We start from the raw sequence: 72089 nt of genomic DNA, 5'->3' as shown, positions 1-72089 counted from the left end.
GATGCGTCACGCATCTGTGCCTCAAAAGCGGCGCATTGCAGGAATCACGTCGCAAGCGCGACATGACTCCTGCAATGCACAGGGGCAAGCCACACATTGCATGGTGCGTCACTCCTTATGCCTGTTTCAAACAGGCGTAAGGATTTGATTCAGCAATGCCATAAAGCTGACTCAGTGAAATCTTGTAAATTTCACTGTGTTAGTTTTACGGGGCTTTCATGCAAGTGAACACCCACCCTGCAACAAAACCCCCACATGAAACCTGACGCAGGTTTCATGTGGCGCAGGACTTTACAGCGTGACACATCTGCCTAGATGCATCAAGTTGTAAATATGTCGCAACATAGCGCATCTTTTGCGCTGCCGCTGCGTCACAAAAGTGACGCAACGGCGGCGCAAAAGAGGCGCACGGCCATCATAAATCTGGCCCTAACATTTTAAATGATTGGTTCAGGATGCCGATAAGGTGTGGCCTATCCAGAGGTTTTCTTTGAGGTGAGGCCTACTCAGGGTTGCAGATGAAATTTAGGCTTATTGAAGAGTACAGACAAGATAATACATGTGCAGGCCTAACAATAAAGTGAGTCATGTCCACTGCACTCTTGAACAAAGGCCAGACCTCTTCTGTGTCCCTGGACAGGCCTAAACCTCATCTGCACAATGTGATTCGTAATGTTAGGAAACACAGGTGATGTAATTGAAAAACGTGCACATTTTTTTGCTCATTTCACAATCACATCACCTGTGTTTCCTTTGCTTAGGTATCTCATTGTGCAGATGTAGTCTAGCATATCAAAGAGTACGCAGAAGGTGAGCACATTATGCAACAACTTTGACACTTACAGAAGCCTCAGCTTCTCCATGCCCCCTACACAGTCCTAAATGTATACATTTTAAACTGATGGTATCTTGTTGCAGATGAAGTGAGGCCTATCTTGCAACATGGTGCATCTTTTGCACCGCTGCTGCGTCACAAAAGTGACGCAACAGCGGCGCAAAAAAGGCGCATGGCCATCATAAATCTGCCCCTAACATTTTAAATGATTGATTCAGGATGCTGATAAGGTGTGGCCTATCCAGAGGTTTGTTTGAGGTGAGGCCTACTCAGGGTTGCAGATGAAATTTAGGCTTGTTGAAGAGTACAGAGGAGATAATACATGTGCAGGCCTACCAACGAAGTGAGTCATGTCCACTGCACTCTTGAACAAAGGCCAGACCTCCTCTGTCTCCCTGGATAGGCCTAAACCTCATCTGCACAATGTGATTCGTAATGTTAGGAAACACAGGTGATATAATTGAAAAACGTGCAAATATTTTTGCTCATTTCACAATCACATCACCTGTATTTCCTCAGCTTAGGTATCTCATTGTGCAGATGTAGTCTAGCATATCCAAGAGTACGCAGAAGATGAGGACTGTATGCAACAGAGCAATGTACATTACTAACCTCCCTTGACACTTACAGAAGCCTCAGTTTCTCCATGCCTCCAACACAGTTCTAAATGTATATCATTATCATCATAGTGACTATGAAACTCGAGCAGTACATATTGTGAAACCTAAATGTCTTAAAGTACCGATTTTTTAACCGACAAACAAGGAAATTATTCTCCCAGATTGATGGTGAGAAGTGATATATTTATTTAAAGAAGCAGACACCTTTTTGTCATTGTCATAAATGTAAAAAGCATTCCTTTTCTTTATGAACCATTTTCATGTCATAATTTGAAAACACAGCACAACTCCTATGTACAAGTACACTCTTTCAGTACTTAAATTTGCCAAGCACACATGCGGGCGTATTTACAAGAGCCTTACACCACGGAGAAATGACTTAAATTTACCAAGCACTCATGAGGGCTTATTTACAAGGACCTTGCACCACCTTTAAAGTCACTTTTAACATGGGGAAAATGACGTGAATGTAGCTCATAAGCTTTGTAAATTTGCCCCCATGTTGACTATGAAACTCTTGCAGAACATATTGTGAAACCTAAATAACTTCAAGAAACGAGTTTTTAAACCGACAAACAAGCAAATTATTTTCCCATATTCATGGTGGGAAGTGAAATATTCATTTAAAGAAGCAGACACCTTTTTGTCCTTATAAATGTAAAAAGGATTTCTAAAAAAAACGATTTTCTGATCATAATTTGAAAACACACCACAGCTCCTATGTACAAACACACCCTGTCAGTACTTAAATTTGCCAAGCACACATGGGGGCGTATTTACAAGGACCTTGCACCACGGGGAAATGACTTAAATTTGCAAAGCACTCATGAGGGCGTATTTACAAGGACCTTGCACCACCTTTAAAGTCACTTTTAACATGGGGAAAATGACGTGAATGTGGCTCATAAGATTTGTAAATTTACCCCCATGTTGACTATGAAACTCTTGCGGAACATATTGTGAAACCTTAATGACTTCAAGAAACGTGTTTTTAAACCGGCAAACAAGGAAATTATTCTCCCATATTCATGGTGGAAAGTGAAATATTTATTTAAAGAAGCAGACACCATTTTGACCTTCTCATAAATGTAAAAAGCATTTTTTTTTAAAAAAAAACGATTTTCTGGTCATAATTTGAAAACACAACACAGCTCCTATGTACAAGCACACCCTGTCAGTACTTAAATTTGCCAAGCACACATCAGGGCGTATTTACAAGGACCTTGCACCACGGGGAAATGACTTAAATTTGCAAAGCACTCATGAGGGCGTATTTACAAGGACCTTGCACCACCTTTAAAGTCACTTTTAACATGGGGAAAATAACGTGAACGTGGCTCAAAGGCCTTGTAAATATGGCCCATGCTGACTATGAAACTCTATCAGTACATATCAAGTAACCTAAATGATTTCAAGAAACGTTCTTAAACACATCAAGTAACCAAATTATTCACCCAGATTCATGGTGAAGTGACTTAAAATGCCCTAACACACATCAAAATGTATTTTTAAGGCCCTTGCACCACTTTTGCGTCACTTTTAACATGGCTATGAAACTCAAAGAATCAAAATCTATTTGTAAAACACTTGACACAAAGCAACATTTTAAATACACAACTTTCTTCATAATTTTCTCCCTAAAGCATACTATTCTCTATCTAAATTAAATGAATCTTTTCTCACCTTAGCAAATACTTTTTGAGTTTCAAAACAGTCTCAGACACACACCAATTTTTCTTTAGCAGAGCAAAGGGTATGCACTCCAGAGGCTGCAACCAACAAAGGCACAGAAATGCTGTAATTCATCACACATATCTCTCATGTCACCCAATCAAAACTCTTCCCTCACTTTTTTCAAATCAACACCCTTCCCCCCTCTGCCCTTTCTGCCTTTTTTCCATAGCAACCACCTCCTAAAAGATCTCTCATGTTTACAAGTTCACACAAAAATGTTTCAATTGAACTCTGAACTCTCAGTACACCTGCGTATCCAGTGCAATCTTTCATAAAATGATTTTTTCTTGACCACTCAAATTACATCTTTCAAAGAACTCATCCATGCACCCTAACTTTCTGTTTTCAGCAATCAAAATCCACCAATCACTGCTACTGAATCATTAGCACAGAAACTCCACAGTTTTTTTCATTACAAACTCCTACTGTTTCAACTGCCATTTCATTCCCACACTTCATCTGACTGCAGCAGAACCTCCTCTCACCATGTTTTCTGTCTGGATTGTTGGACATAGTTACATCCACTGGGCTCAAAGGTATGCTGATAACAGAAATTTACACAACCTCAATTTACAAAATGTGGAAATCAAGTGGATTGGCCACAGAGGATTAAGATGTCACCAATTGATACCATTGGTGAAAACCTTTTTGCATTTGCCAAAACCTGACCTGTTAATTGTGCACTGTGGAGGAAATGACTTGGCCGCTTTGACTGGGGTAGCTCTGGAAATGCTTTTAAAGGACACCTTTGATCAATTGATGGCACTTTTTCCTCAAACTGCCTTGGTATATTCAAATATATGCCAAAGACAGAAATGGAGGTGGTCCAACCAATTGTGTCCACAAATTGAGAAATCGAGGAAGCATGTAAATAAGTCTGTTTCAGCTTACATGAGAGACCATGGAATGGGCTCCATCTACAACAATAACTTGCGTTACTACATGCAAGATATCTACAGAGGAGTTCACTTCTCAGATGAGGGGAACAGAGTTTTCATCCTGAATTTAAGACTATGTATTGGTACCTACTTATAAGTACCTAAATCTACCACAGACCCAAAAGCTCTTCTCAGAGCTACCCTAACTATCATCACTCCTAAACGAATTTTAAATGTAACTTTTTTTTTACTAATTTTCACGATTTATGCTTTCCGGAGCGCTACCTGGTACGCGTACCGGACGCTAACTGCGCGAAAATTTGAAAAAAATGTGTTTTTTTTCGCACATATGGGCCTCCTTAGCCACCCTCAGAAAACCTAGGGGGTCAGGATACGTCTCCCGTGCCCCCTTATATCCATTTCCCACATTGTTTTTCCTCTATCTTGTGATTAAATTCGACCGAAACACAAGATGGCGGACTCCCGTTACGCTACCGGTTGGCTATCCGGTTCGCGTACCGGGTAGCGCCTCTACCACGAAAAAACTGATTTTTTTTTTTGATTTTTTGCCCCGCGGGACCCTTTAATAGCCCCCTCATCAATCCTAGGGGGTCAGGAGGGGTCTACCTTGTCCCCTTTCATTAATTTCCCCCTTCGTTTTTCTTCACCTCTTGTCGCTCGATCCTACCGAGAGACAAGATGGCGGCCGCTCCGGACTGTTTAGAATGTTGACAGACACCAGAGAGCCAGAGCGCTGTTACAGATATATATATTTTTTTGAACGTTAATTTATCAAAATCCACTAGAGCACATATATTGAGACCTAGCAAAGGCACATCGGGCAAACAATATCTACAATTTTGCCAAGTTTCGTGGAAATCCATTCAGCCGTTCGAGCTAAAAGTGAGTCCAACCGCCCTATGGAAAATTGCATGGGAAAAACGCGTTTTGGGACCCCCTTTTTTCTCGGCCCCCCCTTGACGAAACCCCCCCAAATTTTCAGGGGCTGCTCAGAAACAAAATGTTCCATTTTCCTGATAATTTCAGCCAATTCCGTCCTCAAACGCCAAAGTTATTCGACATAGAATTTTCAAAAATCCCATAGGAAAAAAATCCTAACTATATATACCTACTGGCGACAGTCCACTCCAGTCTGGCTGAACAGAAGACCAGCACACCATACCATAAGTATTACAAAGTTGATTTAATTCAAGCCCCTACCCTCACAACAGACGCGTTTCGCCAGAAGGCTTCGTCAGTGTTCACCAGTGTAAAGATCCAAAACGCCATTTAAAGCCGACTCGTCATGAAAATCAATGACGGTTCACCATTTTTAAGATACACATCGTGGCGGCCATCTTATAATGTGCAAATTTCGCAACAATATATATATTCCATGGCGTTGAAAATACATAAAGTGCTCAGTGCAATTTACAAACATTAGGTAAGCAATGAATTGATATTTCTACAGTGCATGCATCTTTGAGTTTCGTCAAACACTTATATACTCTTCTTATCACAGTATGGGTGTAGTATTGATCTCATAGTATTCAAATAGCAGTGTTTATACATCCAGGAAAATCTCCTGAGTTGAGATTCCGCCCTGAATGGGCAAATACATCCCTGCTGCATCAGTACAGTTGATTTAGCCCTGGATGGGCATAAACCTAAAGAAGAGTATATACATGGGAGAATGTGTATGTGAGTGCGACACAACAAGGCCTGTTTCAGAAATGTGGAGATAGTATGATGTTACACAGTATCTAGTTGTTATTCCAGATGTACCCACATTTCCTCATTGTTATTCAGACCCCAGGGAATTGTGGTTTTTAGCCCGATGATGTACTTGGATTCCAAAGTCCGGAGTCTTTTTTCTCTGTCACCACCCCTTTCACTGCGTTCCACCTGATCGATACAATAAAAGCTTAACAGCTCCCTGTCGCTTTTGTGGAACTCAGCGAAGTGTCTCGCTACAGGGTACGCCTTGTCCCTGTTCACTATTGCGCGTTGATGTTCGAGGATCCGCATTTTTGTAGGCTTGATAGTGCTGCCTATATAGCGTTTCCCACAGGGACAAGTGAGGCAGTAGATCGTATACTCGGAATTGCAGTTGAGTAATTTTTTTGATACATCTCTCGGGTTCATTTTCATCAGTTTTACCTGGGTAAGTTTTCATTATCTTACTATTCTTACAGGCCTTGCAGGCTCGACATGGAAAGAAACCTTTAGATTTTGATATTTGGACCGGCTTGCTTTTGTTAGACACAAAATGGCTATGGACAAGATGGTCCCCCAGGGATTGACTCCGTTTGTATGTTAAAGTGGGTCTTTCTGGAAGGATTTTGGTCATTATTTGATCTATTTTGAGGATATGCCAGTTCTTTTGGAAAATGTGCATTATCCTCCCTGATTTTGAGTTAAATGTTGTAATCATTCTGGGATTATCCTAATTTTTTGACCCCTGTTTGGTCATGAGTAATTGGTCCCTTTGGATCTTTTTGGATTTCTCTTCTGCACTTGTTAATATGTTCCGAGAATACCCTCTGATCTGGAACCTTGTTTTGGCTTCTTCCTTTGCCCGAACGTACTCCTCCTCATCCGAGCAGTTTCTTTTCAGGCGAAGGAATTCACCGTAAGGTATGCTACCTATGAGACATTTGGGATGCTGGCTCGCTGCATGTAAAACAGCATTTCCTGCCGTCGGTTTTCTATATAACTTGGTCTGTATCTTCCCATTGTCTACATAAACCTCTAGGTCCAGGTAACATACACTGGTGTTACTGATTTCATAAGTGAATTTTAGGTTCCAAATGTTATTGTTAAGTGCGGCAATATATTCCTCAGCCGAGGATCTACTGCCGCGCCATACCACAAACAGATCATCTATGTATCTTGTCCATAGAAGAATATTGTCAGTCCAATGGTCGTTGGCCTCACCCCAAGCCTCGTGCCTCTCCCACCAGCCAACAAAAAGATTTGCGTAGCTGGGAGAGAAACACGAGCCCATAGATGTTCCTCTGACCTGTCTATACAGCTGGCCTGCAAATAAAAATATGTTGTTATTAAGACAGAAAGTCGTTAGTTGTATTAGCATTTCATTATGGTCCCGATATTGACCGTGTTTCCGATCACGGAACCATTTTACTGCAGCAATGCCATTCTCATGGGCAATACAGGTGTATAAGTTGACAATGTCCAGAGTTATTAATAGAAAACCAGGTTCCCAAGCAATATTGTCTATTAGTCGGAGGAAATCCTGTGTATCCCTCACAGAGGAAGGAAGCTCTTTGACAATTGGTGCAATATACCCATTGATAAATCTTGAGGCATTCTCCAGCAAACTGTCAATTGCCGATACGATCGGCCTTCCTGGAGGTCTCTTTGGGTCCTTATGGACTTTTGGCAAGTGGTAGAATGTTGGAAGAACAGGTGAAAAAAAAAAATATATATATATATATATATATATATATATATATATATATATATATATATATATATATATATATATATATATATACATATATATATACATACATATATATATATATATATATATATATATATATATTTTTTTTTTAGTACCATCATATGAAAGGCCAAACCCAGCTCTATTGAAAGAATGGGCAGAATACACGGCTGAAACTGCAAAAGGGATGGTAAAGATGCTTATAAAATACGCATGGATAGACAGAGATGAATGTCTTAAGGAAATAGCAGACTTGGAAAAAACGATTGCAAATGAAAAAGACACTAAAACTAGTGACGACCTAAGATCAACAATGTTAAAAAGAGTAAAAGAATACGAACTTGGAATCAGGAAGAGAAAACAAAACAAATTCCAAAGAGACGAGCAAGATTACATGTCGGGGAGAATTCTGACGTTTGCTCGGAAATTGATGCCACGAGAAAACGCCTTGCGCGAGGTATTTCCGGACCAAGCAATGCAGAAACCTCTGAATCTGAAGGAGAAATCTCAGATGAGGAACGAGCGGAGGCCCGGGCGAACAAAGATAAAGCCAGAGATGCACAAAAGGAGAATGTTTTTTTCGACGAATTTCAGGTCATAAAAGAAACGAGACAGAGGCCGCAACAACGAAATCACCCCCCAGCACAAAATCAAAGAGGAAAACAAGGAGGGGCAAGAGGGGGAAACGCTGCTACCGCCTCGCCAAGAGTAACGAGGAGCGTCATAGACGCACGAAATGGTGAAAGAAACAGAAGATCAAACCATTATTAACCTCTCCACAAGAGAATTGACCAAGGAAGAGGAGAATGTACTCAAAAAAGGCCTAAGCTTCTGTCCGTCCAACGACTTCAATCTTGTCGACACTAAAATTGATCTTTTCAGATATATTAGAAAGCTGAAATTCCAGAAGATTTTTGCAATGCATCCTAGTAAACCTCCGAATGCAGAAGCGCAAATCAATGATAATGACATTTCAACCGGAACCTTGACACAACTACTTGATACAATGAACAACATAGTATCTCCAACATCAAACAACGAGAGTGGTAGCACACAACCCTCACAGAGTGGGAGCAAACAGATCAGAGATCCGAGTAACATGAAAAACAAATCAAAGAAACTCCCTAAAACCCAAAATGACGCGATTGATGTCTTCAGCGACGCAGTTCTCATGGACCTTGAAAAGCTGGCCAAAGAGAAAATGAATGTTAAGGATTCAAATATAACACGCAAAGAATGGGAAGCAATTAAGTCTCTGCGGAATGATGAGTCCATCGAGATCAAACCCTCTGATAAGGGTGGAAACATCGTGATCTTTACAAAAGAACATTATCAGCAGGAGGCCCTCAGACAATTAAGAGATGCGGACTGTTACACTGTAATCAACAGGGCAGAATACGTCAAAAGCACCATGGACTTCCAGAAACTGCTGGTAGATTGGAAACAACAAGGAATGCTTAACATGGACGAATTCTTATACCTACAGTGTGAAGCACCCATTTTACCAACGTTCTATCACCTGCCAAAGGTCCATAAAAATTCAAAAAGACCACCAGGACGACCGATCGTCTCATCAATAGGCAGCCTATTGGAGAATGCATCTAGATTTATTGACAGATATATTGCACCAATTGTGAAAGAACTTCCCTCATATGTAAGGGATACACAAGACTTTTTGCGGTTAATTGACAGTATTGCTTGGGAACCTGGTTTCCTACTAATAACTCTTGACGTTGTGAACCTCTATACCTGCATAGCGCATGAAAACGGTCTGGCAGCGGCAAAGTGGTTCCTGGATAAAAAACATGACCAATTCCGGGAACACAATGAAATGTTAATACAAATGATGAGATTCTGTTTGTTTAATAACATATTTCTGTTTGCAGGACAGCTGTACAGGCAGATTAGAGGTACATCTATGGGCTCGTGCTTCTCTCCCAGCTACGCGAACTTGTTCGTCGGCTGGTGGGCGAAGCACGAGGCCTGGGGGGAGGCTAATGACCAGTGGACAGATAACATCTTACTATGGACAAGGTATATAGATGACCTTTTTGTGGTTTGGCGCGGTAATAGAACCTCGGCTGAGGATCATATTGCTGCGTTGAATGACAATGTGTGGAATCTCAAATTCACCAGCACAATAAGTGACACCAGTGTTTACTACCTAGATCTAGAAGTTTATGTCAACAGGGGAAAGATTCAAACCCGATAATATAGAAAACCTACAGCGGGGAATGCTGTTTTGCATGCAGCAAGCCATCACCCCAAATGCCTTATCGGAAACGTCCCCTTCGGCGAACTAATAACGCCTGAAAAGAAACTGCTCGGATGAGGAGGAGTACATTCAGGCAAAGGAAGAAGCCAAAAAAAGAGTCCAGATTAGAGGATACTCCCACAATATATTAAATATTGCTGAGGAGAAATCCAAGAAAATTCGGAGAGAGGAACTTCTGGTAGCTAAACCTGTACAAAAACAAGATGAGATTCCCAGAATGATCACAACTTTCAATGTGAAGTCAGGAAGGATTATGCATATTTTTCAAAAAATTTGGCATATCCTTGGCACTGACCATATAATGAAAAAAGTCCTTCCAGAGCGACCAGTAATAACATATAAGCGTAGTCAATCACTGGCGGACCATCTTGTCCATAGTCATTTTACGTCCAAGAAAAAATCCATACAACTCTCGAAATAAAAAGGATTTTTCCCATGTCTAGGCTGCAAGGCCTGCAAAAATAGTAAAACAACTAAAACATACCCAGGCAGAACCGATGAAAATGAGCCAGAGAGAACAATCAAAAAATTACTCAATTGTAACTCTGAGTACACTATCTACTGCCTCCTCTGCCCATGCGGGAAACGCTATATAGGTAGTACTACCAAACCTACAAAGATGCGAATCCTTGAACACATGCGGGCGATTGCGAATAAAGATAAGTCGTACCCTGTGGCACGACATTTCGCAGAGCTCCACCGAAGCGACAGGGATCTGCTCAGCTTTTACTGTATAGACCAGGTGGAGCGCACGGAAAGGGGAGGAGACAGGGAAAGATCACTCCGGACTCTAGAGTCAAAATATATCATCGGTTTAAAAACAATGGCCCCCTGGGGATTAAATAACAATGAAGAGATGTGGGTACACCTATAGATACAAATCGGTATTGATTCAGTAACAGCATTGAAAATAACATCTTAGAATGCAATAATATAATCTTGTGGGTACATGCCTGTGAAATGCAAATTTGAGCATTGTTCAATTGTTTTCTTGGACTAGGATTGCCCATCCAGGGCTCAATTAAGTATTGTCCCAACTAGGAATCCAGACAGGCCCATTCAGGGCAGTATCTCTGTAAGATGGGTGGGATTATGGCGAAAAATGGATATACTGCTGCCAATATCCTAGCCTTTTGTGGAAATGCTCAATCAACTTGTCTCAAAATGTACGCATATATAATGAAATAGTAACTTGTTGCTACATCTGTTTTTATTTTGCACTAGAGCACTTTATTGTACTTAGCGCCGTTTTGGAAAAATGAATTCATTTCCTTATTTGCATACTAAAAGATGGCCGCTGCATTGGTTTTCCAATTACAAACTAACCGTCATCTATGTTGTTGATGGGAATGTGAAAAGTGGCTTTAAATGGCGCCATGTAATATTGCACAGGTTGACACTGACGAAGCCTTCTGGCGAAACGCGTCTGTTGTGGGGGTTAGGGGCTTGAATTAAAAATCATCATCTACGATATCGGTGTGCTGGTCATTCTTCTAGCCTGATTGGAGTGGATTGTGTGGAAATATATATATATATATATATATATATATATATATATATATATATATATATATATATATATATATATATATACATATATATACACACACACACACACACACATGACAGTGGGGTACCATTGTTTTGCATGGTTTTAGCAGATTCTCCTTGAGAAGAATATCTAACAGATACTGAGAGACAGATATACAGACCAACAAACACACTTACCAGGTATTTGCAGTGAGATGTAGTTTAATTGAAAAAGTTTGACTACAGGAATTTTTTAATACAACGTCAATGAAAGTCAGTAGCATGTTTATTACAAGTAAAAAGCAATATACATTTTACCTATGTGATAACAGTAAGGAAAAGTAGAATAATTATCAAAGGAAGGTACAATTCCCCTTTAGCGAAGAAAACTGAACCGTTCGGCTATAGTTAGGGGTTAGAACAGTAGGGTTTGGTATTAAGAGCTAAAATATGTTCTTCTCAGTTTAACTGAGTTACATATGGACCTGCAGACACCTATGCTCACATATATTGTGAATTCTGACATACATACTGCAACATATATACGTATTAATAGAAGCACAGAACCAGTGACACAGCCACTAAGAAAATGGGAGGGGTACTTATATATTCATGCACACACTTAGATATCTCTTATTTTACAATAGTATTGCAACCACTTGGATAGGAAGTTATATATCCTACTACTTACAATGTTTTCATAAATAACTGGTGGGATACTTATGGAGGTACTCAAGCACTAAGTGAATTATGTAGGTAATGGTAACAGAATATACTGAGTTATCCATATAAGTACTATTTTAAATATACTGGAATGCTTGTACTGTAGGTTGTGAGTGTGCACTCTTAGTGCCAGATTGATTTGTTATTAAAATCATTACTTAGGAATGCTTAAAGTGTCCTTTTGCTACAGAAAATTGAATACTGAACTATTCTGTAAGTGGGCCGTAGAGTAGGTTGCTTTGTGGTTAAAAGATTAAACATGTTCTTTAAAGTTTTAGTTAGTTACAACTGCATTTGCAGACTGTTATGTCCATGTATGTACCTATAATGCAAGTGATATTCGTATTAACAAAAGGATAGCACTAATGAGACTTGCAGTAGACAGTGAAACAGTAGCTCATATATTCAAGCACATGCCCAGACAACAGTTATGTCCCCAGCACTATTGCATCTAGTTGTACACATAGTTACATATCCCTGTGCTCACCATATTTATTTAAGTGTCTTGTGGAATACTCATAGAGGACCTGACATACTAAGGCAGATTGCAGTGAAGGAATAAATCAATCTACTCATCCATTTACAGAAGTATTACTTTAAAGATAGTTGAAATCTACTATTACAGAGTGTTAGTGTTTAGTTTTACTGTTAGCTCCAGTTGCCATTAGAAAGGCTGCTTAATATTTCCTAAACTAACATTTTAAAACAGAAAACAGAGCACTGAGGTTGGCTGTAGATAGGAGATAGAGGAGGATGCGTTCTAGTTAAACTTTGAGCCTGTGAGATATTGATACATACGCGGACACACCCATGGACACACTGATGTATTCACTCACATACTCACCCACTCCCTCATGCACACACTGAAACACTCTGGGACTCATTGATACAAACACTGACACACCCATTCACATAGTACAATGCACAAGTACATATTAATATATGCACGGACACACCCAGGTACACATTGATACATTGACAGACACACTGAATCAGTCACTCTAGCATATATTGAAACATCCTGTCACACATTGATACATACACTGACCCACCCAAAGACACACTGATGCATTTAATCACATACTTACCCAGTCCTTCATACACACATGGAAACACTCTAGGACTCACTGATACATACACTAGCACACCAATGCGCATACTGGTGTATTCACTTATAGGCTCACCCATTGACTTATAAACACACTGAGACACTCTGGGACTCACTGATACATACTATGACACACCCATGGATACACTGATGCATTCACTATTAAATTCAGACATTCACTCTTGCACACCTTAAGACACCCCAGGACTGCCTGATACATACACTGACACAGCATGGATATACTGATGCGTTCACTGAAATATTTACTCACTTACTCATAAACACAGTGAGACACTCTTGGACTCACTGATACATACAGTGAGACATCCATGCACACACTGATGCAATCACTAACACATCCACTCACTCACTAATGCGCATAACGCAACAGTCTGGAATTTTTAATACATACATTGACACACCCATGGGCACATATAGATACACTCATGTATTCACTAAAGTAGTCACTCACTGACTCAAACACAGACTAAGACACTCTGGGGCTCACTTACACATATACTAACACAAACATGGACACACCAATCAATTTACTAACACACACTTACATATAAATATCTTAACACACCATAGGAGTCTGTGATAGATACAGTTACACACCTATGGGCACGGCTGCATTCAGTGATACACACATATACTCACTCATAAATACAATCATGCACCCTGGGAATCACTAATACATATTCTAACACGTCCAAAGAAACCTATCAATAAACACAGAAAGTAGACAAAAGATGAAAAGTGCCCTTCTAAGTTGTAGTGAGTTACACATGGACTTTTAGACTTGTATGCTCACTTATTTATGCAGTGTCCTGCTCAAACAGAAACTGATATAGCTATTAAGAAAAGGAAATAGTGACTGACATAGACACTGAGACACTAAGAGTGCTGCTTCTATATTCTGTACATTGCCAGACATCAGTTATGCTTTCAGTGGTATTGGAAGTAGTTCCACACATAGTACCATACTTTTCTACATTCCATATTGACATAAGTATGTAGTGGAACACGGATACAGGCAGTTATACAATATATCGAGTCAAATACTGGTACAACCTACTCACCTATGCATAAAAGAACTAGATTAACTATGGATCAGGGATACTACTATAGAGCCTTAGTATGTAGTTTTACTGCTAGCTCAACTTCATAATCAAACTGTGTTTGCCAAATGTTAAACTCTACTTTAGGCAGAAATAAGTCAGGTGCTACCTAGGCAATTAGTGAACACACTCACTCACCTACTTATTTGTACAATGTAATTTAATAGTATTTTAAATTGATTTCTGGATATCTACTTATATTGAGAAAAGAAATCAGAGAGCCTGACTAGACAGAAAGAAGAAAAAACAGAGAAACAATACTGCTTAATTCAAACTGACAGTAAAAAGACAGATAAGTTGGGGAATGCGGACAAGAAATAAATGTCTAAAATTACAAACTGAAACAAATTTGTCCAGTTCAACTTAATTTCTCGGCCCGAGTTAACCATCTGACCTGTTCCTGCTTTTTCCTGTTGAAAAATGTAAGAATTTTTTTTCCGTTCATTCCACATGAACTTCAAAAGAACGTTGTAGTGGCATTCTTTCTTTCTAAATTAGATTACTGCAATGCGCTCTTTGTTGGAATTGAGAAGGCGCAGAGGAGGAAGCTGCAATCCATGCAAAATTCTGCAGCCAGACTACTTATGAACATCCCTAAGGGTTTCTCCACCTCGGCTGTCATCAGGACTTTGCATTGGCTTTCAATTCAGCAACAAACTGAATTCAAGACCCTCTGTCTGGTGCATGAGGCCCTTTATGGAGGAATCTCTGGGGAGATACAAAAGTTGTTCTCTAGGTACTCTCCTGCCAGAACACTCAGATCCTCAACGCTGGGCCTCATTTGCACTCCGAAAATCTGCAAGGTAAGGTGGGAGGGGCAGTACCTTGTCATTTTGTGTAGCTAAGATATGGAATCAGATGCCGTCAACCTTACGAATCTAACCTAACATACTGATGTTTAGAAAAGCGCTAAAAACCTGGTTGTTTTCCACAATCTAATTTATTTATTTATTTTATTTTAGGTTTTTATAAAGCGCGTAGTCACCCGTGAGTATCCCAGCGCTGAACCTAGGCCTCCTGAGGAGAGAGGATGTTAAGTTTCAGGGGAAAAGTAGGGTTTTAAGGGATTTCATTCATAACTCTCCTTTCCCATGTACCTCAATCAGCGCCAAGATGCCACGGCATTCAAGCGCTTTACAAGTAACAAATCAAATAAAAATGAGGAGTTTAAAATCAAATGATAAACAGAATGGATTACATGCTTCTACAAGTGGAAAGTATAATGAGGAAAGACAGGATTTAACATGGAGACAGAAACTGTTTAAGGAGATAAAAGTAAAAATGTTTCCAGGTCGAGTAATACAAAATTTAGAAAAGAGGATGAAGATGTATAAGAGGAGAAGTGCTATAGTTAAACAAAAGCAACATATTGAGAGTTTAGTGGACAAAGCATTTGCTCTGACGAGAAACTTTTTATCTTAATATTGAACAGAATGTAGACGGTAGACAAAACAGTACTATGCATGAGGAAAAGAACAATAAGGAAAAGGCTTATAAACAAAAGTTATTTTTGTTCACTTTTCAGAGGTGAATGGATGTACACATCTTGCACAGGTGTGTTCTCATTTACCGCCAGCCTCTGAATTGCTTTACAGTCCATCACTTTTTAGTGTATTTTAAATCTATGTATAGTGTTGTCATGCACAATTTTTATCATATGTATGTATGTATGTATTTGTTTTTTTATAGGCATATAATTATGTATATGATTAACACACCACTGAGAATATCAATATAAATTAATGTATATAAAACTATATATTTGATACATCTTAAAAAACAATTTTGTAAAATAATATTTTTCTCACTAATGAGATATCTTGAATACAAATATTTTCTCATAAAAATATATAGACTGTTTGGTCATGTGTATATGCCTATTAAAATTTACTTTATTGTGTTCTTTGAAGAATAACAGATGGAAATATATAGCCTGATATGCTTTATATGATTGTTTAACTTGTACTTAGCCATTGTCTTTACCCTATTTAAATTTTTTCTCTACGGCTAGCAAGTTTCATTGTACTTTGTAGGGGTCCCCTTCTTTACCAAATCACATCTTCCACTGAACCATTTTTTAATGAAGAGGGCTACTTGCAAGAGAACACATCAGTGCATGCAGGTGACACAAGTGGTCATTGCTATGAAGTAAAAGATGGTATCGAATAGAAAAAGAACAGATAGTTCCTAGGCATGTAGAACCAGTGATAGCTGAAGAAGTACAAGGAAGGTTTAAACAGATTCATCTTTATAAGTGGAAGTGTAGCAGTATGTGTACTGTCCCCCAGGAATCAATTGATAAGTTGACAACTTTCCTAAGAAAATGTTCATGGTGGTGTCTGAAACAGAAAATGTAATTGCTACACTAACATAAAAAGGACATTCACTGGCATGTCTTTCAAAGAAAGTGTGTAAAAGTACTTTTGATCACTTTAGAATGTTAGCTGTGCAACATTCAAAAGTGTGACATTTAGTAAGGAGACTTTACTATGTTAAAACTCCAGCCTTATGTTTAGGATTTATGAATAGATCTCTAGTAAATGGTACTGTGGTAGAGGTTGAGAAGGTTTGTGAAGAAATTCAGTGCGATTTAATTTATCCTGAAGAAGAGTATAGAGAAAATGAGGAGGTAGTGATTAGAGAGGTATAGCAACCGGACACAGATATAGGCAAGTTCAATGCACTATCTTCTGCAAAACCTGAGTATGTTTGTATCTGATGTCACCACACTCATTACAAGAACAAAACTCATTAGGTAGTAGAGATTAAAAAACTGAACAAGATAACACAGATGAGTGGCAGAAATTTGGTACATATATATTTGTAGAAGAATGCTTTGATTTAGCCAAAAACCACACAATCTGAAAGTAGTGTTATGATAAATTAGAGGATAATAAAATGTCAGCTAGAGCAATTCGTGATAGATTAGAGTTGGTACCAATCCCATAAGAACTAGAGCAAATACATTTGTATGAATCATTTCTAATACAAAATGTCCATCCATTTCAAGCAATAATTCAAATGGAGCCTAAAACATGTACTCTATCACCAACAGAACTACAGAAAGGACCTAAAGGAAGAGTTATCTATTTACCTTTATTTTATTTTTTTGAATGTTGACACTGTGCATGTTGAGAGAGAAATAGATGAACCACCGATTATTCTAGTAAATGGAGTGCCCAGACAAGATAGCATTTTAAAGTGCAGAGGTGGAATAGCTATAAGTTCCCAATTATCCCTCAATTTCACGCTTGAAAAAGCTCAAGTTGGAAGCTCAGAGGCAGCTTTTTTTAGCCTAAAGAGAGATAATAAGACTGCGATGAGTGGTCTCCTAATTTATTGCCCGCCCGAGCAACTCAACGATTTCACAACTAATCTAATGGATTTGGCCACCCAACTAGCCCACAAATACACCAATTTTTTGGTCTTGGGTGATCCTAATCTCCATATAGAGGATCACCTCAAAACCGAGGCACAAACTTTACATAAAGAACTTGCCAGCATACAATTAGAGCTGAAATCTGTGGCACCAACACACTGCGCAGGCCACCTGCTAGATCCCATTTTCTCAAACCACTTGGGCTTGGTGGTGGAACAACCGACCCCTGTCCCATGGTCCGATCACCACCTCATATAATTTTGTATACCTCTACCTAAACCACGCCCTACAAAAACATGGATTCCACCTTTCCATGTAGGAATTGATCCAAGTTTAACTGTGAGAGTTTTTCCAAGGCACTTCAGAAAACCCCACCTCTACTAAATAACAACATTAATCTGGCTAATGCTTCAATAGATAAGTGGAAAATAGAAGCACATGACAAATTAGCCCCCTGGACCACAAAGACCCATAAGGGAGGGCCCAAATCAGTGCCCTGGTTTAACAAAGAGCTCAGAAGTGCTAAACAGGGATGTAATCGCCTAGAACGCAAATGGAGAATAGTTTACTCTCAAGAATCTAAAGAAGTTTATAAAACAGCACAGAACAAATACCACTCTCTTCTCAAAAAGAGGCGCTGTATGTACTACAAAGAGAAAATTGATATGGCAGAAAACTCCTCTAAAGAACTATATGCCGCGCTGAAAAAGATCTCGTCTTTTGAGAGAACAATCACGACACCCATTAGCTCCAAAGAGCGATGCAATGAAATTGCATATTTCTTCCTTCAAAAAGTATCCACTATATACAACTCCTTCCCTGAGGAAGCCAGTAATTGCCTTATTGAACCTAAAGAGGAATCTACTGAGCTGAGTTTTTAGCGAGATTTCTCCCCCCCCGCACTGGTACTCAAGGAAATGGCTTTACAAATCAAATCTGGCTATCCCCACCGACCTAGCGGCACTGAACAGAATAAAAGAGGGCATTGAATTGATTATACCTAAAATACAGCAACTAATAGACACATCCTTTAAGTGCGGAGAGGTTCCCAGGGCATGGAAGCAGGCGACTGTCATGCCTCTAAAGAAAAAGCCATCATCCAACCCCAAGCTACTGGATAATCTGCGTCCCATCTCCTTGCTCCCCTACATATCTAAACCAACTGAAAAGGTTGTGAATAAGCAATTAGTGGAACATATCAACTCACACAACCTTTTCCATCCGACTCGGTCAGATTTCAGAGAATCCTTCTCTACCGAATCTGCTCTCCTCTTTGCAACAGAGACCATAGGGAGACGGTGGATGTCGGTCAGACGGTGGCCTTGGTCCTGTTGGACCTAAGTGCCGCCTTCGACACGGTATCCCATAAGCTACTCATTCAGCGTCTACTGGTGTGCGGACTGGATGGGGTAGCACTACAGTGGATGCGATCAAAAATCCTGCCACTCCTTCAAGGGGTCCCACAGGGCTCTAGTCTGAGTCCCACCCTTTTTAATCTGTATATTGGACCATTATAAGATCTTCATGGTGTCGTATGCTGACGACACACAGCTTGTGGTGACCCTAGCACAAGACTCCGGTGAGTCAGCGTTACAGTTTTCTCCCTGTGTCAATGATCTGACCTCCTGGATGTCAAACAACTGTCTTAAATTGAAAGGGAGTTAGACAGAGGTCATGATTGTCGGGAAATCTCTCTCCATGTGTTGTACAGCCTGGTGGCCCCAGACACTGGCGCCTACCCCCGAGCCCAAAACCGAGGTAAAAAACCTGGGAGTGTGGCTCGATCCTAAACTCTTGTTTGAGTCCCAAACTAGAAGGTGGCTGGGAGATGCTTTAGCACCCTTAAGATGCTAAAAAAACTAGACATTTTCCCTGTATCAGCAAGGAAAACCATGGTCCACACTCTGGTGAACTACCAACTTGATTATGGGAATGTCCTATATCTGGGTGCGCCAAACGACTGCGTGAAACACCTCCAATGTATTCAAAATGGAGCGGCACACCTTGTTCTTAATCTACTGAGTCGTGCTTCAATGACAAAAGCTCTAGATTCCCCCCACTGGCAGTCTATCGAGAAAAGAATCCTCTTCAAAGCCATGTGTTTCTGTAATAAGAGCCTACAGGAGAAAGGACCCAGCTACTTGCACAATTTTCTCATCCCGTAAAATCCCAGCCGACAGTTAAGATCGACAGGAGCGCAGCTACTCAAGATTCCCAGGATAAGGAAAGCTAGGATTGGCGCTTGATCTTTTGGCTACCTAGCAACCAAGAATTGGAACACACTCCCTTTCTGGTTACATGCGGAGAAATCTAATCCAGTCTTTCACAGAGGACTGGAAACCTGACTTTACAAAGTTCTCTCCCACTGTTGCTGATGTGCTTTAGCACGGGGACACACCTTTTGGGGTAGCTAGGCGCGCTACAATTTAACTACTATTATTATTATTATTATTATTATTATTAAGTAAGAAAATCTGGCAAGAGTTAGTGGATGTGAAGAAAGTTTAAAAAAAGCCACATTATCCCTGAATGAATACTTTTTTTACAGAAATAATGATAATATTGAAGATGTAAGTTGTAGTGAAGATGAACCACTACAATCAAAAGGACAAATAGAAAAAGTCGGAAAAAATATATGAGCACTTCAGTATCCTTCCACTTCATTCAAAAGAAGTTGTTGGGCATGCCATGAATCTGTTTCAAATGAGACAAGCAGGAGAAGCTCCAAAGAATGTGTGGGAAAAATATTTAGAGGCCTGCTGCTTTCCACATCTATTTCCCACAGGAGCAGGTGGCCGGTACGATGCTCAGCCTGTGCAAATACCAGCAGCTGAATACAGGTCAACAAACTATATTCAGAGGACCATAGGTTTCCGCAGGTTTGTTGTTAAAATACAAGGTAGGGATGAAAATCTAGAGTATACCTTAATCAATTTGATAGCATGTGTACTTGGAATGAATGAATACTGGTATTATCGTCATGGAGAAATTAAATGTACACTCTGCAATTTAGGTGCACCTACTTGGCTTGTGACACTTAGTTGAGCGGAGTATGCATAGGATGATTTAATACAATTTCAGAGAGAAGCAAACTTTAACATTATGGATGTTAATTTGAAAACAGCAGAGAACTTTGCTCTTTGGATCCTGTTAATGTATGTAGGTATTTTAATCACAAGTTTCAAGCAATGCTGGCTATCATATGCAATAAATCAAATTGTCCTCTTGGAGAAGTTACAGATTATTTTGGGAGAAAAAAATACCAGGCCAGAGGTGCTCCTCATATAAACATGCCCTTATGGATAATGGATGCACCTACATTTGGAACTGATAGGGATGAGCGTGTACTGTCTTTCATACAACAGTACGTTACTTGCACCATCCCAGATGAGAATACCAAAACCCTAAGACAACAAGTTCTACGGATCCAAACACATAGATGCGGGAAATATTGCCACAGAAGATACAGATGTAAAGGAAAGTTTTATACAAGGTATCGTTTTGGATTTTTAACACCTATTATCTGCAAGGGAAGAGTGAACAGCTTTTTATCTGCAGTCAGACATACTCTAACAACAAAATCAGCATTAAATACATTTAACCCCTTGCATGCTGCCGCGATTCTGCGCCTGTGCGGCACATTCGATCGCAGCTGCGGTCATGACGGCCCCCAGCAGTCATCAGCACACGAGAACTGTAGTGCATGACGGCTGGGTGCCGACATCAGCATGCAAGGGGTTAAACTGCTTTGAAGAAGCCAGGGAAGGCAGAACACTTCCACGGCAATGCAACAGGACCTGATCATTTCCCTACTTAAGCCGGGCAGAGATGCCAAGAAGTGCAAAGCATACAGACCACTATCCCTGATCAATTGTGACACCAAAATATTAGCGAAGGTTATTGCAAATAGACTTTCATTCTAAATGGAAGGGCTGGTCCTTCCGAATCAGTCAAGCTTTATACCTGGCAGAGCCACGACCCATAATTTGCACATCACGTTCGCGCTGATACACAATGTGGATCCAGAGATCTCCGCTGCTGGGATTTTTGGGGACGCCACAAAAACCTTTGAGTCCCTTGAATGGGACTACATGTACACAATACTGGGCAGGATGGGCCTTCCTATGCCATTCCTGGCATGGATAAAACTACTATATTCCCAACCAGATGCCACCATAAAGATTAATGGTTTATACTCTGCCCGATTCCCATCACGAGAGGCACTTAACAGGGGTGCCCTCTCTCCCTGTTACTTTTTGCCCTGGCCATAGAGCCCCTAGCGGCTAAACTACGACATCACCGTAGACAATATGATATAAAGTACCCCACACGACAGATACTCGTGTCACTAAGCACTGATGACATCACCCCTTACTTAAGAGACCCACACATCAGCCTCAACACCATTTTACGAGAATTCCCCAGATTTGGGAACCTTTCTGGGATAACCATAAACTGGGGTAAATCACAGAAGTTCCCTCTCACGCATAACACAGCAATGCTCCCTCTGGAGTTCCCACAGCAATGGTGTGAGTCCGAAATAAAATACTTAGGTGTAGTGATAACAAGGAACAGAGAGGAAACACTTTGTGCTAATTATGGCACAGCCATTGAAGCAATCACCAATTGAGTGGCACAGTGGATAGCACTACCCCTTTCACACAGTGACACACCCATGCACATACAGATGCATACACTGACACACCTAGGCAAACACCGATTTATCTACTCTGAGACAGCACTGCACATACTAGTGGACTCAATAACACATTCACACACTCTCTCTTAGAAACACTGCAGCACTCTGGGACTCACAAATGCATACATTGACACACTCAAAGAAACACGGATGCACTCTCAAACTTATTCATCCACACACTCATACAAACACTGCAACAGCCTGGGACTCATTTATACATACACTAACACATCCATGGACACACCAATCCATTCACTAACACATTCACACGTTCACTTGTACACACCCTGTGACACTGTAGCAGTAAATGATACATATACTAACACACATCAATAAACACACTAATTCACTCACTGACATAGTCATCCACTCACTAATACAGACACTCAAACACTTTGAGGCTCACTTGTACATACACTGACACAACCATTAAGGCACTCAATAACACATTCACACACTCACTCATGCAAACAGTGCAACACTCTCAGACTCACTGATACATGTACTGACACTTTCATTGACACACTGATACAATCACAAACACATTCACCCACTCATACAGACGCTGCAACTCTCTGGGACTCACTGATATACACTGGCACACATACACACACTGATACACTGACTACTACATTCAGCCACTTACTCATACACACACTGCAACACTCTGGGACTACCACACCCATGAACACACCAATCTATTCACTAACACAATCACATACTCCCGTGTACACACCCTGAGACAACCAAGAACTGACTTAAAAGTACACTGACATGCCCATGTACACACTGCTGCACTCACTGACATACTGATCTACTCACTAATACAGACACTCATACCCTCTGGGATTCACTGATACATATACTAACACACTCAGACAGACACTAATTCATACACTTATTCACCCAGGCACACACTGATACATACACTAACATAACTAAAGACACAGTAATATATAAAAAAACACACCTAAGCTGACACTCGTGCATACACTAATGCACTCATCATCATAACGTTTATTTGACTAAACTTTCAAGCATAAAAGCACAGGGCATAAAATACATTAAGCATATTTAAAACAGTACTACAAATACGGTATACAAGGCTAAGAAACATAAAACTGCTCTACACATTCAAAAGGCACATCTTAATAGTAAATGGCTAATCTATGTTTCAGGATTGGCCATATCTCTTCTTAACAGCTAAAGCACATTAACAACATTAATTACAGCAGCAATTATTATATAGCTGGTTCTTGGCCATATCTCTTCCTAGCAGCTAATTTAATAAAAAGTATCATTGCAAAACAAATGTGTGGGGTATCCAATTTCTGCAATACATTAAAAGCTGTCCTATATTGTCTACAATTTGTTGCACGGAGAACTAGAACAATTAAACGCTTTCTATGACAAGAGTACAAACTACAAAACAGCGTAAAGTGCAAAGTGCTTTGCTTAACAACTGGGTTGCAGGGACAATGAGTGAGGTTAGAATACCAGGAAGCCTAGCAGTCATTGTCACTGCTTTAACATTCACGTTTTGTAGTGTGTACAATGCTTTGTGACAGTTTTTGCCAAAATGTAATTACTTTCTCCTTTCTTTTTGCCATATTTTGAAACTACTCTGTCATTCTTTTTAAATACACTGGGAACTAGGAATAATGCAGGAGGTTCGCCACTTAGTCTGGTTGTGGGACAGGTCCTGTGAACAATCTACTGCAGCATTGAAAAAAAACTGTAGATATACACTGAAAAAAATACAAAGGTTACAGGGACATTATAGTTAGGAAATGGAATTTTAACAAACGTAGAAATTCCATGGAAAAAAACAAAGGTAACAGGGTCATTATACTTAGGAAATAGAATTTTTTTAAAACATAGAAATTCCTTGAAAAAAACAGAGGTTACAGGGACGTTATAGTTAGACTAATATTTAACTCGAACAAAACAAGAGAAATTCAGAAGTTATAGTTACCTGAGTTAACTATAACTTGCGCCCCCACAATGGACAGATTATGACCTCACATATAGCAGCACTCATGACATGGTCAGTGGCATCATTGATGACATCTCAAATGACATTACTGATAACATCATCAAGTGAGTGTAAGTGGTTGTAAGTGTATGGATGTGTGAGCAGCTGTATGGGTTAGTAAGTAGCAGTGTCAGTAGCTGTTTGGGAAAGTGTGTGGGTGTGTGAGTGACTGTATTGGGTGAGTGAGTGGGTGTGTGACTCCTTGTAAAAAGCAATGCCCTGGGGAGGTAGTGGCCCCCAGGGCAGTGGGAGCCCCAAGGGTCCCCTGCATTCATTTAACCTATAATATCCAGGAAGGTTTCGGTCCCCGTGGCGGGGACTGGCATATATATTTGTAAGTGTCCAACGCAAGTGGTTGTCCCTGGGGCTACAGAGTGTCCAAGAGGGCCCACCGCATTACTTTATAAACATTTGCCCCTAGGAGGTGGCTGTCCTTGGGGAACGGGGTGCTGCATGAGCACCCCCAACATTCATAAAAAGTAATTCCCAAAGAGGTGGAGGTTCCCCAGGGCTTTCATAAGCCCTAGAAGGGGGGCATGTGTGCCCCCTCATATTTTAATGGTATGCCTCAAGACCTGGCTGACCCATGGGAATAATTAAAAACAAGTGTGGGAGCCTGAATATTGCGGTTTTGAGGTACTTTAAAAAAAAAAAAAAGCTTTTGTAGCCTGTTGGGTTCCCTCTGGGATCCCAGGACCAACGTTATGGGGTCCGCAGGGTCGGATTGGAATCACAATTCGGCCTGGGCATCCCCTTAAAAAAGTGGTGCAGATTCCCGGATTTCACCCATTTATAAAACAGCATTTGGCTAGTCTCATTGGGCTCATTTTTAGAGAAATGTTTGATAAAGTACATATTTTAAAGCTCACAGAGCCAGAAGCATTGGTGAAAGCTAGGGCACTACATTTTGGCTGGTTGAGTGAGGTGAAATAAAGTGGCCCATTTTTCGACCAGCATTACTGGTATTTTAATGTCCTGGTCGTATGAAAATGAAGAAAATGGCCTAATGCTGGTGTTTTCTCCTCTGATCAATATGTACTTCAAACAATAAACATAAGGTGAATGGAGTTGAAAATGTAGTCTAAAGCTGCTTTAATGATCCATGCCAGATAGTTAAAAACTAAACAACGGCAGAAAAGCCTAGATGTGAATATTATAAATAAAATAAGACCACATCAACAAAAATTCAATGAGTAGAAGTCGAGATGTGATTTTTTAAATCATAAATGTAAAAATAGTACTTAGAAGGAATATCTGGTCATGCTGGACTAGGGCAAAGTCAAGAGTTCCTGACAACCACGATGGATTGTGAGCTGGATAAAGGAGCCTTGATCCTGTTCACAACAGTGAGATGCGCGGTGCAGCCGAGTGATGCATCGGTGTCGATCCTGCAGTCGAGATGAGGCATCGGTTTTCTTCACGCAGTGGTGACGATCCACTTCCCACCCAACTACCTGCCCCCATATACAAGTTCCAAACACGATGTGCGAAGCCGAGAGGCGTTAATTCTTTAGACGATGTGCCAGGTTTCTCCACTCAATCGAGGGGATGAGTTGATCCTTCCACACTGCAGTAGTGGAGATGCGTTGGTTCCAATGCATCGGTTATTTAAGGCGATGCACGGTTCAGAGTTCAATGCACCAAATCTGCTCCCACAACAGTGATGATGCATCGGTTCTACTACATACAGACAAGAAAAACATCAGTTTGACTGGAGCAAGCACCTGGGTCATCTTCAAATGGACCAGGCACAGGAGCAGGGGTGATACTTTAATATTCCTTAGTCTCATAAACAAGAGGCAAGCCAACAAGCCCTTACAGATCACTCTGGGCGCAAGCACAGTCCAGTTCTTCTTCTTCAGCTGGGTGCAGGGCAGCACAGCATAAAAACACTTTTTCCAGATCAACAATCCAGCAGAGTGACAGCTCTTGTAGCAGCACAGCAGTCCTTCATCCTGACAGAGTTTCTTTACATGTCCAGAAGGGTTTCGTGGAATCAAGGCCCAAGTACGTATAGCCAGTTATGCCTTTGAAGATGGGGTGACTTCAAAGAAGGGTCTTTCAAGTGCTCAGGGGTCTTTTCTTCTTTGCCCTGCCTCCAGTCTAACTACAGGGGGTAATCAACCCTCTGTGTGGGGGCAAGTATGTAAGTGTCAGCTTCTCCCTCCCATCCTGCCCGGGATGAGTCATCGGGATACAAATGGGCATTCAAACACACCTAACCTTCCATTGTGGGAAGGCAATTTCCATATATGTTTTTTCAGGGACCCTTCCGGCCCACTGGGAAAACCCCAGGTCCCTGCTAGGACCAGTCCGGTCCCTGCCCCTGTATCATAATGAAGGCTCACGTGTTTATTACTCATCAGCCGCAGCCTGGGCAGGTAATGGCGGTGGGGCTAGGTGGGGAGGATTTCAACAGATGTCTACGTGAGAAAAATAATTATTTATTTAATTTTCCCTCAAAGTCATCTGTCGAAATGCCCCACCCACCTGGCCCGACCGCCTCACTGCTCTTACCTGAAGGGGCCGTTGATAGGACCCAGGATTAGTTGAGCCAGCCAGGTAACTCAACTGGCACCACCGCCCCAGGCCGTGACTTGTCTCCTTCCTCTGAGCTATGGCTCCTCTAGTGATTGAGAGTGGGTTTTTGCCCTCCATCCTAAAGAGAAAAAAAGGGAGAGAAACAGAGCTGAGTTCATACTGACAGCACGCTGGCAGCACGTGGTATCAGACGTGCAGGTAACATCAGCGCATTTTTGGAAACAACTAAAAAAGAAAGTGCTCTGACATACGAACACGTTCCTGTATGGACTAAGATTCCTTCCAGCTTTTTTTGCCAGGAGGCAAGGCTGTGCATGAGCACTCCGCAGGTGGATAGATCCATCCGAGTATGACAGGAAAATGAAATCTCCCTGTGATTTTTCTTTTTATTTGATATGACTCAGAGTGGCAGTACCTGACACTTCAGCATTCAGGGCAACGCTCAAGGAGAAGTTTAGGTCCAGCTTGACATCTGGCTTAGAAAATCGGTGAGTCTCAACGTGAGGGTGGAGTTGGGCGGTGAGGCGACCGGTGGTTTGTGTATGAAACAAATAAAATAACCTATTTATCGTAATTCTGTTTTGATTGCCGATGCATTTTAAATAACCATGATCATTTGTGCTGTAGGCGCAAAGCCTTGGTTGTGTGTCCGCAGCAGCAAGTGTGAATCCTGAAACTGCGTGTTCTATATCTTAATGTTATTATTCATGTAAAATTTCGAAACCCAATGTGTTCTGTCTCTATTTTGCTTCCTTCTTCTTTCCTATGAGTGGGTAAGGTTTCAAAACGCTGTCACGTGATGTTATAAATTAGAGTCATGAATTAATGAATGTATCATTACCAATGCTCAGTATAGAAGATGTTGTTCTGTTGCTCTATTCCATAAATTCACAGAATAAATAGATACATATCAGACTTTTCGTGGGCCATTTTACTTTGACAGATGGGGCATGGAGCTGGGATGCACCTACCCTGGCCAGAGGTAGGGAGCAGTAGGTTGGACTGAGGTCTGCACCTGGGTTCTAAGATAAGGAGGCTCTTCTCCTTTGGAACTTAGGTAGAGAGCCACAGTTGCCAAGTTTAAAAATTGCTTAGGTTTGACATTTCTATGGTGTCAGTGTACTTATGAGTGAAATTTTAGTTCCAAATGTGGGACACTTTGAATATCACTTTCTTGTGAGTAAAACAAAGCAATGAAGTCCCTATAAAGAGGTGAGTATCAGATATGACTAATTTCTCAAAAGTAATTCAAACTGCTGAAAAACTCTGTCAAGGAAGGACACTAATTAGGAAAGAGGGAGGAGCGCTGTAACTGACAGTGTGGTAGGACTGATTATGAGGTCACATACCAGACAGACTTACTTCAGCCAGATTAGCCTTTCAAAGCCACACACATTTGAGGACATTGCATCATCTTCTTCCACCATATATCACTGGTGGCGTAAATATGGGGCAGCACCAAAATTAAGACCAGGAGAAACCTGGTCTCACCCTGGTGCAATGAGGAAAATTTTTTAATTTCTCCTTGTTTTTGCTGTTTCCATGTGTGCTGCGTGGTATACAACCTTTACCACGCATTTTTTACCACGCAATACCATTACAACGCTGGTATTACAACGCAAACCATTACAACGCATTGCACTGGGGGGCGCTCTAGGATAGGAAATAAGTTTAATTTTCTATCCAACACGTTCCCTAGTGTCCACGGGGACTGGAGTTGGAATAGAAAATTATACTTACCACTATCCAGCACCTCTAAGCGCTATGCGTTGTAAAGGTATGCGTGGTAAAAACCGCGTTGTAAAGGTATGCGTGGTAAGAGTATGCGTTGTAACGTCATACATCCGTGCTGCGTTGTGCAGCACACATGGAAAGAGCTAAACGCCATTGATTGTTTATGTGCAGGAAGGTGTCCCTTCTTGCACATAAACAACCATTTAAAAAAATTACGTTTTGGAACTTCTATTCAGCAAACATAGAGGTTGCAAAACGCCATTTAAAGATTGTTTATGTGCAGAAACTGACACCTTCCTTAACATAAACTATCTCCCCCAGCAATGCAGGCACCCTTGCACTGTGGTGCAAGGGTGCCTGTGTTGGCGTCAGGCATCTCAATTTAGCCTCAGCACAGGGGAAAACGCAGGGCTGTACCATATTGTTGTAGATATGGTGCAGCCCTGCGTTTCAGAAGTGGCGAAGCGTGGCGTTAAGCCAAGAAGACTAACACCTCACTCTGTCATTTCTATTGTAGATATGCCCCAAACTCTCTGGAAGTTAAGCTTTAGTGGGTCCCTAGACCAAGCCTCAACAGTCAATCCTCCTTTACCTTGCCCAGGGAGTTCTGGTGCAGAGGTGTCTTGAATGTCCTTGATGTTGATGGGATCTGCAGGCCCTAGTTTAGGGTGGTTATGGGTGTGAGAGACAAAGGCCAATGGGTTAACTGCCCCTGATGCTAATCCGCCCCTGAGGTGTCAACATCCTGTGGGTGTACATCACCTTTATATCCAGAGTCCTCTAATGTAGGGTCTTCAAAAGTGCAGGACCCTTCCTTGGCTGTACAGACCTCCTAACCCTCCCTAAAGGTGTTACTAGTCTTTTGGAGGTGTATGCCTCCTGACTATCTAATTTTCATGCCTGTCTGCATAGACAAGACAGGAAGGGCTTTGTCGTCCATTAGGAGACAAGTAACTACACATCAAGGGCGGTGAAAGCCTTTGAGGCTCACCGACATTTTGACTATAAACACTAGCCATCTTGGGAGGGAGGAGGTGTGACCATATCGTGTGTGCTCCTCGAGCGTTTCAGTTCCTTTCTGCAGTGGCTTTTTACTTGGCACACAGGAAAATAAGTTAGTGACAGACTACTTAGACAATGCTGTCTTTGACTGCTGTGCTGGCAGTCCACCTGCTCAGCAGACAATTGGCAGCTTCTGGAAAATGTTCAGGAGCTCATGGGCGTAGTAGGAGTACCTTTAATACCGGAAAAGACTGTGGATCCCAGCACAGGGTTAGTCTTTCTGGGGATTAAGAAAGACTTGCAGGCGATGTAAGTGTGGTTGCCAGATGACAAGAAACACAAATGCACAGCTTGCTGTGCAATATGCTGGAGAAAGAGAAGGTGAGGTTGAAGGAAGAGCAGGTGCTACTTGGGCATTTGAATTTTGCATGCAAGGTGGTCAGAGAAGCACTGACTTTTTGCAGAAGCTTAGGATTGGTGCTGTCAGGTTTGTCTTTGCCACATAGCCCCGTTTGCTTGTTGGAAGGTGTTAAGCACGACCTACGTATGTGGGACTTCTTTTTTAAATCTGTCAATGAGATTCGACTGTGTAGCCTGGTGGACAGCTGGATATGCAGATCTTTTTGAATGCAGCAAGGTGCTTGGGGTTCCGCTTGTGCTGGCAAGGGTGATGGTATCCGATGGTGTATGAGGAATGACCAGAAGGAGTGGAAGTCAGGGGGCAGGAGCATTGTATTCTTGGAGTTCTTCCCATTGGTAAGAGCCATCACAATGGAGTTGGCACATTGAAAGGTGTTGTTCAGGGTAGATAACATGACAGTAGTAGAGATCATATACAAGCAGTCACCCAGGGATGCGCCAGTGTTTAAGTTGCTGGGGGTATTTGTACTTGGCTGCTTGAGGTATGACATCCTGTTCAAGCATGGCACATCCCAGTAGTGTACAATGACATTGCAGATGCTTTATTTCATTCGCAGTGGGAGAGATTCCATGGGCTGGCCATGGACACAGACAGATACAAGATGATTATGCAAAAGGAGCTGTGGACAGTAGTAAACAAAAGATGTTGCAACTGGTGGTAGGGTCGGTTGCCGAATCCACTAAGAGAGCATACGGACAGGCTTGGACCAAATTTGTGGACACAGGCGCATCCCAGACCGGTGGGGTGGAGAAGGACAGAAGATGCAGTGCATTTTATACTGATAATGGCTGAAAAGCAGTTGTTAAGGTTGACAATAGCAGGGAAATTAGTGAGCATTACCTTCATGGGAAAACTGGCATGGGATTATGCCCCGTCAGCAGGGGAACTCGGAACGATGCTTGAAGGTTTGGCAAGAAAGCAGGGTGGAGAGGGACAGAAGAAACAACCTTTGTCTTGGCAGTTACTTTCAAAAGTTCTTTCTATGTTGCCTTTAGTTTTCTGCTGAGATGAGAAGGCCTGTTTGCTTGCCACGCTCATGACTTGGATATTTTTGATGCGTTTTGGGTGAGAACTGGTGGAACAAGGAGACATAGGGGGCTGTGCTGGCTGGGGGTTTCGAGATGGGAGGACAGGCTGGGCATTTTTAAGACTGATCAGTGGTCGCAGGGCTGGAGCATGGCAATTAGGGTTTACACAGTTTCTTCCCATTGCCGGTCTCCTGGGGTGACAAGCGGGAAGTAGCCTCAGAGTCTACAAGCGGTGAGGTGTTTCTGCAAGTGGGGGTGTTCAGGTTACTGGTTTCCAACTGCTGTTGGAAGTGCGCAACATGCTGAAAAGTCTGGGGGTTCCGACAGCATTGTATGGGATGCATTCCTTTTCCATTGGCGCTGCAATGGAGGCTGGAAGTCGAGGCTGGGTGTAGGAGGGCATCATGCATTTGGGAAGATGGTCTTCGGGTTGCTTTAGGAGATATGGGGGGTTGGATGGTAAAGTGGGGGGGGGGTCCTGGCTTACCATTTATTGCTGTTTTATGTTACCTGTTCTGTTTCAGGCCCAGCAGCTAAAGACATAGTCATTTGGGTGGTTGGGCACTCCTTCATAAAGTGGACAGAGAGGCAAGCGGGGCAGAGGGGACATTGAGTAAACCTTGGTTTTGATTGTCATATGTTCCCAGTAACATGGCAGGGTAAAGGGGACATGTGGTTGAGAGAGTTACTAAAGTGTTTGAACAGCATGGTGTCAGGCAAGAGATGCCTGGATGGTTTGGCGATACATCCTGGTAAAAACGGTTTAGTGGTCGATAAAGCAGTGGTGCTGTTGTTTGTAATGAAGTGGGATTTATTGGAGATTAATGGTCAGTGGGCAGGATGCTTCATGATCTGGACAGAGTTTATCCCTAGACAGAGCTGGAGAGGGGCCAACAGGCCTGCAGCAATTGGCAGGGCCCACGGGAAGGTCAACAGGAAAATTAGACCGTTTTTCAGAGATGAAGGTTTTGGGAGTATTGAGCATGTGGATATCAACTACGATAATGTAGAACATTATAGGGGCGATGGAGTGCTTCTCTTCAGGACTGATAGGGATTTATACTCGCTGGAATTGGGAGGGGTGGATTTTGGATTTTGAATATTTAGCGTTGATTTGGATAACACAGGGGGATGGTGGGGTAGAAAAAACCCAGCAGGTAGTCCTTTTACTGGGTAGCGGTGGCCTGGAAAGTTTTGCATGCATTTACATAATTTTTGCTGGCCTTGCCATTGGCAAACCATGCTGAAAGGGAGGAGGGAACAAACTCTCACCTAGACTAGGCTGGAAGTTAAAGGTTACGTATAGAAAGTTAATTTGCTTAGCTGTGAACAGATGCAGTTATAGGCTGTAGAGGAAAGTTAAGGTTACAAACTGAAGAAGTGCAGTATAATAGGAAGTAGATAGTGGTGGGGTTAGGTATGTGGGGGAACATTGGGGTTGCAGCTAAGAGAATACATAATCTTTTTCTTTTTTATAGTGAGGCCTTAGGTTTGCAAGGCGGTATGCCCACGGAAAGTATTGTGATATGCATCTGTTCTAATAAACAGCCGTTTTCAAACAAATGTGAGTGGCCAGTTGTCTGTGCTGCCCTCCCTCTCTCCCAAGGGCTGGTACAGCTGGTACGGGTATTGGATTGCAAGGCTTTTATGACATGGAATGGATGACGGAGCCCTAAAGCCATCAATAGAAGCAGCTTAGGTACAACTCCTCCCTTCTTCATCCTACATCATATCTACTGAGGCAAGGGGAACATAAAGGCAGTGTTGTAGTCCCTGCTGGCCACCAGCCTGCTGGGCAAGAAGAAGTGCTGAATAAACTTTGCACCTATACAGATAAGCCCGCTAATCTGGAGCTGAATTTTATTCCTCCTACTTCTTCTACAGACTTGCTGACTATGGGCTTGGTAAAACCTGTTTGCGTTTAGGCAGTGTACGATGCAAGATAATAGGCAGGAAGCAAGAACCTCCTGCGAAAAATACTGTTAAGAGGACCACCCATTCTCTAAAATACTTTGAAATTATGGAAAAGGATACATTTGTGGTCCTCTGCAGACGAAAACGCTGCATAGTGGAACAACGTAGATACCAGCTACCCCTCAAGGAGTATGAGCATGAACAAACTTGGTGATAAGTCTTCCAACATCCCAGGAATCCCTATTATGAATAGGTTTGAGGCACTTATGCATTTCCCAGACCAGGAAGAACCCCAGTGTGATCCAGCCAACATAATGATGCATACTCACCCTAGCTTAGTAAATGCTGGAACTAATGGGTCTGATGAGGCCCAGGATCATACCACTTATATCGACCATCCTTTATCAAATGGGAGCAAAAGAATGGAAAAAGATCTGGTCAGTGAACTTTTATTGATTCTAAAAGATGAGATCAAGTTGAAATGTGTTATCTCAGAGCAAAATCCAAAGGAGATTCAGGGAGCATGCTCAGCATTAGACACCAAGTTACATGATCAAGCAGAATGCAGGAGACTCTTAGACGACAAAAATGGAACAGACAAATATCAGTCTCAAAAAGAACACACAAGCGATCAAAAAGTTGAAGTTTCAGAATAAGCAATTGATAGGTTACATGGAAAGGCTGGAAAGCAGGACATCCAAGCTAGAAGAAAGAATCTGAAAATCTTAAATGTGCCGAAAGGAGAAAAAGGCAGTGATTTAAAGGGTTTGATGCTAAGATTCTAAGGGATGGCCCCTTTGTAGGAAGCTGGACTTTATTTTGCAGATGTCCCCCCACTTTTTGCCCTCATTTGAACTACTAGATGCTGGTTTTTGACTCAGACAATGAATTGAGGTCTGCTAACCAGCCCCCTTTGCCAGTGCTCTATCCCCTAAACTAAAATGCCTAATTCTAACCCAATTGGCAAGGAATTTAGCACCCCTGTAAGTCCTGAGTAAATGGTACCCCTGGTACCTCAGGCTTGGGTACTAAAGAGGGTCCCTAAGGGCTGCAACATGTCTTATGCCACCCTAAGGGACCAACACAAGAACTGCATGCAGACTGTCATTGCAGGCTTCTTGAAATGGTGCAAACCATTCCAAATACACGGCGTGGCACACTCCCTGTGTGCCATGCCGATGTACGATGCATGTAATATATGTAAATCACCCCTAGAGCGGGCTTTAGAGCCCTAAGTCATGGTGCATTATATCATATGTGAGGACATATATACATAAGAAGATATACCCTTGTGATGTCTAGGTCCCTTTCTAGATATTGCGAGTGATCACGCAATCATCGTAAGGACATGTACTGGGCACTAGTTATTACAAATTACCCAGCTACATGATGGCTGCACTGTAACTAATCGTGTCTGGTATCAAGCACCTTGTCTTAATGAATATGTACTGATGCCAATACTAGATGTATTATGACATGCACCCAGAGGGCACCTTAGCTGTTCCCCCTGAAACCTGCCAGTCACATAGTTTGCTGGCTGACCGGAATTTCTCAGCCTGCCACCACAGATGAGGTTCTGACCCCCTGCAGATGAGAGCCCTCGCTCTTAGAGGTCTGAAACAATGCCTGCTCTAGCAGAAGGTGACCACACTTCCTACAGGAAGGATAGTGAATTAACATGTCAAAGCATGCTTCACAGCCTCTGCCACCTTTTATATGCGACAAAAGCTTCCCGACAGACCTGGGGAATGCAACCCCCTACCCTGGAGCCCATTTGGCAGCGGACTGAGCAGAGCAGGCGGCAAATTAGATAAGTCAGTAGGCATGTTCCACTCACAGGCTAGTCACACCCCTAAGGTGGTGTACATGAAGTGGATAGCAGAGAAAGGGTTTTACCATCTTGGATTTGGTGAAACTAGCAACCCTGGACCAGTATTATGTCCACTTTCCACAGGAACTGAACATACAGAGGGAGTCTAGTCACCCCAGGGGTATCTAGCACATCATCAACTACCCCAAAATCCCCTAAAAGCCCTTAAAGTCAATCTTTAGGGGTCTCCTTGACACCAGAGATGCAAATTTGTCTACCTGGGAACATAAGAACGGTAAAAAGGAGCCGACACCATGAGAACAGAGGACCTGCACTGAAATTGGCACCAAAGCCTGCCTGATTGCAGGTACCTTGGCAATTGCAAAGACCCAACTTGACCAAAAGCTGTACATCCTCCTAATGCCTTGAAGGACTGTCCAGTACTTTGACAACCAACCAGATTCTCCCTTGGGGTGGAGGAGCCACTCACCTGCAGCTGCAGACACTGACGGCACTTCTACTGTACTTCGTCTTGTTGACCATCAGGTTCACCGAGGGTGCATCACACCAGGAAGAGTTCACCATGGTTATAAGCGGTCAACCCTGTCTCTTCAGTGAGAATCAAGATGCTAGAACCTCCAGGAGCCTCACATCACAAATACCCCTGGTAGGAGAGCAATTGATGCAACCAAGGCTTGTTGAGTGTCCAGCCCGGACACCACTGAAGCCAAAAGCCGACTTGCCAGTGAGGCACTTCAGGACGACAACAGCTTCACCGAAAGTGGCCCAGCTGTCTGGTTTTTCCCCCAGCTCCAGTTCAATCCTAGAACGTGAGAGCCTCTAGCCAAGCAATCCACTGGACAATATTGGTCTGCACCCGAGTTCAAGTAACCTGAGGGTGTCTCCTTGCCCTAGAGACCCTCAAGAGCCAAGCCCATTGGGTTCAGCCAGACTTGTACCCAAGTCCCCACTTGCAGCCTTTCTTTTACAGGTATTTGCCTATTGAGATGTAGCGCTTGAGGTTAGCAATGAGATCAGCACCTCTGCACCCGGACACACCAGGGTAGGTAAATCCGAACTGCTGGTGGTTTCTGGAATCTTGGCCGCTGGGCACCTTTAGTCCCAAAAGGTACCCTAAAGAACCGTTCACATGCATATGTCTGAAGTGTATATTTCTCCCATAGGATAACATTACGGCATTCGAGGCTCATACCTCAAAAACTGCTATTCGACTATTTGATTCTATTATTTGAAAAATCTTTATTGCTGAGAATACTTACCTTTTCCAATGATTTGATGTCTAAAAGGAAATCAAAATTTCTATTATTTTTTTTACTTGGTCTCGGATTTATTAATAGGTGTGTGTCTCGTTTATTAACTCTGTGTGCACAGCAAATTCTCAACACTCCCCTCTGATAAGCCTATGCTGCTCAACACACTACCACAAATAGAGCACTTGGGATTATTAAAATAAGCCCTGTAAACCAATAAGGCTTGTGTAGATTTTGCGCATGGTGTACCCCAAAATTGGAAAAGAAACAATTGCTGGACGGACAATGCAAACATTCATCCCCAGTCACAAGGATCCAGGTTAAACCCATCATTCTTTTGCTCACCACACCACCCCAGTTTGGACCCGGCCATATGCAAATCAGTCTTGACCTGTTCCTTGTGGTAACAGTCCAGCCCAAACTGCCAAGCCAGGTACACTAGATAAAAAGCCAGCTTCCTACACCTTAGCAGAATAGGCCTGTTGTCGACCTGTAAGCAGATATTCAGATGATCTATGGTGACCCTTTTAAATGTAATCCAGGTCATAAATCCCCAAGGATGATATTACATTTCCAGACCTACCAGATAAAAGAGCAAATCCTCTTGGCTGCCTTGAAGGTTAAATCCATGACTTTTGACACATTTTCCTTCCAAATTAGATCAGATGTAGGTAAAACTATAGCACAAAAACAGTGGGAGTTAGGTGGAAAGATGCAGGAGTTGGAACATCTGGGGGCAAGAGTGCAGCTTAGATTTCCTGTTGTGCTGAGAGTCAAGTGTATGTATACTCTAAGAGAGGTGGAGGTAATTAGTTTTGAAAATCAAGTCAACATATTTGGAGTGTATAGGTGTTATAATGGATAGAAAGGAATATATAAAGTAATGGTTGGCTTAGATAGAGGAACACGTCACACTGTAGATGTAATGGCAGATAAATAGGGGATGTTTAGATGTGTAGGGAGCTAGTGATTATTTTAGTAGCACGTTAGCCATATTAGGTTCAGTGATTGTGTGCACAATCAGGACAAATATATGGTAAATTCCCCTCCCCCATAAGAAGATCCTCAAGGTGAGAAGATGATGCCAGATATTGTTGTGTTGGTTCCTCCAGGTGGGTTCACAAGAGTGGGGAGCAATGGGATTTTGCTTTTTTTAAAGCTCCAAATGTACTACTGATTCCCAGGTAGTGGGAACAATGTCTAACTATTATCCAACAGAAGCAGAAATAACTTAGTGGTAAAGTGGAGGCACAGGGTGGCAGGGGAACTTCTTCAGAAAAGATCAGTGAGCTAATGGAGATTATTATTTGTACTGTCAACGGTTTGAGGGTGGGGAAAAAGTGAAGGTGTGTTCTGGAATAGTTAAGCAGTATAAAAGCTCAAATTATTATACTTTAGGAGATGCACCGAGAGAGTTCAGTGTATACGTCATATTTTAAAAACTGTGTTTGGGTGCAGGATATTTTCTGTTCACAACAACGAGGTCGTACAAGAAGGGTGGCTATCAAAATGAAGATGAATTCTAGGATCAGAGTAACTAATCATATAACACATAATTCTGGGAGATGGCTGCTTGCCATTCTAAGTGTTGGCTCTCTGGAATGAGTTAGTGCAGGCTACTATGGTCCCAATTACGATGACCCCTCATCCCTAATTTTCTTAGTACAATACTTGATCGATACTCTCCTTCTGTGTCTGTTGGGTGGGGACTTTAAAGTCACCCTTGATAGGGAAATCGCTAGAACCTTTAAGTGTCCTTATATTAGCATGTCTAAAATTAGAAGGAAACTGAAGGATATGATGGATAGTTTGGGCCTAGCTGATATATGGCGTAAGAACATAGGAAGACGGTGAGGTTTCGTGTACTATAGTAAAAATGTGGTCACCCCTCTTTCATTGATTGTTGTCTTCTACATAAATCGATGACACAAATAACCCAGGCAGTAGCTCATCTCCCTGCTCCATTGTCGGAACACTCTGCTGGCAGTCACGTTGAACCCCCAGCCTTTAAACCTAAAACTAAGTGGACACTAAATAGAACTCTTTTGTCAGATGAGTCAATTTTTGAATAGCTAATTAGGGAATTTAGGGATTTATTTGACCATATTATAGGAACAGCCGGCCACACCGTTGTCTGGGATGCATCGAAGGCATATATAAGGTGGTGTATCACTAAGATCTCATAAAGAGTTTTCTTAAAAATGTGAGACAAGGTTAAAAACCCATTTAAGCAATAGACCAGAAAGAAAGGGAATTACAGATTGATGCCATAGAGCCCCGGGCTAGCTAGCCACACACAGATATTTGAGTTAGCGAAATTACAAAATGAAGTCAAGATGTGCCTAGAAAAAAGGATTCAAGATAAGTGGAAATCCAGTAAGATGCAGCATTTTAATTATGGGAAGAAAAGAGGAGGTTTGTTGGCCTGGAAGACCAAAACAAAATGAATAAGGAATTATATTGACTCATAGAACAAGAAATGACTAGAGAGCTTACTTCAACTGAGAAATAAAGACTGAAATGGTGAACAGCCTCAAAGGGGTATACACAGAAGATTGATATTAAAAGTTGCCTCTGTGTTAAAAAATTACCCTCCCTTACGGGAGAGCAAATCACTGATATTCAGGTGGAAATTACAGAGGAGGAAATTATATACCAGGTTAAAGGTTTAAAGAACAGTAAGGCTGTTTGATCATATGGGATCTCAGGGGAGCTTCATAAGAGATTAATAATAGAATTGATACCGGTCAGGAAGTCGCCTTTCAATTCAATCTATTTGGAAAATGAAGAGATTCCTCCTTCCTCTTGTATGAGGCCACATTAGTAACGATCTTAAAACCTAATAAAGACCCAAAAAAGCCAAATTCCTACAGACCAATCTCATTATCAAACTGAGATTATAAAATCTTGTCAGAAATGAAAGCAAAGAGATTAGCAAGTTTTATTCATTTGGAGGTCCATATGGATCAGAAGGGCTTCATACCAGGAAAACAACGTCACAAACTGATCCATCTATTGATAGGTGCTAAAGATGTGGCTGAAACTTTCAATATACCCTAACAATAGCAACTCTGGATGCTGCGAAGACCTTTGACAGGGAAAACTAGCTTTATCTATGCAATGTCATAAGGGTAATTCAATCCTTATATAAGGTACCCAGGTCAGAATTCGGCCCAATTGAGATCTAACTTCATCATTTCCATTGTCAAGAGCTTTGGCAAGGTGAAAAGGCTGGTCCTATGATTACACCATAGCACTGCTGAGAGGTCAATGGGCCACTATTGATCGGCACTAACAATTCATCATTCATAACAAGTCAACTTCTACTGTTGGAAAAAGACTACCTTTTTCCCAGATATTTGCTGATGGTGAAATGAGGACAAAAAAAAGGATCTCAGCAGAGGACTATAGTGGACGAATGGGTGAGTGAAAGATGTGTGCTGAGCTAGCTGCCTCTGAATTTCTGCAAGCTTCATGGCTGTGACTGGGGAATTTCAAACACAAGGAGGAGGGAGAGCAGTCTAAATACAGAGAAGAGAGAGTTCCTCGAGGAAATGTACCCTGCTGATGAGATCAGACTGGGCACTGGAAACAAGAGTGATCTCCTATCTGACAATCAGCGGTCTGGATGGACTTATGCTTGGGAGGGAGAGAACCTCCAAGGAATTGGACATTCCACCGTGTGCTGCTTCTAGATAACTTAGAGGTTATTACACATTTATCACAAGAGTCAGAATGGTTATTCGACTTGAACATCGGCTCTGCAGCAATCTCAATAGTTTGGGATGCTTGGAAGGCTTTTTTAAGGGGGATAGTTACAAATAGTGCATGCTACAAGAACAGGCAATATACAGAAGAACTGACAAAAATAGAGTCTACTATGAAGGGAGTTGAGATGAAGCTGAATATGGAAACCGATACAGCGAGAAGACAGGAATTTATATTAGAAATACAGAACCACAAAGACCAGTTGGATACCATTATTCAGCAAAGGATCATGAAAAGATGGGAGGCCAGTAAGATGGCGCACTTTGGATATGGGGAGGGAGCCATTAAGCTTCTGGCGTGGAAGGTCAATTCAGATAAGACACGGAATTCAATAAAACGGATAGAGAGAGAGGATAATTCTTCCTTAGTATCTACGGATGAAGAAATCGGTGAGGCTTTTCTCACCTTTTTTCAGACACTATATAAGAAAGATAATGTGGTGGACAAGGCCCTTGCGCAGGAGTGGCTAAGGAAATGCATGTTAACTCCCCTAACCTCCCTTCAACGAGACAACTTGGAGCAGGATATCTCCCAGCAGGAGGTTAGGATGGCTATCTCCGCCTGCAAGGGCAACAAGGCAGCTGGGCCCGATGGGCTTCCAGCAGAATTATATAGATCGTTGGGGAATGTAATAATACCCATCATGACGGAATTGTTCAATAAAATATTATCTGAGGGATTTACACCCCTTGCCTCTTGGGGTCAAGCTACCATCTCATTAATTTTGAAAGGTGGAAAGAATCTGGCAAGCTGTGGGTCTTATAGACCGATTTCCCTCTTTAATACAGATTATAAAATATTTACAAGGATCCTGGCTGAGAGGCTGGGAGTTGTAGCAGGTAGTATGCTACACACGGACCAAAAGGGTTTCGTAAGTGGTAGAAACCTATCTGATCTAACTCAGGATCTTATAGGAGCAATCTATCTGGCCTCTACTGTTTCTTTACCTTTAGCAGTAATGACGTTGGATGTCACTAAGGCATTTGACAGGGTCAACTGGACTTACTTAACAGCTGTAATGGAAGGTTCAATTTAGGAGAAAAATTCTGCCGAACTTCACAGCTTATGTATCAAGATCCTACTGCAAGACTTCTAGTCAATGGGAAATTGACCAGCTCTTTTAAGATCATGAGGGAAACTAGACAGGGCTGCTCACTCTCCCTGCTCCTTTTTGACCTGTACATTGAGCCCTTCACTCATTGTTTGAGGGAGGATCGGAGTATTGCATCATTTAAGTTTGGAGCGTGGAAGAGGAAGGTCGCCCAATATGCGGATGACATTTTGATTCTGTCATCAGAGCTGTAGGTGTCTTTCCCCCAGGTTATTAGACTAGGGCAAGAGTTTGGCCAGATCTCCGGCTATGAAGTAAATGCTGAGAAAACAGAGATCATGGCATATAACCTACCTGGGAATGGGTACCATACCAAGGATGAAATGAGATACGTAGGTGAGGTGTTAGGATCGTACAAGATATTGATAGAATAGCGGGGACCAATATTGCACACATTACTAGAGACTGCCAAAAGCTTATGAAATCTTGGGCACACCTTCCGTTGACTATTTTTGGGAGAATTAATTTGATAAAAATGGTTATACTGCCTAAAATTACTTTCCTCTTCAACACCATACATTTGCATTTCGAAAAACAGGCAATAGATAAATCACAACAAGCTATAAATTATTTTGCCTGGGCATATAAATCAACAAGAATTGCGTGGAAAAAGCTAAGGCGCAGAAGGGAGAAGGGTGGCTTTATGTTCCCTGATCTTCAGTAATATGCCTGGGCTTTTCAGTTATCTCACTCCCGGATGTTGTTGAAATCTCCAGATGGTTCAGGAAGATGAATTATGTTTGCTGAGATGTTGAAAGGGACTGGACTACCACTTGAGGGTTTCCTTTTTAAGTTTGGGGAAAAAAAGTTCTTTAGGAAGATAAGGCTAAAGGTCCTCTTGGCTGCCACAGGAATGAGGTCTAGAATCAAGCATTGCACTGGGCTCAATTACTATTCTAGCCTTGCTCCTCTTTGGGATTCTCTGGTAGCCCCGGATTGTTTGAAGGATCGATTAGCAATTCCACTTAAGACAACAGGGTTAACAGTGTGGAGAAAAGGGTCGCTTTTACCTTGGGAATTCTTTCATAACACGCTGGAGAATATGTCCAGGTTCAAGTACATACAATTGCTGAGTTGGTCGCAGAATTTCAATAGGCCAATAGGTGTAGGAAATATCTTGGAGGATCACCTGGTTTCTAGGCCTGCAGGCAGAAAATAATTTTCCTTTTTCTATTGGTCTTTAGTTGAAACCATTGATGGAGATTTTAAACTGGGAGAGGAATTGTGGGGAGCTTTGATGCCAAATGTGTGCTGGGAGGAGGTGAGGCAGACCTCCTTTCAAACATTGTTTTCTATAGTGAAGCCTGCTTGGCTGCGTAGGGATCACTATTTTACAATACACAGGACCTACTTATCTCCAGCTAGACTCTCTAAAATAGTAAAAGGTCCCCCAGTCAAGTGCAAGTAATGTAATTTGGCAAATGCCACAGATATACACATGTTTAAAGAGTACCCAGCAATAACAGCATTTTGGGAGAGTATAATGGCAACCCTATCAGACACCATAGGGACTCCGGTCAAAATTTCTCTTGCCTTTATCATATTTGGAATAGCCAGTGAAGTTTCAGGTCCTGCAAGGGGGTTTCTCTTTTATTCAATTCTTTTAGCTAGGAGAGAGATCTGCAGGGGATGGGTAGAGGCTGTACCCCCAACCTATTCAGACTGGTTATCCTCGCTCTATAAAATTTCCAAAATAGACCTGGATAGATTACAGAATAATAAAAGGAAAGTAATTTGGGAGGGGTGCTCAATTGGTCTCAGCATTAGTTATTAGTTATTTTGTTGTTAACTTTCAGAGGCACAGGATATATGGTGGTCACTTTTTTGAGTTTAAAATACTATCTTCGATCCTATGATTATGCCTCGTTGGATACTCTCTGACTGGGTCGGGTCTTGCTGGGCGATCAAACTACCATTCGGTATGGACCTGACCAACAGTCACCCATGGTTTTTCCATTGAAGAGAGTGAGACCACCCCTCTCCTAGGAAAGGGGCATGCAACTTTTTGTGGGTCTGTCATATACTGGTAGGCGGACATGGTTTTTCTTCTGGGGCTCCTCGAATCCAAGTGCCTACGACTCAGGGTATCAAGTCACGGTATAGACATCCTACTTTTTGTCAAATGTGGTCGGAGACGGATGAGGATTCAAAAATAAAATAAAAAGAGTGATCTGGTAATATCTCAAATGTAACTACTGCTGAAGCACAGCAGCCCAAAATTATTAATTAAATGAACAGTCAATATCAACCTGATTATAACAGCTCTAAAGTTGCAGACTTTTATTCCGGTTAATCAAGGTGGTTCTTATCCAAAATGTGTGATGAATGGAATGTCTACTTCATGTTTTATTATTACTGGTTCAAGCCATTTTGCTTTAAAGACTTCTCTTGGGCAGGTCATATTATCTGTTAATCAAATTCCTGCTCAATATACTTTCTGACTGAGTCCACCTTCACCTGCAAACCTCACAAGGAAATTCAATTCTATCTGTTTATTAATCAAGAGTGTGTGTTTATTTGAGTGCACCAGAAGTAAATAAAAAGGAAGTTCTTGCAATTCTGAGGGGCATATTCTCATGAGCGTGTAATAACCATCGCAAAAGTTACTTAACGCAACTTCCAACATCGTAGTCTATCGTGTGAAAAGTACGCTGTGTTAACCAAGCATTCTCAACACGGTGGTACCATGCGATAGGCTCCAGATAACGTGCCAACTGACCGCGTTAAAATCAACGCCACGCTGCAAAAATGCAAAATGCGAACGCAAAAAAAGCCATGATGAGGCTAATCCTAAAATCAGCATAAACCAGCAACAGGCCTTCAATTCACACGCGTCATGTGGGAAAAATCACCATAAAAGTAGAAAAAAACTGACAAACAAATGCTAAACAATAGCGAAGCACAATGGATGTTGCCCGAGCAAGCACAGCAGAGAACCAGAACCCTAGAAGCCCCCCAGCGGACCTGCCTGGGACTTTGGGGTCATGGAAGGCCAAGGAGAAGAACAGTAGGAAGAAGCGGTTCAGTCCACAGGAAAACAGGATCCTGATAGCGGAGGTGGTAGAACACCATCAACTACTGTTTGTCACCTCCACTGTGTCATTGGCAACCAAAAAGGGACTATGGTAGTCCATCGTGGACAAGGTGAATGCAGTCGGAGTGCTGAAGAGGACAATGGAAGAGATCAAGAGGCGCGGGGATGATTTCAAGGGCAAAACCAAGCTGAAACTCGCCAGCAACCAAAAGGCAGCAATGCAGACTGGAGGTGGAAGTCCTGTGCCACAGGAGGAGCTGGACGACATGGAGGAAATGGTGTCCACAGTCATCAGTTAGAAGACAGTGATTGGATTCGGGGGACCGGACACTGCTCAACATGACCAAACACAACAGCAACAGGGTGAGTAACGACCAGGGGCTGGGGGGGCGGGGGAGATGGGCACAAAGGCACACATGCACAATTGAGCTGAGCACATCTGCCGACTAACCATGCCCAGACCATAATTCCCACCAAGAGACCAATGTACGCAAGTATGCAACATCTCAGCACTGTATAAGCACAGAAGTCAAAGGCAGAGCAGCAGGGGCCACAACCCCGAAATGCAGCATGCACACATGACATGCAGAGCACAGCAACACTGACAACAATGTGGCACAAACCGCAACACGTCCACAACAGAACACAGGACACAACTGGTGCCGACTGGGTATAGACCCTGGCCAATCACAAGTGGCATTGCAGAGAAATGTGCGATGACTATATACAAGTAAAAACACACAAACGTCTGTTGTCGAAATGTCCACTGTCCCTCATCAAATAGGCAGCTCCTCACAAACAGCCACAATGTAGACAGTCATGCAGTCTGTATGTAAACATGTACAACGCGATAACAAACATGTGAACGCATTGTTAAACTGCATCTCCCCTTCACATTTCAGAGGGACAATCAACACCTCCTGCAGAGCAGCCAAACCTCTCTTCTCTGATGACGAAGAGGACCACCACAGGTTCGACTCTGACGCCCTTCAAGAGTTCATTGACAGCGTCAGCAGCCCACCTCCAGGAGCAGGGCAGGCCAGCTGCAACAAGGACACACCACCCTCTGCATAGACTCCACAGCAGGCACCACCCACCACCACAGCTGCCTCCCACGACTCCCATGAAGAACACATGGTCTTCCAATACCGTGTGATGGGATGCCAGGAGCAGCTGGCTGAACAGATGCGGGTGGGCTTTGACTGCATGGCTGACAAACTAGATGCCATACGTGGGTGTCTAAGTCCCATCAGGGACCTCTCACAGTCCCTAATGGACACCCACAGTCCGCTCCATGCTCTCCAACGAACCATGGCTGACATCGGCAGAGTCCTGACTCAGAGACAAGAACGACTGAGTAGTTAGAGTGACTCTATCAAGCTTGCTCAGGAGGTGGGAAACATGCGGAGGCTCGTGGTGACCATGGAGCGAGCCAATGTGAAAAGAGCGGCTGCCATGGCTGCACACCAGTGAGTGGTAGCTAGGTTCCTCAATGACCTCAAAAACATCCTCATGGCATTGCTGCCACAAAGCCTGGTGCTGATGCATGCTGCTGCTACCATTACATCCCCATCTCCGCCCCCTGAAGTGTCAGTGCCACATAGTGCGGCAGACATTCCCCCTCTAGCCCCTGAGGTGTCACTGCCACACAGTCCTGGAGAAAGGCCAGCACCACCCACATGTGAGGCACATGGAACAGCAGAGGATGAAGATGTGGATGAATCTGCCATTGTGGTGAGAAGGACGCAGTAGCATTCATGTCTGCCATATGGCCAGTTTCAGCTTGGTTCTGCCCTCTGCATGATCACCTTCCACTGTACCCCGATACACTCTGCAACACTCACCTTGGACCTCGCAATGGACTGCCATATTCTGTTTGATCGCCAATGACACAGTAAACAGACTGCAGGCTGAACTCTTCCACTTCCTTTGGACTTGTCATTCCCTGAGAGACTCTGGTTGGCCCTCCACGGGCCAACATTGTAAAGTGGAGTTTGCATGGCCGTGTACTGCTCCAGATGTAACACTCCACTGAATGTGCAGTAAACATTCCAAATCACACAGATGTGTTGTGTCTATGGTCTTTCATGTGCGGTAGTATTGATGAATGTAGGGTCAGTGAATTTCCCCTACGTCCATGTGGCTCATCTTGTTGGACTTGGGACACATTGCCGAATGTTGTCCGGGTGGCACCGACACATCTACAGCGACACACGCATTAGTTTACTTCCTTGTCCAGCCACATACAGAACCACTCCCAGAGCCCCGGGGTCATTGTTCATAACTCTTACACTGGACTGGCATACACCGGGTCTGCCCACTGCGCTTACACTCCAGGGGGACAACAATACTACTTGTGCGAGGACTTCCTTGTGGTGATCTGCTGATCACAGGTCTAGTTGTCAGCATGCCATGGCCACATCGCACAGCTGGTATACACCCACACCGCACCCATCCAGCGCAAGTGTCACAGCGCATGTGACCCTGCTAATAAAAAGGGCCGGGCGCACGTGCACAATGCCGTTCCCAACCTCTCTTGGGGTGTATCCGTATGGTGTGCATGTAGGCATGGGGGCCCAGGGGCCTGCGACATCACATTCCGCAGGCCCGGAGCTGACATGATGGCGTCCGCACCACGATACCCAATCATAGAGGGTCCATGACTAGCAGGGCACAGACTTGGTGGCACCGGATACACTGCGGCCGGCAAAGGCACACCGCCACAGGACGGTGACTTTTGCTGCACTGAGGTAGGGGCTCCTTAAGTACTAAGCGGGTGTGCAGCCTGCAAAGATGCCCCGTCTCGGCGGCCCAGACGGCTCAGGTTTTGTGTGCCCTGCTGGACCACAGTGTAGGCTTGAGCCAGCGGGCAATGCGGGCCTACCGCCACGTGGCATCGCCTCCTGGATCACAGAGTTAGTGGCACCAATGAGGCTGAGCGGGTGTGCAGCCTGTGATGATGCCGGCTGCACTGGTATGTCCTCTTCCATGGAGAAATCAAGACCCAGCACCAAATGTGAGACCTGGGGGCCCGCTGAGCAGAGCTGCATGATGTGGAGGGTGACATGTCTGCGTGCTCCGGGCTCAGGGCTTGCACCGACACGTGGTGGGCCCTCATTTCTACATGCCAATGGTGGAAGGTGAGCAGTGAGGCCTGGGTGCGCAGGGGTGGGCATGCACCGCTGGTCGGTGGGAGGGGCTGGGGTGTAGCTGCTTTAGTGCGCAGGTGCAGGCATGCCCCGCTGGGTGGCGGGAGGGGCTGGGGGCAGCTGCTTGGGTGTGCAGGGGCAGGCATGCACCACTGGGCTGTGGGAGGGGCTGGAGTGCAGCTTCCTGGGTGTGCAGGGGCAGACAGGCGATGATGTCGCGTATGGTTGTATGTACTGTGCCATTCATGTATCTAGACTCTGTTTTAGATTATGGATCTGTTTCAGATGTGGGACCTGGTGAACTGCACTACACACCAGCATTTGGTGGGTGACACACCGGTGGCAGCAGGTGAGCAGTGTGGCCTGTGTGCGCAGTGTCGGCACTCTCTCTCCCTGTCCATCTCTTCTGTTATCTCTGTCTCTCTCCCCCTCTCTGTCCGTTTATCTCTCTGTCTCCCTCTCTGTCAGTCTATCTCTCTCTCTTCCTCTCTGTCCGTCTGTCTCTCTCTCCCCCTCTCTGTCCGTCTATCTCTCTCTCCCCCTCTCTGTCCGTCTATCTCTCTCTCTCTCCCCCCTCTCTGTCTGTCTATCTCTCTCTCTCCCCCTCTCTGTCCGTCTATCTCTCCCTCTCCTTCGCTCTCTCTCTGTCCCTTGATGTGTGTAGTACACACCTTCTCATCATGATGTTTGTCTTGCAGGCTGTGTCCTATGGAGTGTCCTAAAGGGGTGCCACCATGTGTCTTCATTTCTGTTCTGTGTTTGTTTTAATACATTTTCATTTGTTGATTCGAAGGTGAATGCGTGATGGTCATTTTTGTGTCGACACATGCATGTAACCAGATGTGATTGTGCGACACAAGGCAGAATATTTGGTACACGATTCTGTGTAGTTGATGTGGCATGTCTTCATATGGGGGGGCTCCGGGGAGGGGGGTCCTGGGGGTGGTGGCGGTGGGTGTTGTGGGCCTCTTGGGTGTCTGGGCTGCATAATCAGTGGCTCCATGGCATCTGTTCTTCAGGTGTGGCTCTGGCCTTGGCTCCCATTTGTGGTGCATACTGTGGTCTGACTTTACACCAGGTCAGAGCAGGTGTTAGTTTCCTGCAGCTAACGCGCCTTATCGCATGTTTTGTGATCTTAACACAGATCTGTCAGGCTGTTGAGAATGTTGGGAGTGGTGTTGTCCTTGCTTTTTGCTCAGGAACGCCTACTCTGCATCTCATTAGCGATAGTTGCGGGGCTCATCTGTGGCGATGTTTTTAGCGGCTGCTATAGCAGGTAAACTGGTGCAATGGGCTGTTAGCCCCAGCTTGTGAAAGGGGCGATACATTTATTATGACTTTGGCTGCGATAAAGTGCCGTTAACTCAGCGATAGCTCCTTGAGAATATGCCCCTATGTGAATCTAATGACAGTGATGCTGATAAAAATTGCAATAAAGTTGATCAAATATCCGTTGATGAAGTTCTTAAATAAATGCTTCTTTCTGTGTGGTCAAAGCATGCAAGAGATATGTGTTGTGTTTTGTCTGCATACCCAGTTAAGATAAAGGTAAATACTATGAAGAAATGTCCACATATTCCACAGTATCATTAGAGTCCTGAGACAGAAGCTTAGCTTAGACTGCTTATATCAGAGTGTTGTTATTACTAACTATAAATGTGTGTAATATCCCTATACTTTGGATCACATAAATGGGTAAATCAATATACAGATGTTTGCAGGATCTGTGAATATTGAAGTAAATCCAAGTTCCTTTTTCTACCTACCTCAGCAAATATTTTGTATTGTATTCCCAGTCATGCCACCTCTTTTATTATTGCAGATTTGTGTTCTGCTTTCTTCTCTATTCCTATACTTGAAGATAGCAGGTTTTGGTTTGCATTCTCAATTTTTGAGGACCGTTCAAATGTGGGGCGACTTCCTCAGGGGTACAAAGTCACCTTCTATATTCATGTGGGCTCTGAAGAAAGACCTGTTTATGCTTGTCTTTCCTGGGGGAGCGAAACTGGTTCACTTTTTTTCATAAATTGATCATGGCTTTTAAATTCCTGGAAGACTGCAGTATCGACTAATTATACTTGCTCCCTGAATTGGCTAAGAAAAAGCCTAAAGCTTTGAGAGAAAATGTTGTTTACCTTCTGTTCGCTATCTAAGTCATGAAATATCAGCTGAAGAAAGGTATTTATCAGGGAAAAGAATTAAAGCTATTTGTAAGTTAGCAAGTCCTGTCAGCGTCTCATATGTATGGACATTTTCTTAGAGGTAATCAGCTACTGCAGGCAATGAATTCCAGGGTGTGCCTCTCTAGTAAAAAGGTTTTCAAAATTATATTAAGAAAGGTACCCAGCGGTGGACCCTCCGCAATGGCTGAGGGGTGTTTCCCCACTGGCTCAAACGCTCCTTCCATCATCCCCTTTGGTATCGCTTTGTTCGCCTTAAGTTGGCAGGGTATGCCCAGACGTGGGTCCCTTGCTCACTCTACCACTGGATTCAAGATAGCCTGGCTGATGAGGATTATGAATCCCAAACCGGTCCCAGGATGCTTGTTTCCGGTCCAGGGAAGACATGGCTTGGCAGTTTGGGCTGGACTGTTCCCATGAGGCACAGGGTCAGACTGATTTGCATATGGCAATGTCTGAACTAGGGTGGTAGGGTGAGAGTGTTTGATTTGCTCAAACGCTCTGTCCATCATCCCCTTTAGTACCACTGGCTCAGCCAGCAGCCAGAAAAATAAAACAATATTGTTTTATTTTTTGATTGCTGGCTGAACCAGCATGTGTGGGAATGGGTGGGGCTGAGCCATGAGAGGGGGCAGAGTAATGTGCACTACTAACTGTGATGGCCGGCCAAACAGACATGCGCAGTTAGGTTTCTCCAACCTGACTGTATTGTGCAGCCAGGTTGGAGAAACAGCACAGACTCCCTGTCCTGAGCAGAGCATCAAAGCAGCCCGCTCAGGCCAATCCTTGTGCTGCTCTCATCGCAGGGATTGGATTTGGAATCTGCTGCTGTCCCAGTGTCTGCTGGGACCAAAAAGCAGAGGAGCTTCGAGGCACGAGGCGGCAGAAGCAGCATGAGGTATGTTTTCTTTTTGTTTTATTTTCCTCCCCCGTGCTTCACCCAGTGCTTCCCCCTCCCACCCGTCTCACCACTGTCAATATGCATCAGCCGCCACTGAAGATACCCCAGGACCCTTGTGCTGCTCTGGGGAAGTAACGCTAGCCTTCATTAAGCTAAGGGAACTTTGTCATAGGGGGTGAAGCTTAGCTATAATGGAGTGAGGTACGGCGGGGAAGAGCTCATAAGTGGGTCTGGGACTAAATTAAAGAATCCAGTGCCTGGGAAGCCCAATTATGGTCTGGGAGGCCGGTGGTGGAATGACAGTCACAGCCAGTCACATCTATAAAATTCTCTGCAGTGCAGCAGCATGGGCTTCTATGAACTGGAGCAACACCTTTATGTGGCGAACTACAAGCAAGAGAGCAGATGCCACCACACACTCATACAGAGTGGAGAGAACAATCAAGCCTTTTGGTGCAGGAGGACAACACCGCTGACCTGCCAGATCTTCCCAACAGCACCAACGCCCCATCTGTGTCCTGGGGCTTTTAGAATGAAGCTCTCCCCATAAACAAAGGCAACATAAAATGAGGAAGGATAATGCCTAGTGAACAAGGAGAGGCACCCAGCTGCACATACAGTGGTGAAGAGAAATCCCAGCTACCCTCTGAATGGGGGTGGGGTCGCACACTACTCACACACCGGCGGTGTCGCCCCAAAGGACTCTGGTCAATGTAGTAAAGTGTTCTCGATGCATCATCTTTCGATCTTCTGCTATCTTCACTGTCTTCGCCATCCCTGGACACGTGTTTCGGGGTATTACCCCTCATCAGCAGGGATAGGCCTGTACTGGGGTTGCCGATGGCTGCCAATATCTGCCAGGTATAGTACCACTCAGGCGCGTAGGTGCGGGATCCCAGGCTCGTCAGCCCGCTGCTCAAGGGAGCTTTAAAGTTACAAATGGGGGTGGGGTCGCACACTACTCACATACCGGCGGTGTCGCCCCTAAGGACTCTGGTCAATGTAGTAAAGTGTTCGCAATGCATCATCTTTCGATCTTCTGCTATTTCGCTGTTTTCGCCATCCCTGGACACGTGTTTCGGGGTATTAGCCCTCATCAGCAGGGATAGGCCGTGTACTGGGGTTGCCGATGGCTGCCAATATCTGCCAGGTATAGTACCACTCAGGCGCGTAGGTGCAGGATCCCAGGCTCGTCAGCCCGCTGCTCAAGGGAGCTTTAAAGTTACAAATGGGGGTGGGGTCGCACACTACTCACACACCGGCGGTGTCGCCCCTAAGGACTCTGGTCAATGTAGTAAAGTGTTCGCGATGCATCATCTTTCGATCTTCTGCTATCTTCGCTGTCTTCGCCATCCCTGGACACTTGTTTCGGGGTATTACCCCTCATCAGCAGGGATAGGCCGTGTACTGGGGTTGCCGATGGCTGCCAATATCTGCCAGGTATAGTACCACTCAGGCGCGTAGGTGCGGGATCCCAGGCTCGTCAGCCCGCTGCTCAAGGGAGCTTTAAAGTTACAAATGGGGGTGGGGTCGCACACTACTCACACACCGGCGGTGTCGCCCCTAAGGACTCTGGTCAATGTAGTAAAGTGTTTGCGATGCATCATCTTTCGATCTTCTGCTATCTTCGCTGTCTTCGCCATCCCTGGACACGTGTTTCGGGGTATTACCCCTCATCAGCAGGGATAGGCCGTGTACTGGGGTTGCCGATGGCTGCCAATATCTGTCAGGTATAGTACCACTCAGGCGCGTAGGTGCGGGATCCCAGGCTCGTCAGCCCGCTGCTCAAGGGAGCTTTAAAGTTACAAATGGGGGTGGGGTCGCACATTACTCACACACCGGCGGTGTCGCCCCTAAGGACTCTGGTCAATGTAGTAAAGTGTTCGCGATGCATCATCTTTCGATCTTCTGCTATCTTCGCTGTCTTCGCCATCCCTGGACACGTGTTTCGGGGTATTACCCCTCATCAGCAGGGATAGGCCGTGCAGCTAGACGATCACTCTCATTTTCTTGCTTCTTCTGTAGATGCCTCACACCTTTTCCCAAGCTCAGACAGCAAAGGGAGCTCACCAACAGAACCAAGGTCAGATGTGTGGTGCACCAGGGCTGCGTTTTAGCCCCCACTCTCTTCTCACTGTAGCTGAATGATGTTGTGGCCACCATAGAGCAGTGCAAGGGGAATGCACTGAGGTTAGCTGGTCGTAGAACACCAATACTGCTATTTGCAGACAACACCTGTTGGTATCCAGGTCTCCAATGGGCTTACAGAGCCTGATGGATCGGTTCACTGAGTTCCGTGGGGAAAGGGGACTGGTAATAAATCTGAGCAAAATAAAGTTTATGACCATCAGTCCCCACAGGACCTTCAGAGGGCCCATTACACTGGCAGGTACCAGTTTGGAAAAGGTGTCAGAATTGTATTATCTGGGCACAAGGCTTTCCTCTCCCAAATTTTTTGGCTTCCCAAATTAGGAAGAGTGCGCTTTGTCTATCACATTATGCTTCGAGCGTCTTAAAGTTATACCATTCCCCAAAAAACAACACAGATCTCACCAGTTCAAAGCATCTAGCAGTAGGGAACCCCCTGTATGGGGCTGAATTATATGGTCACCTGGGGTCCGCAACTTTGACTACTGGAGAAAACAACTTAATAAGATCTATTTTAAACCTACCTAAGCGCACTCCCATCCCCCCTCTGCACTGGGATACTGGTGTAAACTCAATCTCCAGCAAGGCCACACTTTGATCGAATACTGGCACAGACTGAGGTCCACCCCAGCTCTGGATAGCTTCTACTGTGCCTTTAAAGTGATAGTGGCCCTGGATAAGGGAAACAAGGTCAAATAGTTGTCTTCTTTCAAGTCGCTTATAACTGAACTGGGCCTAGGGGATTCCTGGTGTATGGAGCCTTCAACAATCCAACTTTCAAAGACCTGGCTAAAAGAACTTTATTGGGCACATATATGGGGCACGTAGGTACATGACAAGAGATCAGGTTATCTTACTGTTGTCTTTATGGACCTCAAGTACAATTGTCGGCTCGAAGCAATCCTGTACTACATATCTGTAGCCAGGAAACTGTACCTCTAGTATCGGTTTAGTACCTTACCTGAGATTTATTTGGCCAAATGGGGAAAGGAACGACCACTCAGGACTCTACAAATAGGACATGTTACAATGCAAAGATCTACAACGCATGCCTTTACAACACGGTTTTTACATCGCAACATCCATTACAACACTTGATTTTACGATGCATGCCATCACAACGCATTTTTAGAAACTACATTTTCAACGCATTCTATTACAACACATACCATTACAACGCATACCAATACAACGCATAATACTTTTAGGGCAACAGTAGTGTAAGTGTTGGATAGTGTAGGGGTACAAATTACTATTCCCACTCCAGTGAGTGCAACAGAAGGGTATGTGTTGGATAGTGTAGGGGTAAATATTACCTTTCCCTTTTACTTACCTTGTAATGAGTTGTAATGGCATGCGTTGTAGTGACATGCATTGTAATGGCTGCGTGTGATGGCATGCGATGTAAAGACAGTTGTGTTGTAAATGTAGTGCATTGTAATGACTGAGTTTTAATGGTTGTTTCCTGACTCTACGTGCCCAGTCTGTCTACCGGCAGATGAGACTCTTTTGCACTACTTTGTTTTGCCCAGGCTACGTTCACCCCAAGAAAAGGTGGATTGTACCTATTTGAAGAAAACTTGACTCAAGACAGTGTTTTATCGCCCATAGGCTGCTTTGAGCTAAAACAAATGAGGCAACTATGTGCCAGTAGCCAAGTTCCTTCATTAGATTTGGACCATGAACTATGTCCCAACAGTAGCCTGCCGTATCTAGTGCCTTAAGTTGTCATCTAGGGTTAAAGACCATTTAGCTATACTTGATATGTGTTCCTAATGGCCTGAATAACTTGCTGTACACCTTATCTTACTCCACATATATATACTAGCACGTCTAGTCGTTGGTTGGAAGGCCACTTGAGTAACTATTTTATATTACCTACTTGATAGCCTATGCAGAGTCCTTGGGGCTATGCACATTATAGCCATGCACCAACGGGGCTTTGTCACATTTATATGTGTTTTTTCTTGTCTGATGTTTGTGAAATAGAGGACACAGTCGGATCGAGAATATTACTCCATACATGTTATAAAGTGAGGTAGATGTTCTGTTACGGGAAAGACAATTAATTGAGGCAAAGGTGAAAGAACCACAAATTAGGTTTTCAACAGCAGGCACTGATACCCTCTCAAATGTGAAAAGAAAAGTGTAGCTCTGTGTTTTTGCTTTTCAGTAGCATATATGGACCTCTTCTACCTCCTAAAACCTAACACAGACTCACTCCACAGAGGAAATCTGCCAGAAGACGCTAATATGAATGAGCAGACAATAATAGCAAAATGTAAACAAGAGCACATAAAAAGTATACCCTGTCCTAACCTTCAAGTGATAGAGGTCACTCCTGAGGTGGAAGCCGGGAGTTAGATACTGTTCTGTTTTAAATTGCACTTGTGAATTGTTATTTCACCAACTTTGAAAAAATCGCCGTTTTTTAATTTTGCACTGTAATTTCTTGTGGCATCAGAAACGCTGCCCTGACTGTACTTACTCAAGTACTCATCCCCCCTTGGGACTCCTGCTGCCCTTTCTTGGCCGATTTTCGGGCCCAGCAGGTTCTCTCTCCCCTCGTCCCCAGGCGCAGACAGCGGCCGCCATCTTGGGTGAGGGAGAGGATAGCGCGCTAGTGCTACGGCCGATTTGGGGCCAGAGCACATAAAAGAAGCGCATTAGAGCAGCTTACTATTGATAGAGGTCACTCCTGAGGCGGAAGCCGGGAGTTAGATACTGTTCTGTTTTAAATTGCACTTTTGAATTGTTATTTCACCAACTTTTAAAAAATCGCCGGTTTTTAATTTTGCACTGTAATTTCTTGTGGCATCAGAAACGCTGCCCTGACTGTACTTACTCAAGTACTCATCCCCCCTTGGGACTCCTGCTGCCCTTTCTTGGCCGATTTTCGAGCCCAGCAGGTTCTCCCCTCGTCCCCAGGCGCAGACAGCGGCCGCCATCTTGGGTGAGGGAGAGGATAGCGCACTAGTGCTACGGCCGATTTGGGGCCAGAGCACAATAAAATGGATCCTGCTTTCCGTCCGCGCAGCGGCGCGCCAGAGGCAAGCCCGTCTGGGCCCGTCCGGGCTCCGCAGGGCTCAGGGCACGAACCTATGCCCGATCTCACTGATGGCTCCATTTTCTACTCCCGAAGTGAGCTTCTTGCTCTGAGACCCCATAAACATAAACATCGTCACTATCTGCATACATCTGAGCACGTATTCACGCGCTGCGATCTGTGCAGCTCAGGCCCGTCGGGTTCAATGCAGCATCACCCAGCCACTACTGACCTTCGTATGGCCTCATTGAACTGTAGGTACCTCCCAAAACATTCGCTTGAGCTTAATTTTTTGCTTCAAGATCACGACCTGGATATTCTGTTTCTTACAGAAACGTGGCTCTCTGCCAACTCCGAGGCCGACATTGTCAGCACTCTCCCTACAGGATATCTTATTTATTCACAGATCAGAACCTCGGGCAAAGGAGGTGGACTGGCTATTCTATATAAAAACCACTTAACTTGTAGGATGAAGGACGGCGGAATCGCGGACTCCGAAAACTGTCACTTCCATTTCCAACTCTCCCCTACTACCTCCTTCACAGGCCTTTTAGTATATCGTCCCCCCGGGCACTACGGTCAGTTCACCAGCTCCCTCCTAGAAACGGTTACCGTTCTAGCCTCCTCTGCGCCTAACTTCACCATCTTAGGTGATTTGAATCTCCATTTCAATGAACCGTCTGACAAAGTGGCCTCTGATTTGCTACTTGATCTATCATCCTATGAGATTCATCTCAGAAATTCAGGTGCCACACACAACAAAGGTCACCTTTTAGATCCGATACTTTCTAATATCGGGTCACTTCAAACCAGTCCCCCGTCTCCCCTCCCCTGGACAGACCATTTTCTCTTGACTTTTACATGGCAGGTCGAGCGCAAAATTGCTCATACTCCTAGTACCTCCACTCACGACAGAATGTGGTCGAAACTCTCAGTGGAAAAGTGGACTGACATCCTAAACCGCTCCCTCCCACCCCCCGCTTTGGATCCCGTTGTGGCCGATATTAATCTCAAAAACTGGCTCTCTAATTCACTGGACTTAGTTCTACCCAAAAAAGCCCTGAGAAAAAAGCAGGCCAGAACTGGCTCTGCCCCCTGGTACACTCCTGAGCTTAGAACCCTTAGGCAAGGCTGAAAGAGGCTTGAGCGTATCTGGAGAAGAAACTGGGACACGGCCAACAAAAACACCTATCGCGACTCGATCAGAGCATATAAAGCCGCCCTTAGAAAGGCCAAAATAACATTTTATGATCATAGAATTAAAAATGCCTCTAACTCAACGAGACAGACCTACATGATCATGAAAGAACTCCTGAAGATCCCTGATCCCCCGTTACCCCAGGATCCCTCAGGTGCTAAATGCAATGAACTAGCCACTTACTTTGACCAGAAAATCAAAAATATCATTTCCACCTTACCCCAAACAGAGAACCCCTTACATCATGAGATTTCGCCCTCGGACATAACCCCTCAGCTGAACACTTTTAATTTAATTTCGGAGGAGGAGTTCCTCAAAATCTTATCTAACATCAAGAGTGGTTCTCCTAGTGACCCTGTTCCGATGCGGTTCTTAAAACAGATAGCTGCCACTATCTCCACCCCGACTACTGAGCTCATCAATCTCTCTCTTTCTCAGGGCATTGTACCTCCCAGTTGGAAAGGGGCCATTGTCAAGGCCCTCCTTAAGAAGCCTCATCTCGACCCTCTAGAGCTTGCCAATTTCAGACCGATCTCCCTTCTCCCAGGGATTAGTAAGATCACCGAAAAAGTGGTGAACTACCAACTTTCCCACTTTTTGGAGTCCAGCGGTCGGTTACGCGATTCCCAGACCAGATTCCACCCAGGCCAAGGCACTGACACCGCTCTCCTCACTGTCATCGAGGAGGCCAGGCGTATTCTGGATTCAGGAGGGACAGTGGCAGTGATCCTCCTGGACCTGAGTGCGGCCTTCGATACGGTGAATCACCGTATCTTGATCCACCGTCTGGCTGAAGTCGGAATACGAGGGTCTGCTCTGACCTGGCTAGCATCCTTTCTTTCGAATCGCACCTTCCAAGTTTGGGAAGGCAATTCACAATCTGCCTTAATTCCCCTCCAGTGTGGTGTGCTGCAGGGCTCATCCTTGAGCCCCACATTGTTTAATGTGTACATGGCCCCCCTGGAGGAGGTGGTCGCCCCTTTCGGGATTAAAATAATAAGCTATGCCGATGATACCCAACTGGTCGTTTCACTTTCACAGCTTAGCCAATGCTCTGACAATCTCCATCACTGCTTGACCAAGATCCATGCCTGGATGTGTGACTCCTCACTCAAGCTTAACTGAGAAAAAACGGAAATCATGATGTTAGGTCACAAGTCGGCCCTTCTGCCCCCTTCCATCTGGCCGACCTGTCTAGGGGTCCCACCCACCCCGAGAAAGGAAATAAAAAGTCTGGGGGTTTGGCTGGAACAGGACCTTTTGCTTAAGACCCATGCGAAAAAGACAGCAGGCACCTGCTTCGGCCTACTTCGTTCCGCCCCCTCCTCCCCCAGCACTCTAGGAGGCTTTTGATACAAGGTCTAGTTCTTTCTAGACTAGACTTCAGCAATGCAATCTTCCTGGGAGCCCCGGAAGCTACTATCAACAAGCTTCAACAAACCCAAAATGCTGCTGCCAGGCTTTTAATGGGTATCCCCCTTAGGTCATCAGCCAAGCCTGCTCTCAAAGCTCTTCACTGGCTCCCCGTTCGAGAGAGGAATATTTTTAAATCCCTATGCATCGCCCACAAAATCCTCCAAGGTAAAGGACCCCCGATTTTGAGAAGCCTGGTCACCCCCTATAAACCCAACAGACCCCTGCGTTCTGACAATGGGTTCCTGGCTACGGTGCCTAGAATCAAGAAAACTCGCACCGGAGGCCGCCGCTTTTCGGTCAACGCGGCTTCCCATTGGAATTCCCTCCCATTGCAACTTCGTGCGGAACCCGTCCTCCTCCGTTTCCGGAAATCCTTGAAAACTCTCCTCTTTCCCAAATGATTCCCCCTTCCCTCTCACGCCCCCCCCCCTCTGAGTCACACTCTATCTTAGCGCTGGGATGCCTTCTGGTAACCACGCGCTTTACAAAAACGCCATACAATACAATACAATACAATACAATATGTTTTGTGCAAGAAAAATAGGCCTCAGAGGTGGTCAGATTGAGGCAGCACCAGGGTAGGGTGATATAGGACAGCAGGCTCACCAGGCCCATTTAACCAGATAAATAACTACAATTAAGTACTTATTTATTTATTTTATTTATTTAAAAGGTTTTATATAGCGCTGCTCGACCCAAGAGTATCAGAGTGCTTTACATGGTAATAAACATAAACATATTAAGATACAAAATATAATTGAAAATGAACAGAAAAATTTAAAAAAGATAAAAACAGTGCGTTCAATGAGTGAAGGGGGCAAAGGAAAAGATGAATAATAGAAGGGACAGGGGGAGTTGAAGTTAGAGAGAGAGAAGGGGTGAAGTGAGGGAGAGTGAGAGGAAAGGGGGAGTGGGGTTGGGTAAAAGAGCGAATCAGAGCAGAGAGGTAATGAGCAGGGTCAAAGTCAGTAACATTAAGAACCCCAATATTTATTGAGGAGAAGTACTTTGAGTCTTTTTTTGAAGAGAGGGTAAGAGGGGTTGCAGCGAAGGTCTTTGGGGGGTGAATTCCAAATCGTAGGAGCATTACCAGAGAATGCACGTGAACGGACCAGAGAATGCACTTGAAAGAACCTCTATGTTAACCCTGTCAGTCTTAGGATGGTCTTCCCCAAATCTTTTGCCTTTACCCCCCACTTTTTGCTGGAATTAATTTGTGTTGGCTTTAGGACTCTGTGCACTTTACCACTGCTAACCAGTGCTAAAGTGCTTGTGCTCTCTCCCTTTAACATTGTAACATTGGCTTACACCTGATTGGCATAATTCATTCACTTATGAGTCCCTTGTAAAGTGATATACATATATCTAGGGCCTGTAAATTAATTGCTACTGGTGGCCCTGCAGCACTTATTGTGACACTCACTTGAGCAGCTTCTTAAAACGTGTCCCGGGTCTAACATTAAAGCCATAATGTAGTTTTAAAATCCCAGTTTAATTTGGGAATATAACCCCGTTGCCAAGCCTAAAACACCCACTTATTGTATATAGGTCACTCTTAAGGTAGGCCGTAGGTAGCCTATAGGGCAGGGTGCATTGTAATTAAAATGTTTGAGATGTATTTTCAAGTTTTACATGTCCTAGTAGTGAAAAACTCCTACGTTTGTTTTTTACTACTGTGAGGCCTATCTCTCACATTGGATAACATTGAGTTGCCTTATTACATTTAAAAAGTGTTTTCGATTGAGAACAGATAAATATTTTGCATTTGGTGTCTGACAAATTGTTATTTAAAACCCTTTTTAACGGTAAAATCGGATTTTAGGTTGCAATTTCAAAAATTCCCTTTTTAGAAAACTGCCATTACCTGCCCTAACAATTTGGTGCCTGCAGACTGTTACCGGGTCCCGTGACTAAGTGTAATTGGCAGTTGGACTTTCTTTATTTCTCCCAAACAGTCAGAAAATAGAGGGATTTGGTGTGCTTGGATGGGCCATCAACTGGCAGAGGGGCAGTGCTGGTCACAGACCTTCTTGTTACTGAAAAGATTATGATCTGCCTTCAAATTAAGGACTTTTATCCACGGTTGTGTTCATGCAGCCAGCTTGGAACAAAAGCAAGGGAGGCAGGAAACAGTATACACTTTGAAGGAAGTTCTCGAGAAACTTCTACTACTTCAAAAAAGGCACTAGGTATAAAATGAGGTCCCCCAGGCCCACTCTTCTGTTCACTCTCTGGACCTGCTGCTGTGGCCTGCAGTGTATGCCACAAGACTGCTTTACCCCACTTTGAAGGACTACTTTGCTGTCTGGAGCCTGCCTTGAACCCTCAGAGTACTGCACTGCTATTCTGTTGTTGAACCCAAGACTACCACAGTTGCTGCAAGGGCTAGTTAGCTGGCCTCCTAATCAGAGCCACAAAGACAGAAAAGGCTCCAATCCTCTTGAACCCGCACCAGGACCTAGACTGAGTGAGTCCTAAACCCCGAAGTGGTGTCCCGCCAGTCTGGACCCTTGATGGTGGTGGTTTTAAGGGTGCCCGGGTCCAACATGCTCTTTTGCCAGCTAAGGTGCATTACTGGTCAGCCTGAATTTGTGGCTGCTCCACTACGTTCTTCTCCACAGCAGCAAATTGTGTTCAGTGGTCCTTCGTCAAAGGGGTATCCATCCTCCTGGTACTCTCATCAGCTAGAGCCACAAGCTTTGTCCTGCTGGACATTTTTTACTTCTAAAAATGTTACTAAGTCTGATTGAATAAATCTTCACTGCAATTTCATCCAGTGCCTCACCGATACCGGTGCTCCCTCCTCGGACACCCCCGGCAGCCTTGCTCCCCCATACCTTCTCCGAACATTTTTCTTCACATTTCTTCTAAGAATGAAGGTAAGTGCTGACCGGGAACAAATCCTCTCTTTTTGTCAGACACGTGCTCCATTGCAGTCGGCAATATTTTTTTACCTTGACCCAGTCTCACACGACTAGATTTCTGCGGTTGGCGTTATGAACTTCTGGGGGGCTAATTTTTATCTTAAACTTTAAAATTTCATAACTCCAGTGCTAATGATTAGATTTTTGTAATTTTGTCAAATTTACTCTATTTTTCTAAATTCATGTCGGATTTTTCCTGTGTTGTGCTTTCTTCTTCTTATTGTTAATGTGCTGCATACATTATTTACACAATTCCTCTAAGTTAAGCCTGACTGATTTGTACCAAGCGACTAGAGTGTTATTCACAGAATAATTTAGTGGCTTTTGTGGTTCTCCCTGACAGGGATTGTGGTTGCTGCTTGAGCTGGGTTAACATTCCACTAAACCAACAACTCATTGAATTGAGCTTTTGTTCTATGGGGATAAATATGCAAACTTTCTGAATGAAACAGGAGTAATGGTTACAGTGTATCGCACCTCAAAATTTTGGGATTCTGTGACCACTAGTTTTTTTTTACTTTGTATCAACAGTTTTTGGGCTTAACAAATCTAAAAATAGCCTTTCTACTTCTTTGGGTTGCAGCAGAGATCTCAAAATTTGGTTGACTCTTGAAATTTCTGAATCTAAGAAAACTGGTGACAATTAGCAACATGTCAAATTTTCACTCCATCAATCTTATTTCACTATTTTTTTATGTTCATGTATAGTATACTTAAATATACCATATGCACATTAATGTCTTTTATAGTAAAAATGTACTTGAGCTTGTTAAAGAAAAAGGTAAAATAGTTGTTATTTGTACAAAAGTTACTTATTATTTAAATATTATGAAAGAAATAAACTTGATGTATAGTATTTTTGGAAAGGCTGACCAGCAAAGAAAGGTTACAAGCATAGGTGATATGTTCATATGTTCATACTTACGAACCATGAATAAGCAAGGGTTTGAGACTAATTTAATAATAGCATTTCTCCACACTGAGGGGCAGATATACAAGCGAAAAACAGCAATGTGGGGAAAGGGTCTAAGGGGAAAAAAATATTTAAAGACCAGCTCGCATCCTGTCCCCCAGACTTACAAGTAACAACACACAGGGGATGCTAAGGGTCTAGAAAGAAACTACTAAATGCTAAACACTCGAATGTAGTGTGAAGAAGTAGTTATTCTAAGGAGAGAACAGGAGTGTGAAAGAATAAGATATAGAAATATAGAAAACACCCATCAACCCACCCATTGGCGGAGTCTCATCATCTGGGTTATAATTGAAGACTGGTATCTACTAGGCACCTCACTGGACCTGTGTCGAGGAATGCTAGTATTAGATCCACCAGTAAGAGAGACAGCCAATAGGATAAATTGGTAGGCTGAAGGAGAAAAAGAGTTGCAGTGCTCAAAAAAGTGTGTAATGTAAGAGAAAAGTGCAAAATATAAAATTGCCTGTTATGATGCCAAGAAATAATTTTATTGGAGGGCGGTAAACACAACGGCAACATTAAAAGCAGAGTGATGATAGTGTGTCAAATCAATGTACTACTATCAGTTGAGCATGATAACGGTCAACATGTTTCAGCCTGGCATGGCTTTCTTCAGGACCTATGAATATACACTACTGCAACAGTGAAAAAAGAAAATGAAAATAATGTAGACCTACCAGTAAAGATTTACTATATGGTAGTCTCATGTCGATGTGACCAGAACTCTCCTACAGAAGAAAAAACAAACAGACACAGCAAAACAAATGTAACCATATGAAAACATCAGTGCATGTGTAAATCAGCATACCACATTCTCATTGAAGCAACTCACCCATAATAATTATGGAGAAGGCCTCACCTCGCCTGGCACTCCCTCAGGTCAAAAGAGGCCCGCTCTAAAAGATGGGAAGAATAAACAATATTCGTAAATCTGGCTAAAAAAACATGTGTTTGAATTCTTTTGTGTTTCTATAATTGAAAACCTATTAGGTTTGAGTAGGCAGTAACACAAGGCAAAAAGTAACCTGTCAAGCATCGTTATTTCTTGGCGAGCGAAAGACATCTCAAACTAGTATATTAGTGTGATGAATGATAGTACATTGGTTGGTAACATTGTGTCTCTACAACTCTCTACAGTAAGAGCTGTAATCATGACAAAGAGAGTGTGACAACAACGTCCCTTCCTGAATCTTTAATACCCAACTCTTTCAGTTGTTAAGTAAATAGCAGTAAAAACCACATACTGAGCTCCAAAAGTCAAGCGTACAGGGAGCCTCGTTGACAAGCCCCAATCTATAGAGGCTACATAAAGACCAGTATACAGCAGAAATCAAGGCGAGAAGTGATGCAATAAAGTCCGCAGAGGTGGTCACTAACCTGTCCGTCGTTGCCTCGGTCATGTGTCTGAGCCGAGGGGAAGGTGACGAGAGAAGCCGAGTCGTCACTACGCCGCTTTGTTTTAGCGCGGTTCCACTCTGGTCCGCAAAGCCTTTGATTTGCTAATAACACTTACGACATCTGAAATATAAGTCTAGCTTCCGGTTTCCGGTTTCGTGATGAACCAATCGCCACACAGTAAGAGCGGTTGAGTTTGACGAAGCTGTTTCCATTCTGGTCCGCTACCTGTCTACTTAATCTGACGAGTCGGCTTCTCTCGTCACCTTCCCCTCGGCTCAGACACATGACCGAGGCAACGACGGACAGGTTAGTGACCACTTCTGCGGACTTTATTGCATCACTTCTCGCCTTGATTTCTGCTGTATACTGGTCTTTATGTAGCCTCTATAGATTGGGGCTTGTCAACGAGGCTCCCTGTACGCTTGACTTTTGGAGCTCAGTATGTGGTTTTTACTGCTATTTACTTAACAACTGAAAGAGTTGGGTATTAAAGATTCAGGAAGGGACATTGTTGTCACACTCTCTTTGTCATGATTACAGCTCTTACTGTAGAGAGTTGTAGAGACACAACGTTACCAACCAATGTACTATCATTCATCATACTAATATACTAGTTTGAGATGTCTTTCGCTCACCAAGAAATAACGATGCTTGACAGGTTACTTTTTGCCTTGTGTTACTGCCTACTCAAACCTAATAGGTTTTCAATTATAGAAACACAAAAGAATTCAAACACGTGTTTTTTTAGCCAGATTTACGAATATTGTTTATTCTTCCCATCTTTTAGAGAGGGGCCTCTTTTGACCTGAGCGAGTGCCAGGCAAGGTGAGGCCTTCTCCATAATTATTATGGGTGAGTTGCTTCAATGAGAATGTGGTATGCTGATTTACACATGCACTGATGTTTTCATATGGTTACATTTGTTTTGCTGTGTCTGTTTGTTTTTTCTTCTGTAGGAGAGTTCTGGTCACATCGACATGAGACTACCATATAGTAAATCTTTACTGGTAGGTCTACATTATTTTCATTTTCTTTTTTCACTGTTGCAGTAGTGTATATTCATAGGTCCTGAAGAAAGCCATGCCAGGCTGAAAGATATTGACCGTTATCATCCTCAACTGATAGTAGTACATTGATTTGACACACTATCATCACTCTTCCTTTGATGTTGCCGTTGTGTTGACTGCCCTCCAATAAAGTTATTTCTTGGCATCATAACAGGCAATTTTATATTTTGCACTTTTCTCTTACATTACACACTTTTTTGAGCACTGCAATTTTTTTTCTCCTTCAGCCTACCAATATATCCTGTTGGCTGTCTCTCTTACTGGTGGATCTAATACTAGCATTCCTCGGCACAGGTCCAGTGAGGTGCCTAGTAGATACCAGTCTTCAATTATAACCCAGATGATGAGACTCCGCCAATGGATGGGTTGATGGTTTTTTTCTATATTTCTATATCTTATTCTTTCACACTCCTGTTCTCTCCTTAGAATAACTACTTCTTCACACTACATTCGAGTGTTTAGCATTTAGTAGTTTCTTTCTAGACCCTTAGCATCCCCTGTGTGTTGTTGCAGATATACAAGCCCCTTGCACCACTTTTGCATCACTTTTAGCATGGGAAAAGTGACTCAAAAGTGGCGCAAGAGGCCGGTAAATCTACCCCCGAAAGTCTTTATCTACATAGTATATATTCCAAACCGTAAGATTACCAGGGTACCTCACACTATTCTTGTGGTTACGAATAATGCCAAGTGTCTCTCTATGCCATGTTGGTGTTTATGGATAATTTAAGACCAACAAGTTTTCTTTACTTATGTTGTTCATGAACAGTACTGAGCGTCTTGACATATATATATATATATATATATATATATATATATATATATATATATAAAGCACTTCTTCATATATATATATATATATATATATATATATATATATATATATATATATATATATATATATATATATATATATATATATATATATATATATATATATATATATATATATGAAGAAGTGCTTTCTAAATATGGAGACAGGTTAAAGAGGATGATAAAAGCTAAGTCAACTAATGTCAATATGTGAACAGGGACATTCCATTGAAGCACAGGATGACAGACCAGGCGTGAAAAACACTGATAGCAAACTATTGTTTGCAAACTGCAACCAGTATTTTTGCGATGTGTGGGGAATATTTTGGACTAACCTATCTACAAGTAAGTTGGTTTGCAAAATTCTGAATTGTAGGGATTTGCAATCCAACGTAGCTCATTAATATTCCTGAGGTATATTGCAAATTTCAACTCACTACGATTGGTGGCCATCACAGGGATGGCAGAGTGCTGGGGTCAACAGACCATTTTGTCTGTGAACACTTTTAAAATAATTTTTTAATTACGCCCATTTTTGTTCAGAAATCAGGATGCATTGGAAAAAAAAGGTTTTGAAAAAAGTTTGTTTAGGCGCAGATAGTTTTCCCTTGGCCACTGGCTACCCTCCAACAACTTTATCTTACGTTTACAAAGGCGAAGGGGATTCCACAATGACCCCTTACATTATGTGAATGAAATAACACCCTAGAATGGGAGCTGATAAAATGTAAAGGCTTTGTGAGAAGATGTCGGTCACAAAACATTGATAAATTCCATAATGAATCTGTTTGCAAAAGAAGTCCCAAACACACTCTTTTCAAATAGTAATTTGTTATGCCCTTCTTATTTTATTTTGCAATTTGGTCACCTGTTGGTAACCTGTTGCTGAATCACGAAATGGTTTTACCACACCGCAAATAGAATTTTTATAGTCTCCAAATTCGAATTGGAGAGTCTCTGACCTAAAAAATTGTTATGTACATGTCGCCCTTTATCAATGAATTTACACATGCAGAAACATAAATTAAGGGTTTAAGCTGGACTGGAAAACTGAACCACCTGTCTTCCATTTGCAATGAGAATGTTTTATATATATTAAATGTTTCATATCAACATGAAATTAACGTGTAGTCATTCTAATGCTATTTGTAGAGTGAAATTATGGTCAATTTCCAATTAGGTTTTTATTATAGCCTGAATTTCAAAATAAGTTACTGTTGGTTGTCATCATTGCTTTGTGATTCATGAACATTTTATTTCTAGTGAAGATGAAGTTGAAATGTAATTGAAACCGATGTTCTTTTTTCCATCTTTCCCATGTGAAGAAATGTTTTCTTTTCATTGCAAATATTGTGGAATATCGTTTTAATAACCAGCACATTGAAGAGACACCTGCAGTGTGCAGACAAGTTCATGTATCTTATCTTGTTACAGAAAGTGTACGTTTGAAGGGCACGGAGAGAAGCTTGTGTTGAGAGAAACCTTGAGAGCCCATCGAGTATGTAATTGTTATCATTTCCCTTTAACCTAATTGGACAGTCTGTTTGAGAACAATGCATAGTTGTATAAAATGTTAGACTTTGTGGGGCATATTCACAAGGAGTTATCACCACCTTAGCTGCTAATTTTATCGCCCTATTACCAAGCTGTCCCTAGCAGCCATTAGCAACAGTTTTTAGGTGAAAACGTCCGTAATAAAGATCTATACTTCTGTTCGCGATATTTATATGCAGGAGAGGCGTTCCCGTGCAAAAACGCCTGCAAACACCTCTACTCCATATTCACAAGGGGACCCTTGAACCTCTGAAGACCAAAAAAAAAACTGTCTCTAAATGCAGAGCCAGTTACTTAAGACCAGAAAATAGCTGCTCTTAAAAATGGGGATAAAGCCTAGGGCCACATCTCAGCATGTTTTGGTGCTGGACAGCGCTGCAAGCAATGTTGTAGCGCTGCCCTGCGACAAAACTACAGTGCAGGAATGCGCATCATAAATAAGATAGTGCGCATTTCTGGGACCCAGTCATTAAAAGTGTTGTAGCGCTGCAACAAGACAGCGTTGCAACACTTCTCACTACGCCCTGCTTGCAATAGCATTGATACGCTGTATTCACTGGACAGCGCTCCATGACACAAGTAATGACAGATACGTCACGAATCCTGACTTATCTGTCTGCGCTAAAGTCACGCATTGCTGCATTCGTGTCACAACCATGATGCAACTCCAGCAATGCATTGGGCCAGCCTATCCGTGTGGCACTGCGTCACCCTAATGCCTTACATTAGGCAGGCGGAAGGTACTGACGCAGTGCCATTCATGAGGGGTGCCCAAATGTCGGCGCTATTGGAGAACCATCTGTGGTAGTTGCATTCTGCGGTGTCAACATTTGGAAGTATTGGTGGAGTGATGTTGTGGAGGGAGTGGACGAAACGTTCTTCAGTGTCCTTGATACAGCTGCGAGGGGGTGCAATGATGGCGGTGGCGTCTGGTGGGCACGATGAAGACATGATGTTACCAATGATGGTCAGTCCAAGAGAGTCCGGTGTTGTGGCTGTAGTTGAAGTTCCCACTGGCGGAGGTGACGTGCTCGACCATATGTCCTGCTATGTGGCTTGTTGAGGTGACTTTCTGCTTGCGTCTGATGTTGGGGACCTTCCCCAGGAGGGGGTGGTGTCCTGGTCACTGGAGTTGTCCAGGCAAAACTTGAGTTCACCGAGTAGGATGTCGTTGGTGGATGGGAGACCCTGGGGTGCAATGAGGTCTACAATGGTATTGGAGAATGGGGGGCCATGGCCCGGGGGGGCTGCACATGAGGGTGCCGCAGAGGATGTGCTTGGGCTTGGTCCGGATCTGGGAGTGGAGGTGGTCCATTGTAACCCTTGGGTCATTAGAGTGTTTGGTCAGTCGGAGTGTGCTTCTGTAGGTGATGGCAATGCCTCCTTCTTGATGGTCGGGCGCTCCTTGCGGGCGATACTGCAGCCGTCAATGATGGCGATGTCCGGTCCAGAGCAGAGGTTGGTCCTGGCAGGCGAGGTGGTGTCCAGGATTGATGGCGAGGAGGGTGCTGGCGTCGTAGCGGTGGAGTGTCCAAGAGGAAGGTTCCTTGGTGAAGAGCACGGTCCAGGAGCAGACGGATGCAAACGGCATAGCCTATGGGTTGCCTTTGGCACGGGAGATGACCATTACAACGCAGGTAGCACATCGTCAACAACGCAACTCCAACAATGCAGGTGCCTTTACATTGCATTTGATTACAATGCATTGTGGGGTCAGTAATGGGGTAATTGAAAGTTTTTTGGGGGTACGGGTTTCGGATGTAAAATATGAAAATTGAGGTGTACGTTGGGGTAAAATATGAAAATTGGGGGGGGGGTTGGGGTAAAATATGGAATTTGGGGTGTGTTTTGGGTTGAAATATGGAATTTGGGGGGTGTTTTGGGATAAAATATGGAAATTGGTGTGTGCCTTTGGGTGAAATTAGATTTTTGGATGTGTTATGGGGGCTCAAAAAGGAGTTCCAGGGTTCACGGTTGAGTTTGGGGTGCAAGGGTTAGTTTTGGGTTGCACTCACTGATGTGGGAATAGTGATAACAATGTCTCCAATATGCAACACCTACTCTACTGTTGCAATTTGCCTAGTATTAGTATGCATGGGAAAGGAATGCGATGTTATGGCATGCGTTGAAACCACGTATGTGCCTTTGGCACATGGGTGGTATGCCCGCTGTGCGTGGGCACACAGCGGCCGCCATTGAGAAGTGCTGGGGGGGCTGGATAGCTGTGATGTGTGTGTGAGAGGGTGTTGTAAACATTTTAATAAGGGAAGTCTTACCTTGAAGCCGGGTCCCGTGTCTTCAGTGCTCCTGCTCTCCTGCATCTGCTTCCAGGAACAGGAAGTAGGCAGATAGGCTCCCTCCCCTGAGCCAATCATAATGCTGTGATGCGGCGGTGGGATTGGTAATTGGCTAAGGGACAAGGCAGGCAGCAGGGGCTGGAGGGGTGCGCATGTTCTCCATGCAGGCTGTAATGCAGCCAGCATTACGAACAGGGATGTGCGCATGACTGCTTTGGGTGGCCTGAGTGGGCCGACCAAACAGTCATTGCGCACTTGAGTGGGCTTGCCAATCCGCCTATGCCTTGCCCCATACTTGGAGCAGTCCTACCCACCCTCCCACCTGCAAGGGAAACATAGCACAATTCTATCAGTAAGTTATCATCATGTGATGATTGTTCCTCTTCTGCACTGCTTGAAAGGAGTGGTGCGATGAGCCGACACTGGGGGCGCGTCATCTACATATGTTAGGAATGAGGGACTTGACCCCCGGGCATCCTGCACTACATGTCTCACCGTCTCCTTACCTGGACATTGACAGGGTGGCGCTATCCGCTGCACTCTCTCCAAATCTGTGACTCAGCCAGAAGGAGCCTCAGCCAGGAGGATTTCCCAAGCCTGGGTACAGCAGTCGCTGCCAAGTAAGCTGGTGAACCTCCTGATGTAGTTGATGCAGCAGGGCCCCCTTAGGCATGGAGTTGCAACGCTCCTGCCACACAAGTTCGGCGCAGCTCAAGGGCATCACCTTCCACAGCGTCCGGCCAGCCAAACATCATCCGGCCTGTGATGCAGAGAGGCAGCACCCACCGTTGGTAATCCCCTCCGTGCACCCCGGTGTAGTGGTGGATCCTAGCATGCGATGTAGACCTCCCTACGTTGGGGCGCAGGAGCGCCTCTACTATTAAAAGCTCCAAGGTGTGCAAGGCGGTCTTCTTACACAGGTCAGTAACATGTCTCCATGCGACCCGTCAGACTTCACCACCAGGCACGGATGATCGCCGTGCCTCAATGTCTACCACCACGGCTCATCAACTCCACAACTCCTCCGCATCCCAGCACAGGCTCCAGGCGCAGGACCAGCGAGGCATCCAGGCTCCAGACGCAGGTCCAGCAACGGATCCAGGCTCCAGACACAGATCCAGCGAGGCATCAAGGCTCACCTCCTGGTCATCCTGGATGGTGGCTGCCTTGCAGGGTTTGCTGATGTGTGCTGCACTTGGCCCTGGCAGCTCGATTCTGCATGTTATTGGTTTTTATGCCTATTTTATAATGGAGGTTGACAGATAGGCGATTTTTTTGCATGAAAGACAAAAACAACTCACGTTGGGCTGACTAGCGTGAGCTTTTTTCCTGCTAATGGGCCTATCGGTAGTTAACGCCCGCTTACGCCGGATTTCCTGTCGCCATTGCGCTGATGTTAGCGGCAGTTTTCAACGCCTTTCCCTAATACTATCGCCATGTAGTGACGGCTTGGTAATACACCGCTAACATGGTGATAGTTTTCAGGGTTAGGCGGTGATAAGAAAAATGCCACTAACTGGTGTTTGCGGTAGGTTTCGCCATCCTTGAGAATCCTTGAGAATATCCCCCTGTGTGTCTTTAGAGCAGTGAAGAGAAGAGCAGAGCAAACATTTTAGAGTGTTCTCTTAAGAGAGGACTGACTATTCCTTTGTCCTTCCCTCTGAGGTAGTTGTATGCTGGTTCTTTCTCTGCGTCATAAGATTTGATCTAATTTGATTGCCTGTTATTTTAAATACGTGTTCTGATTATAAAATGTTGCTAACATGATTTCTGCCTTTTGCGAGCCAGTCACTTTTTGTAAACATTAATACTTTGATACTAATATATTCTCTATCCTTTTTGTGGAACCTATTGTGCTTTACAATATATTTAATGCGTTGATTTGACCAGTCTCAGGTATTAACTAGGGGTGGGTGGAATTTGCGTAGCTGCACTATGCAAAGCTCTGCGAAATTCCGCAAACACGTGAAATTGTTTGTTCCACTTTTTTCCTGTTTGCGAACGGTGTTTGCGTGCTCAGGAAGAAATATCTTGTGAACATGCATTTTGAAAGCGCAAACAAGCAAAAAATTCTGCAAAGCAGTGGATCGCAGAATTTCTGGCAATTTCGTGTCCTAGATGGAATGTGAAATTACCCAAATTCCGCAAGCGGAACGGAATTTACCGACCAGGCCTAGTATTTATACCGCTGGAGGTCCATCCAGAGAAGCACTTTATAGTTTCACAAATGTGCATCAAGCAAAGAGCTGCAAGACATCTCATGGGTGCTGATTTGGGATTTTCTGGGATTTACAAACGATTCCCAGGTTACACCTGCGAACCTGTAAAATTTGCATGCAAAAACATAAATAAAAAAGTACGAGAACCCCTCCCATCCACTTCTATCTTTATGGGAATTCACAAACTCACACCCCCTCCTCCCACCTATGGGATAACATTTTCTATTCGGGAAACCTTCATGGGTGTAACTTATTTTTCAAGTGCAAAACCGACTTTTAAGAATTACAAATGTCATTTTACAGTCCTAAAAAATAAACTTTGTGCATGTAAATTAGACTTACATACGCGAACAGCTTTTTTGAATCAACATCATCATGTTTTATACCTAGAAACACCAGATAAAACAGAGCTAAATAAATATATTTCGAAACTCATGAGATCCCTATAATTATGGCCCCATATCTGTTCGCCCTAAATCTGTGTACGAATGGCCTCCAAGGAAATTTTGAAATTGTGCAGAAGCTGACAAAATAAACTGCAATCGAATTAAAAACAAAAACAGAAAGTATGTTTTATTTTTAGAAGGGTGGTAACAAATTACATTGTATATCTCATATATTTTATTTTGAGCTGTGCCGGAAATACTGATCTATTTAATTCACTCTAAAAAATATACAATATATCAAAATATCTGTGCCCAGACAAGTACCATTTGCACCTCCAGAGTTGAATATATTTATCACGTCCCTTGTCAATTGTTTTTGG

General features: G+C 43.5%; 1 protein-coding gene across 1 annotated transcript in view; it reads right to left on the bottom strand.

Moving 5' to 3' along the window:
• Positions 1 to 71921: 71921 nt before the first annotated feature.
• LOC144819964 (bifunctional heparan sulfate N-deacetylase/N-sulfotransferase 4) overlaps positions 71922 to 72089 on the bottom strand; it is a 994778-nt gene continuing 994610 nt past the window's right edge. The window contains exon 14 of the mRNA XM_078677645.1: positions 71922 to 72089. This exon is cut by the window's right edge and continues 180 nt beyond it. The gene's annotated coding sequence lies outside the window, so the exon portion shown is untranslated.

This window comes from Lissotriton helveticus, chromosome 2_1 (genome assembly GCF_964261635.1).
Source record: "Lissotriton helveticus chromosome 2_1, aLisHel1.1, whole genome shotgun sequence".
In the NCBI taxonomy this organism is placed as follows: Eukaryota; Metazoa; Chordata; class Amphibia; order Caudata; family Salamandridae; genus Lissotriton; species Lissotriton helveticus.
Note: the sequence above shows the minus strand (reverse complement) of the source record. Positions and strands in the feature narration are given on the sequence as shown.